The following is a 72089-nucleotide window of genomic DNA, read 5'->3' as shown; positions in this document are numbered from 1 at the left end:
GAAGGATCCGACCATCGCTTTTTAGGATGTCATTCGATTTTGACGTTCATTTATACTGCTTGATGGATTTATTATGATTTCGAAACAATTACGAAATTTATTTTCTAGAAGTTTCAATACTTAGTATATTTAACGGAGTAGATCGTCGATTAAGAACTTCATCATTGAAATAACTTATGATATGAAGGGCTTATACTCATAAGAGTATATAGCCCTACTTATATCTATATAATATATTATATATATATATATAATATATTAATATAATATATAATTATATATATTATATATATATATATATAGGGAAGTTGTAACAATTTCATTATGGGAAAACAAATAATTAAGTTGAGTTTTCTACTTTTATTTGCGAAGAAGGAGATTTCTTATTATCGAGCTTCTTTCTGCTAGATGGATTTCCAATAAGAGAAGAGTTCTATTTGAACATTGTAATTGGTGGAGTCCTTGCGGTAGCAAGCTTTGCTCGACAATTTCGCAGGTAGATTCTGCGTAGTGGTAAGTGTACTTGAGTTCGTCATGGTGGATACAACAAGCCAAATGTTTATCTGGTCATGTTTGTTCTGTTTCTGTGTATCCTCCAATTTCCGACGTGAGAAAGATAAGTATTTACGTGAGTCGGCTATGCCTACGTTCATGACAGAATAATACAAAAATAACTTTGTTGATGATCATGGAGATTACAAAAGTGTCACCTACACAAACAGCAAACTCACAAAATTGGTAGTTCTCTTTTACAAATATTAATGTATTATATTAGCATGCCACATTAGTCATATTTATTTTTAGTAATTTAGTCACGTAAGAAGTAATTCTCTACGACTAGAGAGAAGATTTTTAGCATCTGAGTTATATAACAACTAAAGTCATATATGTGACTTTCCTTTCCAAAGGACAAACACACAAAGATAACATCTTTTTAGGAAATTATAAGAAATTAAGTTCAACACTTCTGGTCCTAACTGTTAGAATAACTGGTGGATATATATATATATAGCTCTATTTAAGCTATATATAGTTAATGCATATCTGCTTTTATTTACATTCTAAACCATTTTACCCAAGGGAAATTTCCAAATAGGCCCCTACTTTTCAAATAATTTGGAAAGTCCCTAACATTTTATCTATTCATGTAAGTTCCTGGGTTTCAAGATCCTTTTTTTTTTTAAATCAAAGTCCCTGTAAAGCATTTTTTTAGTAAATCTAAATGTATTACATCGCAGCTTTTTTTTTATTTTTATGTTCTTTTAGTACAATTTTACACTTCTAATTTGATAAGCATATTAAGTTTTTAGAAGTAGAGTAGTATACTAGCTATAGCTAGGAAGACTACAACAAAGGGATATTTTATGTAATGTTTAAAATATACGAAGATATATAGGGAGAAAATTAAGTTAAAGTTGTTAATAGAATATAAGCAGGGACTTTTATGAAAGAAAAATTTGTAAACTCAGAAACTTATGTAGAAAACGAGAAATTAGGGACTTTTTTCGAAACTATTTAAACAGTTAGGGACCTGCATGGAAATTACCCTCCAACGGCCAAAGCATCAGCATCAGAAACATACTTTTCTTCTTGAGAACTCTCACCTATTGCACTCAGCAGCTGTGGCAGCGGTGGCGATTGTTCATTTGTTCCCTCCAATTTACTATTATTACTTTTGGGTGCATCACCTTCCAAATCTTCTTCAATTCCATTTGTTTTGTCATCACTTGCCGTTTTCTGCGCTCTCACTGAGTTCTTGTTAACATCCTTCTCCTGTTGAGCACTTTCTATTTCGTAACCCAGAATTTCTCCAATGGTTCCAAACACATCATTAGTATCAAAGACTATATCAAAATCATCATCTGCTAGAATATTCTCCATGTCCGATTTCCCCTCTTCAGTGGTCTGCAGGTGTTGAGTCCAAAATGCTTCAAGAGAAGCCCAATCATTATCGGAAGCATAGAATGACAAGTCAGAACTAGAATTGAGTTCATCCATTGCCAGTGTATCATCACTTGCTTCATCCCCTAAAAGATCTTCTACAGAAGCTAACAAGTTCCCGCTCAGTTGTTCGCTCAAGCCATCTTTAGTGCTTAGTGAGTTAAACCCTTCGTTCGTCACATTCACAACCCTCGAACCCTCGTTTGTACCATTCTCATTTTGCTTCGGAAAATTTGGACTGTCTTGTTCATTTCTTTCATTCAAAAATGAATTCTTATCTTTCTCTCCTTCTTCTTGGGCATTTTTGCCAAACAAGGGTTCAGTAAATGACAACATTTGGGCCTTTCTCTTTGATGATTTAGAGTTCTGCTCAGTCGAGTCAACCGTTGAAGTCGAGTTTCGCTCTTGGATCAAACTGCTTGAATTGGTGCAGAACTGACTAGTACTGTACCAACTGCAATTATTAGTTTGTCGATTTATATCCCAAATTGATTTCTCCTTGTTATTTTTCCTTCCAAATAGATCATCGAATTGATTCAGCTGTTGTTGAGCGGCCAACCGGTTAAATAAGTTGTTCGACGAAGTTCCCTGACTCATTTGCTTTTGCTTAAGCCATGTCTGCATGAGATAGTTTGAAGGTGAATAGGCTAGCCTTTGATCAATTTGAGTCCAAAGCCTCGTCGGGTATTGCTCCTTAACAGATGAGGGTATTCTTGGCAATAAAACTGGTTGTTGAGGCGAAAGAGTTGGTGGATTTGGATTTGGATTTGGATTTGGATTTGGATTTGGATTTGGATTTGGTAATAGTGGTGGTTTATCAGCTGGTTTCTGGTTGCTGCACTTTTTTGATTTCTTAGCTTTCTCCTCACGCATTCGATGCTTCTGCACTCAAACAAGTAAGATTCTTTTATTTCTCATAATTTTTTTTTTTTGAGAAATTATTTCTCATAATTAAAATAGTTAGTAGAACTATGCATGCTATGAAGATCTAAGAATCCATAAAATCTATTTATTCTATGTGAAAAAAAAAAAACTTAAAAGTACATACTTGCACACAATGGATGTCCAATTTAACTCCTGCTTAAAGCAGGAAAGGATGCATCTATGGGTGGCCTAAACAAGCATGTTCCAGACAAATGAAATCTCGAATAGGGTTTGAATTCATGATCGCACTCTATTTAATTATTTTGACCTCAATCATCGTTTCATCAGTTGAATTCATATTGTCTTTCCATCAATTTAAAGTAGGTCGTGATCCTTAGTATAGGTTTTACGGTAACACTGTAATGTTAAACGAATATTGCAATAAACTTCTTCTTCTTCACAAAAAAAAAAAAAAAAAAAAAAAAAAAAAGCACAAAGAAACTGCAGAGATCAGAGAAACTTGGTCAATTATATATACCTGAAGATGACTGGCTATTTGTTTCAATGTCACACCTTCAACATTCATCAGGTGAAGAATTTTTCTAGGCGCGGCATCTATAAACATAGCAACACTATTAGCAAAGGGAAAAAGGTAAATAGATACCTTAAGCATAATAAGTGAGAGATATCTTACGCTTTCCTAGCACATCAACGGCCGCCAAGAACCTCTCATGGAGCTCGAAATCCCACAATAAACGCTCCCTTCTCTGCTTCTTTTGTTCGCTGCCTTCTTCTTTGCTGCTGTCATCTTCCTTTGATTGATCTTCTTCACCTGCAATCTCCGAAGAGGGAAGAAAGCTGACATTGGTGACTGTTCTCCGCGGACCGACGACATCATAAAATCCCAAGATGTCTTTGCTCTTGTCAATGAAAGATGACACGATGTCTTTTTCGGTTGTATTCTTCGACAAAAGCTGATGTTCCAACCCTTCAACTATGGCCCTCTTAGTCTGCTTTTGTAAAGCTTTCTGCCTCAAGACTTCAAGGCATTCGACGCTCAAAGGCTTTGTGAGATGGAAGGAAGTTCCATGGCTAAGAGATTGGTGTAGAATTTCTTGATCATTATGAGCACACATTGCTGTATGGATTGTGAAAATAATTAAACATTGATCATTTATTTAGAGACATGTTAAGATGCTACTAACTGGTGCAAGGCCTTCATGCTATAGACTAAATCATAGGAGGTAATTTAAAAATTGTGGACAAAATTGGTTCTATACAATTAAAAAAAGAAAGTTTAATTTCTAAAGAGGGATATTCTTTACAAGCATAAATACTTACGTGCGATATTAAACTTTTATATATACATGTCCAAAAATTCATATTTTGCTAGTACATAAATGTAATTACATAAATTTGTAGTGTTTTATATTTAAGAGTATCGCAAGAGAGGTCACAGACTTACTGATGACAGGAATGTTGAATTCATTCTCAATATGTTCTAACAATTTGAAGCCGGTCAAGCTTACGAAGCCCGTGAATCCAACATGCACTTCAATTAATATTAGGTCAAATTCTCCTTCTTTCTCTTTAAGAGTATATAAAGCCTCCGCTGCACTGTGGAAGGGTAGAACTGTAACAAAAAAAAATAAACACAGACACATAATCATCAATAAATTAGTAAGATTATTGTTGAAATAAAAGTCATTTGGACTTAATTAATTATGTTCGCTATTATGTTACACTTGTTAGACGCTACAGAAAACTTTAGGGTAACATGCAAAGAATCGATGAATCACCACAACGCTACACATTAATTTACTCTAGTACACATGGAAAGCCTTGTTGGCTTATATGGTAAATATTCAATGGAGAACAATTTGAATTAACTACTTAAAAATGGAATGTGAAAATTTAGAAAAAAGAAAAGAAAACACCGAGATTCTCACATATTAAATAGAGGTTCCTTAGCACTTGAAACCAAACGTATTAAGAAATAGAGGAAATATAAAATTAAACAGCTACCGACCGTCCCTAGTGCAAGTGGCAAAGGGTTTGGTGGTTGGTATCCGAGACCCAAGTTCGAATCCTAGTTGATTCACATTTTCAGCTAAGTTTATTTCTAAATAAAATAAACGAAGCAGATAGCATGCTATATATCTTTCTCTCAAAAAAAAAAAATAAATAAACAGCTTGGCTTTTGATTTGACTTGGATGTACGAATATTTAGTGTTTGATTTGATTTTAGCTCGAGATCAAGATTACACGACTGGGGGAGGAGGAATTCTACGCTATCACATGCACTTGCACTACGTCATCAATAACAAGCCAATCACCTTTCTTTTTTTCAAACAAAAGTACAATAAAAATACTTTTTGATAATCATGATGGGACATATATTTCTAAAAGTAGATTTTTGATTGGTTTGTTACGCCACATCACCAATACATCCGTTGCATTTTAGAATTTTTCCTGGGGGAGAAAGGTGCAATAGCTGGAATATGAAAACATCATTGAAAGATGTAACTTGCATTACAACTACTACTTATACCGGCATTAAACGAAAAAGGGAAAAGTATAGCTAGTGAAAATTCAAAATAGAAAATAAAAACAAATTTCTGTGTGAACTTCTTCTAAAACCAAGTGACGAGAATTTACTTATGGCTGGCTAAATTTAAAAGGGAAAAGGAACCACCATTAGAAGATGATATAAGCTCATGGTTTTTCTTTTATATCTTCTAGAGACTCGAAAAATTAAAAATCAAGGAAAACAAGATACCGACAAATTACTACGGTTTTAATAACCGAATAAATTGCTTTCGTAACTCGTAAGATCAAACAAATAATCAAACACAAAAGAGACTAGAATAGCAAGAAAAACAACGTAACGACGAAGCACAACACGTTCAATGAAGAAGCGGGTAACATGCCTACCTTTCTCTCATATATGCTATTTAGGTAAGATCCAAAAAAATAAAATAAAATAAAATAAAAGATCGATCTCAAAAAAAAAAAGACAGAGAACTCAAAGAGACGAGAGATTAGGATAATTTTAGGAAAACCAAGGTAGCAACAAAGGACTGAAAGTTTAGAGAATCAAATATAAGCCTGTCAAGGATCAAAATATAATTAATTATAACAAGAAACAAAGAGAAGTCAAACACAACAGTAACTATATAAAAAGTAGCAAAATTGAACAAATCACATTAGCTTCCCTATAGCTAGGAGACTAAACATATATACAAAAGTATCTTACAATGTTGAAATGTACCTCTAAAATCAAATTGGGCAAGCATTTTTGAGATGACCAAAAGGCATGTTGGATTGTCATCAACAACCATAACCTTGAAACCATTTAATTCGTTAGCGCTTTTAGATGCTTGCTCCATGAAGGAGACAGGCTAAGACTGTTGGGGAGAAACGGAACCAATTTGCAGTGAAAAACCCTTATTCAATTCATGTAAGAGAGTGTTGCTAATGTAGGCTTTTATAGAGGTGGTAGAGAAAAGGACAAGTGACCATAGATAAGAGGATAGAACTCGAGTAGTGACAATAACTCTCTTGTGTTGCTTTTGTTAGTTTGTTTCCATTTAATTTATTCATTAGCAGTTTGACTTCTTAGGCGCTAATTCAGTGAACTTAATAAATAAGTATATTTTATGAGTAAGAACCTTGGCAGGCTACTAAACAACGCAAAATATTTGAACACTGTGTGGCTGTGTCAAATCTTTGTCGCACAACGTTATGGTTACGCACGAGCCTTGTGTCATCATTACTCCCTTTTCTCTTTTCCTACTTCTTTATTTTATCTTACTTATACTAAGTTTTTCTTGAGGGGTAGTTTTGTCAATGTCACTAGTGGCATAAAGGTCTTACCGAACACAAAGGAACACACACATGTATATGTATATGTAAACGTATATGCATAGGCATGTTTTCATGCAAGCATGTCCCATGTAAAATGACAAGTATGAAAACCATACCATAAAAAATCCAATACACATGATATATTTTTTTGAATACACTAGGAGATTTTCCTTTCATATGATTTTTTTTTTTCTAATATAAGAAGTGTGAGACAAAAGTTTGTGCACCAAAGATGTGAGAATTGCCTCTTAGAGAAGTAAACAATATGAGAACTGGCCAATTGCTATTATAAGTAAAATTCTAGGAGATTAGGAAAATGACCTAACTTAAAGTTTGGAATATCGGTCCATGCATAAACTGCTCATTAATGAGGAAAAAATGAAGAAAAAAGTGAAGAATTTTCTTTTTCTTCTTTTTTTTCGCTTTATGAATGAAGAATGTCATTGAAGTTGTAACACACACACACACATATATATATATATAGAGAGAGTCTGGCTGGGATACTATCGATAGCACCAAGCGCTTGGTGTTATCGAGTTTTCCACCATTAGATTTAATACTTTGATTACTTTCATCCATTACATTATACTATTCAACTAACAACTCATTCAATCCTAAAGAGCCCACATCATTCTAAACGTACATTCTTTCACCCAAGAGCCGAAAACCTAATTGCACCAATAGCTTGGTGCAAGTGATAGTATTCCAGCCTAGTTCTATATATTACAAGCTGGAATATATAGAAATATATAGAACTAGGCTGGAATACTATCAATGGCACCAAGCTATTGGTGCTATTAGGTTTTTGGCCCTTGGATGAAAGAATGTACGTTTAGAATGATGTGGGCCCTCTAGGGTTGAGTGAGTTGTTGGTTTAGCATAATGTAACGGGTGAAATAGTCAAAAGATTAAATCTAACAGTCAAAAACTCGATAACACCAAGCGCTTGGTGCTATTGAGTTTTTCACCGTTAGATTTAATCCTTTGATTATTTTTATCCGTTAGATTATACTATTCAACGAACAACTCACTCAACACTAGGGGACCCATATCATCCTAATCGCACATTTCTCAATCCAAGGGCTAAAAAACTAATAGCACTAATAACTTGGTGCTGTTATATATATATATATATATATATATATATATAGTCTGCCTACTATACTTTTAGGAGTATTGGCTCTCTTTTACTCATAAGTTTTCGGCCCTTAAATTTATTTAATTGATCATTTTTACCCGTTAGATCATACTATTCAACTAACTACCCACTCAACACTAGGGGACCACTATCATTCTAAGTGGGGACCACCATCATCTTAACCACACATCCCATCAATCAACGGTTAAAAATTTATGAGTATAAGGGGGTCTATACTTATAAGAGTATAGTAGCCCCAGCCTATATATATATATATATATAGAGAGAGAGAGAGAGAGAGAGAGAGAGAGAGAGAGAGAGAGAGAGAGAGAGAGTTGGACTAGGCTACTATTAGTAGCAAAATCCCATTGTTGCTACCAGTTTTTTAGCCTTTGTATCAACTCTTTTCATTATTTCTAACCATTGGATTAAATACTATAACCCAGTGGGGACCACTCAACCCTAGGGGGACCGCTCAACTCTAACCGACTAATATCATCCTGACCCTACAATTTTTCATCCAAAGGTTAAAAACTTGATAGCAAAAGAGTGTTTTACTATTAATAGTATTCCAGCCTAATTCTATATATACACACACTATTGAGAGAAGGTGCATGGCACCAAAAATTATATAAGTTGTACAATAAAATATATTTTGTAATAAATTAATTTTCGATGTAATTAAATTGATATAATGAATAACATTATTGTAGTGATATACATATTCCTACGCATATCCTTGAAAAGTTGTAATTTACGTCTATACTTTCCGAAATTTAGTATATTTGCTTGTACCCCTCCATATATAACATATAATAATATAGCATTCAAATTATCCTATACGTACTAATGCAGTAAAAAAAATAATTAGATTTAATTTTTTTAAAATTTCAGAATTTTTATTTTTTGGTAATTTTGTTTTAATGTTTTTTTAGATTTTTAGAATTTTTCTATAAGGAATAAATGTTTAAAATTTAGGGATATAGTTTTGAAAATTTTAAATTAAGATTAGATATATTTCTAATAGGAAAATCACTAAATTTTAGGATTTGATTTAGAATAATATTTAAATTTCTTAATTTATTATAACTAGCTAGGACCGAAACTTACTGTGGAAGGAGATTAGTTTATTAATTTTTTGTTCTCATCTCTCAGAAAATATCGATTATCCTTTTTTCTGCCCTTCTGCTTCTCCATGCATCTTAGTCATGCAGCCTTTTGCCTGCGTCGCATGCATATATGTATCTTGCTATTCTTCTTATCTTTACACTAAAAAAGTGAGGTTTGACATGAAAATTGTTTATACATAAACATTTCAGTTAACAGTGTTCTTTTTTGTATGGAAAGCTCTTTCTAGTGTGAAAATTGTGTACTCTTAAACAAATCAATCTATGCCGTTTTTGAAAGTTATAATTATAATCTTCGAGTTATAACCACACAAACATATGTACATTGGCAGGTATAGATATATATGAAAACTAACTTACATAATATAGTTCTTTTTCATGACAACCATTTATTCAGAAGCTGCTATTTATAATTAACTTCAGAAGATTATGCAGTTTAGAAACATCCTAATCTCATTGAAAAGGAAACAAAAACTAGAATATTTTACCATCTTGACTAACCATGCTTGTCACAGTAAATGCGACGACACCATATGTGTCGCATGCGACGTGCTACTTGGTTTTAAAATCTTTAGCTGAAAAAAGGATTCCCGGACTCCTTGGGATCGATCGACAAACTTAATTAGCAAGAAAAGGGTTGCTTTCGCAATCTCTTTCAAGTCCTCACAAATTGATTGCCATGCGAACACTATTCTCTTGAGTTAGCTTCATAAATGAACATAAAGGCCCTGGAGATCTATTTCTCAAAAGATGGCTTTATTATTATTTCATATATGATGCTTAATTTACTTGGAGAAGGGATGGGATCTACCTACTGATCTTACATACAAAATCTTTCTGATAGACTTAACACCTCTATTAAACGCTTCCACGCTCCAAGGGGAAGAGAAGCCTCCTCTTCTAACTCAACGTAATCTAGAAGCCAGTAAGAGAACTCTCTTATCTATTAATTAATTAAACGATGATCGATAAGGACTTGGCCTATGATTACTAAGCCTTGATAAAAATAATAATCCTAATTCAAAATATAATCTGAATAGAAAACCCTAATCTACTGGATGTAAATTAAGATTCTGATTTAAATAGTGAATACTAATATAGTAATATCTAAAATCTAATTGTGTCAATTCCCTCCCCCTTGAGACACAACTTATCCTCAAGGTGTGATTTGCCTTTTGATACCTTTTAGTCAGGATCGATCAGGAGAGAGTCTGAGATATGCACGATAGAAAACTTTTGGTAGATCTTGTTCGGATCTCAAGGTGTCATCAACTTATCCTCAAGGTGTCATCAACTTCTTCTGAATCTCCACCCTATCTTCGTCTTCATAACGGTCTCCACATGGATTGTCTATAGCGATGTACAGATGAAGCATCTTATATTTGTACTTAGGGCTCTATATTCCATCGCAATAGTAATAGAGACCTTACTTTTATCGTTCACGAATTTATGCCCGTGTTAATTTACATATTTGTAAATTTGGCTTGTTGGAGCTTGTTGTTATCAGCTCTTGTCCTTTAGACTTTTGATATGGTGGATTAGTGTGTTGAGTAAAGGATGAATAAGAGGAAGTTTGTCGAGAATTCAATTAAGAAGAAGACCCACCGCAGTATGGCTGGAGCCACTTGCAACACTCTTCCATTGCTCTGGCCTCATCACAAGAATCTAATAATGACTCGAGGTCTGCTGCTTGCACTTCAATTTTGATATCTTTATGCAAACCACCGATAAAAGCTCCGATGAGGCCACTTCGGGGCCAATCTCACACCATATATATTATCCCATCGTTCAAATTCTGCTTGATATTTCTGTACCAAACTCTTATATATGTTCGATATTATATATAACGGCATATTAAAATTCTCATATCTAGATGGTCCAACACGCGCGTTTAATGAGGGCGCCTCGTGAAAATTGTTGCCAGGTTGGCCACCTAGTTGGTTTGTATACCACTTATACCGACGAATTGTGTCCTCTGTAAGTAGATCACCTCTAATGTGACCCTATATATCATCCTCAGCAATCTAATGATAGTCGAAAAATTGCTCTACTTCCTAAATCTTAACCATCAAATTTTGGAAAACCAAGTCGAGCAATCCAAGTTTCAACAACCCCATGACATCATGGATGCAGGTGCCCGTAGGCTAGTATTCATCGTCTGCTCTTAGTATGTAACGACCCGGCTAGCAATAATAACTCGTTAGACTCAAACCACCGACTCAAAATACTTCAGCTCAGTTATTATTACTAGTATCCGTGATTTCTTATATAGCCATTCATAACTCCATTCTCATCCGATGTGAGACTATGGAGTGTCACATGGTATTTCTAGTATTGATGTCGAGGTACTATCTTTGGATCGAAAGCTTGCGCTTAAGGTTTTAAATGACTAATTAATTCATTTGTGGCACATGGGACTGCACTAATTTATTTTGTTGCTCTATCATTTTGTAATGTTGCACTATCATATTGTTTTGTTACTTCATACGCGTCATATAGGCCTGAAAGTTTGCCACGGTTTGAATTTGCTGATTTTTGACGTTGATCCATTTCTTGAATTTGATGCGTTATCTTTTCATATCATGCACCATCAAATATTGCGCGCTCTGCCCTCGTCTAATTGGCCATCATATATGGAGCAGAATTATAGATTTTTCAAAATCTTTTTTAGGTGCCATGTGCCAAAAATAGGTTAAGAAGAAAATTTTGACTTAAATAATTTCCTTAAATCAGAAGAACTTAGCTGGGTTCAAATTGGCTTAAATTAGGCTTAAGTCTACTTGATTATAACTCGAAGCAGCTCTCAAACGGCTTAGGATCTTAGACTAGCTGGAGATTGGGTTAACGGCTCAGCTTGGTTTGGATTAATATGTATATTCGACTACGTTAGTCTGAAACAAATATCTGCTCAACTAAGTTTAAGAAGAAGCTGTTTAGATTAGGTTTGTTTTTTTTAATTGATTGATTAAATCAATTTTGTTAGCTACCTGTTGGATACTTGAGTTGGTTGATGCTTTTTTATAATCCAAAATATAAGAAGAAAAAATATGCATATTTTCGCTTACTTAAATTAGATTACAGGGACACATTTTTGGAACACTTTTGTGTGTCCTATTTATACCAAAACTCTTTTAAAAAATCTAATAAGGCATAAATATAAAGCCCAATCCAATCAAAAGTAAAAAGTTTCTCTACTCAACCAACCCCACCCAGCTCACTCGGCCCAAATACAAATAGAAAAGGAAAAAAAAAAAAAAATTGATCACCATCACCCCTTCTTCTTCTCCGCCGGCGCAGCTGACGAGGTAGGGTTCCGGCGGCTGAAGTTCGGCCACGAGAATCTCATCAGGATTGTAGAGGGCTATAATCGCCATGTGTCTCTCTGCCACAGGTCGCTGGAGGAGTAGGTGCCAAATATTGAGGTGGCCCCACATATAGCGACCCCACATATAGCAACACTTATAAAAAATGCCGGTAATTTAGCCAGCAACACTTTTTTTGATATATACTGATATTTAAAAGTGTCGACATACACCATTTTTGTTGTAGTGCTGATTTGAACATGCGGCAATTTGAAGTTGATGGCAATCAGTAGCGAAAACCTTAGGTCTTCTCTTTCTCCTCCTTTCAGCCAAATCCTCTAATACGGAAGCCCTAACAGATCTTTCTCTTGATTGAACCCCTAGATTTTGACACAGCAATGAATATTTCACAAATACATTATGTGTCAACAGAAACCCTAATCCCAGATCAAATGAAAATGCGAAGGAAAGGCGAAATCTTCAATTTCAGACTCCATGAAGGATCTGATACTATAAAGTGATAGATTCAACCTCTTTATAAAACGTTGTTAGATATGTCTCGAATTCTGGAATCGCAAGAATTTCCCAGCCCTATTCCGGTTTGGTTATCCTATTAAATTATGTTTAGATTATGTCTAATCTTATTAAGATTATTCCTAGTCTTAGTGGATTTGTATTTCTAGTTGTATTAGGATTTAGCCACTATTATAAATATATCATTTGTTCTATTAATTTGGTGCGGCAAATGAGAGGGAGTATAGGTGTATTATTTAGAATTAGGGTTTTGCGAGAGAGTCTTATTTTGTACACCACTTTGATTATAATGAAGATCTCCTCTACGTCTTTACCTGTGGATGTAGGCCAATGGCCGAACCACGTAAATATTATATGTTTTATTTTTCTTCTCTTTTTCTTGATCTCTTTGGTACTTTCGCACACGACAAACTAGATCTTCTCCACTTTTGTTCTAATAAACTGGTATCAAAGCTTGATTGTTCGTTTGGGCGTTTAAGGCATCAACAAAATTTGAGATCTAGAAATTTGATTGCATCAACATTTTCTCTCTACAACAAGTTGTTGTTCTAATGCAACAGAGGTTGCAAAAGGCGTTATTAAAGATGAGAAGATTGGCACTTCAGAAAACCTCACGGATTTGCTCATTAAGTTTTTCGGTAATCAAGTTCAAGTACTTTGTAAACTTGGTTTGCATGTGCAACAACACTTCGGGAGCATTTGGGGGTTTTGGTGGAGAAGACAGAGAATTCAAGTCAAGATGGGGATTGTTAGATACGTCTCAAATTCTAGAACCTTCAGGGTTTTCTAGCCCTATTCCATTTTGATTATCCTATTAAATTATATTTAATTATTCTTAATCTTATTAAGATTATGTATGTGAAACAATCGTTATACTCTAGAGACTTAAGTTAATAGAAAACGGTGTTTAAATATTTTTATATTTAACACTCCCTCTCGCGTTTGGGCTCGAGATTTTTTGTAGGCCTATAATGTGGACTTGAATTAAATGGGAGAAAATTAATAATGCTAGGATATAACATGACTCGAACTCAAAACCTCCTACTCTGATATCATGTGAAACAATCGATGTACTCCAAAGACTTAAGTTGATAGAGAATGATGTTTAAATATTTTTATATTTAACAATTTCTAGTCTTAGGGGGTTTGTTGTCACGCCCCGAGCCCGATCCTTTTGGCCGGTTCGAGTGCGTCGAACAGACGCCGAACGGACAGAGTTTTTCCTGTCCGCCCAAGGCTCAACTTCCTGTACAAATAGAATATGAATTTTGTACAAAACGAAAGCATACACAAAGGCCTGCACGAGGGCAAGCGATAGCCAATAGTGAAAGTAGTAAACTACACTTACGAAATCATTTACATTTTTGCATCATTTCTTCTCTTTTACATCACATGATCTCAAAATATAAGTTCTTGCATTGAAATATAGAATGTCTTTTACATCATTCATATTCTTTTCCTTTAACATCTATAGTCATCAAAATACAAAAGGTGAAGTATAAAGGTATGCAACTACAAAAGGGAATCAGCCCGGGAGGTCTCTATCTTTGGCGCGATACCTTTACCGCGATCGTCCGCTGGCTCGCTCGGTCCAGGCTCTGTGAAAATAGTGGGGTGAAAACTACAACAAAGTTCCCAGTGGGTTCGGCAACCGACCACGCCGACTTTCCCACTAGGTCTAAATTAGACATAATAGAAGAATAAATAGATAGTAACCAAGCTAACGCAAATGCAGCTAATATGCTTGAACAATAAATAATGCTATGCTCAATAAAGTACTCATAATGAATGCAAGGTCACTGCTCAGAACCCAATCTCTAGGCTAGCCCGTAGGTTTCGCCCACAATAGACTCACCAACTCAAATTCCAAAAATCGGGGAGACTACTACACCAGACGGGACCGTCCTCTGGGGAGACTACTACACCCAGTAATGACAACTCCGGAGCACATCGCCCGAGGAGGAGCTACCACCCTCGAGCAAGGACTTATAGGTGAGTATGATCCAATTCTTAACTATAAGGATGTCAAGTTCAATCTAGTCCTTAACTATAAGGAAACAATACACATATGACCCTTAACTCTAAGGTTGAAATTGTCATAATGTCACTATCACACATTTACTTGCATTCTACTTTCACTAGTGTCATATACACTACTATGTTCTTGTACACACGCCACACTTGTTTCTAAGTGTTCCAACTCTAGCATTCTCGACTCATCAATGTCATTTTCTACTTCTATGTCAAGATGTCACATTTGTTTACTAAATCCACTAAGTTCTTGTCACTTGTCATGCATAAATAGGGTTTATAAAATTCTCACATTCTTGCTAGTAACTCACATGCATTTGTACTCACAACATGCAATGAAATGCTCACATATAACTCTACTATGCAATTTTTATGTTCAATACACATATGCTCAAATATGACACTTTAGACATAAAATGAATTCCGAGGTCTTCGGATTGGACCACCCACCTTGTATGATTGCAAAGGTGCTACGGTGAATTTCTTGAAATTTTTGAAACTCTACTTTTTCGCCTGCGGCAAAATGAAGCCAAATTAGGCTTTTTCTCAATAACTTTATCTAGACCTTTTCGTAACGTCAAACGGAGTTGCCCAACGTGTCGGGAATACCCCCAATTAAATTTCTACAAGGTCAATTTGTCTTAGAAACATTCGGAGGCAAAAGCCCCCAATTTGGTGCTCTAACAATGCCATATATCAAATTTCTTAGGATTGATCTTGTAGCTAAGCAAAATCAAGCTTAGAACCACCCAAGGAGCTCTCTAATGCCATTCCTAAACCATTCCTAAACCATTCCAACCATTCCTAGGGCATCAAAAGCTAACCCTAGCTTTTCACCATGTGAGCTCATGAAGCACCCATGGATTTCATGGTGTTCATGGCCTCAAGAAGGTCTCTACACTTGTAGAAACTCCAAAATCTAGCTTCCTAGGGTACAAATATATCCAAACCCTAGACGAGCTTTTGCACTAAGACTCACCTTAGCCAAAAGCTATCCCCAAGTCCACCTTGTAGGAGAGCTTCTAAAGCCTCCAAATCCACCAAGATCTCCCCTCCAAGCTTCTTCTCCACCTTCTCCTTGCCCTAGAGCAAGATCTCTAGAGAGAGAAAGAGGGAAATGAGAGAGAGAGAGAGTGCAAGGGTGTTTGCTGTGAAGGGGAGAGTTTGGGTTCATTTATAGTGTGCAACAATTACAACAAAGCCCCCCAAACATTTGTATTTGCAATAGACCAATTCCTTGTTGCCAAACTAAAGTGTACCTGTACACGGGATTTTGTACCGGTACATTTTCTGCGCAGAGGCAACCCGAGAGCAAGGTTCTCGGTTACGCGGGGTTTGTACCGGTACATTTTCAAAGTGTACCGGTACACTTTCAATTTTTTTCAAACCCGAGAGCTTACTCTTCTCGGGCTGTAGGGCTGTACCGGTGACAACTCGGTGGTTGTACCGGTACACTTTGCCCAGAATGCTTGTTTTGCGTTGTTTTCAATTCTACTTCGCGCTGATCGATACTAAAACCTTTCTAACACCTCTTAAACTCATTTTTAGCCCTTCCAACCTTGTTGGAATGCTGAATGGAACTTGTCCAACTATTTCTTTCGCATTGTTCACTTTTAAATCGCGCCGAGCAATGCTAAAACTTGCTTAACACTCTCGGGACTCAACTTTGACCCTTCCAACATTGTTGGAATGTCAACCGGACTTTGTCCATCCCTTTCTCTCGGCACTTTAACCAATTTGGCTAAAGTTTGCTATTTTTATCGAGGTTTCGATACGTTACATTTGTATTCCTAGTTGTATTAGAATTTGGCCACTATTATAAATATCCCCCTTATTCCATTAATTTGGTGCAGCAAATGAGAGGGAATATGTGAAAGATCGGCAAAAGAGTTGTATTGATGAAAATATATAGTACAAGAGTAACAATGTCGACTACAATAATAATACAATTAGGATTACATACTATATAATAAAGATGTTCGTGGACCGGGTCGGGCCTGGATAATTAATATACTGTACCCATACCCTAAAAAGGAATGGTTAGAAAAATATATATATACCCTACCCATTTAAGTTCGGGTCGGGTCTGGGTCTGGGTATTAAAGTTATTAATATATCCATCGGGTCTATTTGAGCGGGTCTGGGTAGTGACTACCCGTATACTATCCGTTCAAGACCGGATATGGATCGGATACGGATATCCGTATAAGTATATTTTTTTTATAAACTTTATTAAATAGTCTGTGAACAAACTATAAAGCAAGCCATAAAAAAACTCGCATTCTATTAAGTTGTACCTTCCAATAAAATTCATTCAAAAGAAAAAAAAAGGGGTAGAAAACAAAGAGTAAAAAAATTAGGAAAAAGTAATGAGTAAAAGAGACGGCTAGGATTTCATTAGGATGAAAATACATAGTGACTCATCATCTATAAGTCATATTAAAATTGATCCTTCAACTTCAAAATTTTATTTTATTTTTTATTTACTATCAGATATTTCATCGGGTCCGGGTCCGGGTCCGGGTCCGGGTCCGGATTTGAAAACTATTCCGGACCCTACCCATTTAAAAGTTGGGTTCGGATCGGGTCCAAATCGAACATGGGTATAAAATATCCGGACCCATACCCGAAACTTTAATGGGTAATTTTTTTATCCGTATATTATTCATTTTTTATCGGGTCCGGTTCGGGTCCGGGTAAGGTCCGGATCGGGTATGGGATATCGGATAATTTGGACACCTTTACTATATAATTCTACACTATATATGTCGGTAATATACAATATCGTAATATAGAATAATTATACCAAACAAATCGTAGCATCCCCTCGCAAGCTAAGCACCCATTAGTTGGATGTGTAGATTGAGCCGCAATACCAAAAACCAAGAGGATAATAGAGGTTTGGTGAAAATGTCAGCAAGTTTCTTATCAGAAGAGATATGAACGAATTCCAAATCACCAGACTGGACTTTTTCACGCAAAAACTGATGGACAAGTTCAATGTTTTTCATTCAAGCAATGAAGGACAAGATTGGCCGCAAGATAGGCTCTGCTAAGATTATCATAATAAATGCTAATGGAGCGCCATAAGAAAATCCCAAGGTCACGAAACAGGCGACAAATCCATACTGTCTCAGTAAGCATGTAGGCCGTAGCGCGATACTCTACTTCAAAAATGGAACGAGAAATAGTAAGCTATTTTTTAGCCGACTAGGAGATAAGATTGGGCCCTAGAAAGATGCAATACCCGAAAGTAGAGGGAGACAGGAATACCATAAGATAACATCCCTCGAATATAACATAGAATATGCTTGACCATTTGCATGTGTGGTTCACAAGGTACATGTAAATACTGAGCAATAGAATTGATGGCGTACAAGATATCTGGTCTTGTAAAACTAAGATACTGTAGAGCACCAACTATCTAACGATAAGCAAGGAGGATGCCCCACATAGAAGAGAGACGAGAGGTTGGAGAGAGAGGAGTAGAAACAGGCTTACTATCAAGAAAGCCATGTCGTTGAAGCAGTTGATGCGCATATTTTTACCGAGTTAGATAAAGACTAGAAGATGAGCGATTAACCTCAATGCCCAAAAAATAATATAGTGCCTTAGATCCGTTTTAGCAAATTTCAGTTGTAAGGTGGTGATAAGAGCCTCTAAAAGAGAGGAGGAGCTTCCGGTGACAATAATATCCTCAAAATATAACAGAACAACAAGAGTGCCAGAAAAGAAACGACAAACGAACATTGAGGGATCAGCAATGCTTCCAACAAAACTAATTTAAAAAAAAAAAAAAGTAAACCATTGAAACTAGGCCCGAGGTGCTTGCTTGAGACCATAAATGGCTTTGCAGAGACGACAAATGTGATGAGGAAGAGAAGTATGCACAAAACCATGTGGTTGTTTCATATAAATCTCTTCGGAGAGAGATCCATGAAGAAAGGTATTCTTCACATCAAGTTGGCGAAGGGACCACCTAGAGGAGAAAGCAACCGAAAGAACAGTACAAAAAGCGGTCAATTTGACAACCGAAGAAAAGGTCTTATCAAAATTAATACTTTGTTACTGTTTTGTAACCCTAAGCCACAAGTCGAGCTTTGAGACGCTTAAGAGAACCATCCGCCTTCTACTTGATTTTATACACCCATTTACGGCTAATGAGATTAACAGAAGAGGGATGAGGAACAAGATCCTAAATAGCATTGGTCAATAATGAATCAAATTTTTTAGGTATGGCAGCACGCCAACCTACATCCTGAAAAGCTTCATTAAACGTGGTAGGCTTAGTAGGAAAAATAGAACATGCAGAAGCCAGGAAAGAGGTAGACCCAAATAAACCCTCAGTCATAGATTGGGTGAGCATAAAATGTATTTCGGAAAGTAAAGAAAGTACAGAAGGTAAAGTAGAGGGTACTATAACAAGTTTCTGAGGAAAAGGTGAACGGTCAGAGGTGGAAGGTTCTAGGTCAACAAAGGAAGGGAGAATAGCGGGCCGAAGTGTGCGTTGTCTGTTATAGACCCGGAGTTCTGGTTGACCAGCAGCAGCGGCATCATTCTCATTACTAACCTATGTGGCATCATGATTCAAGGTGGAAGAAAATGTTGATAAATCCTTAGACAGTAAAACAGGTGTATTTAAACCAACATCAGTAGAGGGCGTGTGAAGAAGAAGCCCAAGATGGCATTAATTGTGGAAGGACTCTCACCCAGTAAGGGATGATTAGAAAGAGAGTTTTGAAACATTTGAGAATTTGAAATAGTATAGAAATGTGAATAAGAAAATTTAGAGAGGCGAGAATAAGAAAAAAGTTTCAACAAAAATAACAAGGCGAGAAATAATTTACCAGTACTTGGATAGAGACAACGAAAACCTTCATATTTATCAGAGAGTCCCAAGAAGACACAAGGAAGTTATCGGGGAGAGAGCTTGTGAGTTGCAATGTCCTATACATTGAGATAATACAAACATCAAAAAAACTCTGACAAGTTGCAAGTCAGGGGAAGCACAACTATGCAAAATTTCATATGGCAATCGTCCTTTCAAAATAGTAAGAGAAGGAATTCGATTTACAAGAAAAATAGCAATTTGAATGGTATCAGCCCAGAAGCGAGGAGGCAAACTAGCTATGAAACAACAGACTTCTAACAATGTTAGTTAAGTGCCTTTACTTTCTCTCAGGAAGGGCGTTTTGTTGAGAAGTATTAGGACGAGAATTTTTAAATAATTCAATTTTGTGAACAAAAGGTAGAAAACTTGTCATTTACAAACTCCGTAGCATTATCAGATCGAAAAATTTTGATTGAGTTATGAAATATGTTATCGATCATTGTCTTAAACTCAAGAAATTTGTCAAAAACCTCTTGTTTAAATTTTAAAAGGTAAAGCCAAAAAAATCGAAAGTAATTATTGATAAAATAACATAATATTTATAACCTGAGACCGAGAGAATAAGTGATTGCCGTACATAAGAATGAGCAATATGAGAGAAAAAAGTAGACTGAGATTCTGAACTATGAAAATAGAGTTTAATACATTTTTTCATATTACAAGAGTTACAGACAGATAATTTTAAAGTAGAATTACTATCTGAAATAATTTTATTATTTTTAATAAATATAGAAAGGACAGAAAGACTAGGATGACCTAACCGTTTATGTTTTTTAATAAATATAGAAATAACAGAAAGACTAGGATGACCTAACCGTTTATGTTAAATATCTCCACAAAATGTAGATGCAACAAAAGTCAGCTGTTGTTCATTCCCAACACTTGCAACTTTAGAAAAGATTGGATAGAGTGATGTTCCCGGATTAGGGCATCAAAGCAGCTTTATCCCTGTTTCCTAGCTTGTCTTTTACAACAAAATCAAAAAAGTCAAATTTAGAAAAGGAATTATTATCATGACAGAATTGATGCACTAAAAGTAAATTTCTCTTAATAAAAAGAACAACAAAAACGTTTTTAAGAGCAAAGGAGTTGGAAGACGTATTCAATCGAGTTTCATCTGTATGAGTAATATCAAGTAAATTTACATTACCAATAAGAATTTTTTCGTATGCAATATAAGGTTTAGAAGATAAGAGAATATCAAAAGTGGGAGTCATTTAATTAGACGCTCCACTATCTGGATACCAGACTTCCTCACCAGGTTCATGGAGGTTCATAGCAGCAAAAGTCTGAGGAATGTTATCAGCAATGAAAGAATTATTCAAGCGTTGTCTACACTAGAGGGTAGAATGATTAAACTTTTCACAGATCTGACATTGTGTGCCAGACTTTGGAATGTAAGGTTGTTTATTTGGAGTGTAAGGTTGATGAGGATTATTAGGTTGAGGATGCGGGTAGATTCTAGGAGATCAACGATCAAGATAAGAGTGGTGTCTACCGTGCTGTCCTTGGCCTCTGTGATATCTACCCCCACGGCCTCCACAATTACCGCATCCACAATTTGCATAAAGTGCTTCATTGTCAATAGTGAGAGTAATAGGTGACGTCATCAAGCTAGTATGATGTTGAACTTTTATTTCTTCTTGCATTAAGAGTGGACGAAGTTGTTCAAAAATAGGCTTGCTTTTTTGTGTATTAAAGGCACTGACAAAACCCCTATACTCTTCTGGTAGCCCTAGAAGAATAGTCATTATTAAATTATGGTATGACTCGGTTTCACCAATCGCCTAAAGAACATTACTAATTGACTTGATCTTTTGCATGTAATCACACATATTCATCAAGCCTTTCTTGATGCTTCACAATTCAGACTTTAGAGAAAAAGCCATAAAAGCAATTTTATCAAGAAAGTATGCCTCAAAGGTTTGCCAAGTATCATATGCAATTTTGGGTGAACTAGAAATGACCATTTGTAAATGCCAAGAGATAGAGTAGCATTAATCCATGAGAGTAGTGGTGTCTTCCCTTTTCTAACTTAAATAATCAGGATTTATAATCACCTTCTTATCAGTAGCATCTATAGTCTGAGAAGGTATAATATCAGTTCCGTCCACATATGAAGTAACACCAAAACTTTTCAAGACATTAAGAAAGACTTGTTTTCACACTAAATATATGAAATCAGTAAGTTCTAATGGTACAATAGTTTTGATATTAACAACTGGTAAATTTGAAATAGAAGAAGACATGTTTACCTCTACAGGAAAAATTCACCACAAGAGTTCAAAGAAAGACAAATAGGAGAGTAGTAGTTGAGAAAGAGAAGAACCAAGCGTCCACAAAACTAAGCAGCACCCAGTGTACCAGAGAAGGGCTACTCAACACCAGAAAAAGGGCTGGGCTGCACCAAGGAAAGGCTGAACAGCACTACAAAGCCAAAGATGGACCGAGCAGCACCAAGGAGGACCACACACCATTAATAAACCAACAAGAGACCAAGTTGCACTAGGGAAGGCAGAGTGACACTATGGAAGACTGAGCAACCGTAGACAACTAGAAACAAGGAGAAATAATAGAACACAAAGAAGAAAACATCTATAGAAGAAGGTGAGATTTGTGGTGGATGGTAGCTATGGATCAATATTCCCAAATTAGAGTTCCCGCTCTGATACCATGAAAGATTGGTGTTGGAAATTGTAGGGCAGCGAAAACTTACAAACTGGGTAGCCAACGTATCCAGGAACCAGAATCGGATTGGATTACTTGTTTTACTAGCCTTCTTGGATTGTCCTTGTCTTGATGCTTCTAGATCTCCCACGTTTCTCGCCTTCTCCCACGCCTACGCCTCGCGTCACGGATCGAATGCGTCGGATACGGATGGGATGCGGCGGATGCCAATCGAAGAGGGCTACCATAGTCCTCTTCTTTGTCCACACTCCAAAACCCTGGGAACATAGGTGGAGATACCAGAGAGGAAGAAGAGAGAGAAGAAGGAAGATTTATCGTGGATCGAATTAGATCGTATCAGATCATATATAATACGGGAGAGAAAAGGGGACGTATTTATAGAATAACGGAACCCCCAAAATATCCTGAATCTCACGTAGAGATTATGATTAGGATATCCATAATAGATATCCACTAGGAGATACATTTCTTAACTAATAAGAAACATATAATCCATCTTATGTAGATCGGGTTAAATTAAGACCCGCCAATGTGGACACACCATATGGCAACAATTAGCAAAAGAGCATACCCACTTGGGTTGTATTGATGAAAATATAGTATAAAAGATAAGCCTACAATAGTAATAATATAATTAGGATTACATACCATATAATCCTACACTATATATATCTGTAATATAATTAGGATTACGTACCATATAATCCTAAATATATCGTAACAATATGGGTGTATTTTTGGGATTATGGTTTTGTGAGAAAGACATATTTTGTACAATACTTTGATTATAACGAAGATCTCTGCTACATCTTCACCTGTGGATGTAGGTCAGTGGCCGAACCACGTAAATATTGTGTGCTTTATTTTTCTTCTATTTCTTAATCTCTTTTGGTACTTTCGTATTCGACAAACTAAATATTCTCTGCTTTTTGTTTTAACAAACATTTCCTTGCCCCAAAAGGAAGAGGACCTCTTCTAACTTAGCTTAAGCTAGAAACTAGTAAGAAAACTCCCTTATCTATTAAGTAATGAAAACAATGATTAATTACAAAGGGATTGGCCTATTATGTAAAAGTCTTTAGAAAATATTAATCCGAATCCAAGCATAATCTGAATAGAAAATCCTAGTCTACTTTTTTCAGGATTGGTTGATTAAAAAAATTAATAAAGAAAGAAAGTAGCAGCTTATCAAATGATTAGCAACCACAAACTTAAATAATGTCTACAGTAGATCTTAACTTAATTTTGGTAGTTGTCAAGAAATTTATGTAATTATATACTTCAAATAATTGTAGATGGTACAAAAGTGAGTAGACCAAATTGCCCATTATCAATTAGCATTTTCGTTTTTTTGATAAAAGGCTCGTTCATATCTTTTAATCTCCCTCCATTAAATACTAATAACTACAAAACGACATGATCGAGCCCCTCATAACGCAAACCATATTTGTAAATTTGTAAAACTGTGGAATATTCCTGTTAGATGCCCCCATGGTAGTTACTATAAGAAGCCAAACGTAGATACCCACTGACTTAATGTTTGTAGCAGCTTAGCAACCATGCAATAGTTGGAAACATGGCATTGGGTTCTTATCCTTTTTATTTAATGCACAATAAATAAGAAAGGTCGGCAACCTACAAGCTTCTCTTTAAGGAGACAACCATAACATCATATAATGCTAGAGAAAATTAACGAGTTCTTAACACATAGTAAATATCTGACTAAGGTCGAGTAGACACGAAACAGGCCGTGTCAGAATCCAATCTGGACTTAAGTAAAGTTATTGGAGGATTATCGAAGAATCAAGGATCTCTCAATGTGCAACTACTTCATGCAAAATTGGATCAAATTCAAAAGCTCTCACACATTGCCTATAGACTTTAAAAGAAAAGGAAAAAAAAATAGAAAGAAAAAACATAAACAAAAAGAGAGAGGATATTTGACCAAAATTAAGCAACAACATTTTCTATTAGTTTTAGTTTAATTAATAAGAATGTTTCTCCAAGTGCTTAAAGAGACAATCCTACATAAAATTTATGTTATTGAAAGGTGGACAGCAGTCATCCAATTTGAAATGGATCATTAACTATTATTACTAATTTGGAACGTCAAAATATTAGAGATGTACAACATATATCATAAAACAATATACTACAATAAATCTTACACTTAAGAACACTTTAAACAATAATTAATGACGTTTTAAAGTGTCGGCAAGAATAACCTTGACGCTTGTAAAAGCGCCAAGCAAAGAGTAGTTAAGTAAATATGTTAGGATAAATATACCGACACTTTAATACAGCGTCGGAAAATTTTTATCAATATTTGAAAAGAATATGTTTATTGACAACACTTAATCATAGTGTCGGCATATGCCAAATATTGAAGATGCTAACATAAAGCAGTGTCTAAAAAGCATCGTCTAAAACATATTTTGTTGTAGTGATATGTAAAGATTTTTTTTTTTTTTCTTATTGATCTCTAATATTACTATCATGCTTTGGGCTCATGCGGAACCATTCCTGGTAGCGTATCCAGATCCGCCATGTGCACAAGGTTGATCATCCAACACACGAAGTGTTACAACCATAAATCAACTCATACAAACAATACAAGTTTCATACGACTTATAATGTCAAAGTATAAAACCACTATTCTATTACAACTACAAATCTCAAGTCAACTATTATAAGTTTAGTCCGATATTACCACTTTTTAAAATACCAAGATTCTATAAAAGAGTCTATCTCTAGACATAGGAAAAGGAAGGGTGGAGTGCTAACTACTACGCGACCCTTTTACCTCGATCATCCACAAAGGATAAAGAAAACTTTGAAAAAAAAAACAACAAAACAGTATAAAATAATTTCCAGTAGATAGATACAATCACCTCAAAGAGTGTTCTATCTACTAGATTTACTAGAGGCATAAACAATAGATAATAGATGTGGAAAAAAATAAATGATAATAATAAGTAAGGTCAACTATTATGCCTCTATTGTATAAATTGTATCAACTATCATCTCTACATGCATGTATCAATTTATTTGAATATACGTTGACTATTCAACAGCCACTTAACCCGACCAATCAAGGTCTATTCAAGCTGCTGCCATATTTAGTGGAACGTTAAACAATCACACACAGAACCCATATTGACACTGTGATGCCCTACTTCCCGGGGGTCACCCATCCTTGGATTACTTTAGCATAAAACGCTTAATTCTCTTAACCTTTTGGGCCTAACCGCCGCCCAAAATGTTATAGCCGTGTTAAAGAGTTAAGCATTTTAAGACTAGAGTAGTGCTAGCTAGGATGGGTGACCCTTTGGGCAGTGGGGCATCACAAGCACTCGACATTTAAGGCGAAGCGAACAATCACATCCTCGCTTGGCTATATCTCCAAAAGGCAATGGAGAGAATGTGAGACCCCAAATTGTCCCATATATAAAATATAATATGGATAAAACTCTTAACACAGCTATACCATTTTGGGCAGTTGCTTGGCGCAAAAGGTTAAAAGAGTTAAGCATTCTAAGACTAGAGTAGTCCTAGAATGGGTGACCCTTTGGGCAGTAGGGCATCACGAGCACTCAACAATTAGGGCGAAGCGAACAGTCACATCCTCGCTTGGCTATGTCTCCAGGAGCCAATGGATAGAGAGTGACTCTCACAAACTAAAGTGCTTGTTGAGTTCATTTTGACTCTTACAATCTATAATAAAAAATTCATACCATTTGTGTCACATGTAATAAATAGGCTTACCAGCTACATAGGTTTTTTGTCAAGGACCTTGAGTGTACCATCATGAATCAAGCCCTAAATGTAAGTTTGTCTTGTCCAATTGATGTCCCACTATAATATAATGTTCACTAATATATTTTGCTTAAGAAACATAAATAACAACATTTGAAAGGCACGAATGTATAAAAATCTAACTCCAATAGTTAGGTTCTTTGTCATTTTCCTTTACTAAAGAGTTTTTGAGACCTTCCCTACCTCGAACTTCAAAAAATCCTCTCCGTGGCACCCTATCTTGTCAGTCAAAGCTGTCATTCTTCTCGAACTAAAACTGACCTATAGTAAGGCAAACCTATGTAGTTTCATTTCATGAAATTCCTTCGTAAACAAAACCCTCCAATTGAAAGAAAAAGGTAAACCCTTAAGAAAGTCTAGTAGTCTCAGCTATAGCTGGCCCACTTTTCTTTGAAAAAAATAAAAAAAGATCATTTTATAACTCAAGGAAATATACTTACTTTCTAAGCAATTCAGCAGAAAAGAGTCTCTAGTATGGAACTGAAACTGACCTTTCCTAAAACTTCAAAGCCTATTGAAGTAATTAAGTGATATAATATTTTCTTTATTACTTACTATCCCTAACACAACTGGCAAAGACTTGGTGGTTGGTACCCGGCATCCCAAGTTTGAATTTTAGTTGATTCACATTTCTAACTAAGTTATTTCTAAAAAAAAAATGAAGCGGGTAGTATGCTACCTCTCTTTCTCTTTCAAAAGAAAACATATTCTTTATTCTTTCACTTTCTTTCCTTTTTTAAAAAAATTCTATGGTGGATTGTTTATAATTTTATGTTCAAAGAAATTGTTAGGCAATAAACTATAATTGAGAGAATAAATTTTTTCCCAGGCATGTTTTTAAAAAGTTGCAATCAATTACTAGGTTCGTATGTATTGCAAACTAACCAACCATGCAAATAATAGCAAATCCTTCTGCCGTATATCAAAGTATATAAAACTAATATTAAAAAAGGGAAAACTTCAAATACCACCCCTGTGATTTCATACGTTTTTACTTTAGTATCCTGTGGTTTAAAATGTATCAATTTAGTACCTTGTGGTTTCATTTATATCTTTTTATTATCGATTCTACTAATTTTTTTCGTTAAATCAGTGACAGTTAAAACTAAAGGGTACTAAAGTGAATATTCGATAAACCTAGGTAGGGTATCTGAAATTTTTTGTATATAATTTAACGAAATATTAATGGAAAAGCTGACAAAAAGATAAAAATGAAACCCTTGGACACTAACTTGATGCACTTTAAACCACAGGGTACTAAAGTAAGAAAGTGCAAAACCACAAGGATGGTATTTAAAGTTTACCCTTTAAAAAATAATGTTGAACAAGAACTAATGATGTGCCAATAAATGTTAAAGTAGAAGGAGCTGGTTCATAAGGCCACTAGTTGAGGGATCTCTATACATTTTTGCATCATTCATCTTAGGATATTCAAAAACTCAAATAATTTTTAGTAAAAGAAAAATGATGTGATAAGTAGAGAATGATGACCTTTGGATGGAGTGTTTAAGATGTGCATCCTATTTTAGGATGTACTAGTGGCATTTCTAAAAAAATATATATATACTATATATCTGTACATCTCAAATTGGGTGTACATCAAACATTCCCATCCTAGAATGGGGATGGTCTCGCTAGTCATATCATGTGATTAGGAAAAGATTTCTACCCATGGGATAGCACACCAATTTGCGGTGTACTAGTACCCTTTTTTTTTTTTCTTTTTTTTTTCTTTTTTTTTTCTTTTTTTCTCTTTGAGCTATACTACTTATATATGACAAAAAGATGTGTAAATTTTATACCCTAAATTTTGTGCCCAATATTTATTCATTAGTCTTATCGAATTTCTTTTTATTAAAATTGCAAATCCAAAGGAGTTTTCTAAAAGGTCCCAAGGTGTGAAATGTACACCTCTATGGAATTAATATACACGCAGCATTTTCCTTTCAAAAGAAAAAGAGCAATACAAGAGATATGCTTTATTTTGGATTGTAATTTTACAATCCCTTATTCAGGGGTTTTTTTTTGGGGCCAATTTGCATAAGAAACTCACCAGTTTTGAGATTTTACCACTATTTTGCAGATTTACCGTACATTTTTAGAAAATTGACCAAAATATTCTTATTCCTTTTGTTCCCTCCCTTTTTTTTTTCTCTCATTCCTTTTTTTTTTTTCCCTCCAACCCTCATCACCTCCTCCACCGTTTCTGCAGCCCTCAATGACGGTAACGAGGGCGGCGCCATATCCTCTTTCTCCACCTCCGCCTCTGCTGGTGCTGGCACCGACACCGTCGCTGAAGAAGGAGAACCTGGAGCAGGCGCACGTGAGGACGGAGTGGGCGGAGGTGATGAGGTTGTGGTCAAGGCGGTGCTTGTTGTAGCCCGTGAGCGTGAGGACGAAGACGCTCTTGCACTTCTCTAAGGAACAAAAAAAGAAGCAGATGGTAGAAAAAAATAAAAAATAAAAAAAAAATTTTCTCCTTGAAAGATCATTATGTATCGTCGCTACTACAAGAAAGGCTAAAAACTGTAAAAGAAGGAAGAAAAAATGCTTTCGTGCAAAGCCCCCGCTGCTTGAAGAGGTAGTTGTCATTTTTAAGTAAACGCCCCACTCCAAAAGGATGCCCTCGCTCTATTGGCAAAATGCTTAGAAAGAAGAACATCCAGGACCCCAATCGATGAAGTTGCACTGTTAAGATAAAGCTGCACTATTTCAAAAAAAATTGCATTGTTTGAGATGAACATTGCACTCTTTGAGATGAAAATTGTACTCTTTGAAATGAAGGTTGCAGTCTCTGGGTAAAAATTACATTGTTTGAGCAAAAATGCACTCTATAGTCTCCTCGTTGTGGAGGCTTTGCCCTAGCATCATCTCAAAGTAGTCTTCCTCGTCTCTCCTCGCCCTCTTCTGCGCTCCCGGGGCCCCCACTCGCTCAACCGCCCATGAGAAGAAATCCACCTCCGCACCCTCGACCTCTTGGACATCCCCCGTCGTTTTCTCCTCGCTGTTTTTCTCCCTGCGCCCATCCTAATGACGAGAGAGAAAAGCATGGGCACGGTGCCGAGCTCGACCAATGCGGGGCGATTGAGCAGGTAGAGTGTAACGCCGAAGAGCACCTTAAGCGGATGAGGGCCACGAGGGTGTAGAGGAGCACGAGAATGAAGGCGAGGAGGGGCTGTTTTGAGATGATGATGGTACGATAGGCCTCCATGGTGAGAAGGCTGTAGAGTGCAACTTTCACTCAAACAATGTAACTTTCACCCAAAAGTGTAACTTTCATCCAAAAAGTATAATTTTTATTTTTAAGAGTGTAATTTTTGTCTCAAACAATGCAATTTCTTGTGAAACAATGCATCTTTATATTAATATTGTAACTTCATCTTCTTCTTTTTTCTTCTCTGGTTCTTGGCCTTTCTTGTATCAGCAACGATACATTATGGTTTTTCAAAAAAATTAATATATTTATTTATTTATTATTTATTTTTTTCTACCCTCTGCATTTTTTTTCGCTTCTTGGAGAAGCGCGGGCGCTTCTTCGTCCTCACCTTTATGAGTGACAATGATCACCGCCTCGTCATGATCGACCTCATCGCCGCCGTCCGCTTTGCTTTTACCCGCACCCACTCTGAGTCCTCCTTTGGTGCCCATGGAGGTGTAGGCGAAGGGAGGCAGAGGAAGAGGAGGTGGCACCGCAGTAATGCCGGCGCCGATGGAGGCGGAGGCAAAGGGAGGCAGAGGAATAGGGGGCGGCATCGCGCTTGTTATCATCGTGAGTGCCATAGAGGTGGTGGAGGAGGCGATGAGGGTCGAAGTGGAAAAAAAAAAGTAAGAAAAAAAGGAATAAAGATATTTTGATCAGCTTTCCGAAAACTTGGGTTGAATATGGAAAATCCAAAATAGTGGTCCACTTTTGTAAAATGTCAAAACTAGTAAATTTTTTTAATGAAAAAAGGCTCTGTTTTTTTAAGCGATGCTAGGTATACACCCAAAAGTGGCTGCAAATTTATACCCATCCTATTCAACAATGGGATTTACTCTACGGGCGCGTTTGGTTCGCGCTATTCTTTTAAGATTACTAGTAATCCAATCGGCATGTGAAAATATGACGGCGTTTGGCAAAATATATTAAGTAATCTATTTGGTAATCTTAAACCCACTTGGTAATGAGATTAATCCCAAAGTGCTAATCCTATTCCCTTGGGAGAGGGTAGTTATCTCACATTAATTATTGGGGTAATCCTATTATCTCCTCTCTCCCCCGTTTGAGAACCCATCCCGATCCCCCTCACGCGACTCTCCCCGAACCCGTCGCGATCCCCTCTCACAGCAAAACTCTCATCCACCATGCGAGACTCTCCCCGACCTCTTCTCTCGACCTAGGGCATCCATGGCATGATCATCTCCACCATGCGAGACTCTCCCGACCTCTTCTCTCGACCTAGGGCATCCATGCCATGATCACCTCCACCGATCGTAGCGGCATATCTCGCCATTTCTGAGATTTCCTTGCTCCAAAACAAGGTTCGTGAGGTAATTTCTTCTCCATTTCCTTTTTCCATTTCAGATCCCAATTTTTTTTTGATTTTTTGAAGGATTTATTGTTATGCCATGAGCAAAATCTTTCTAGTTTGTATTGATGTTATAAAATGTTGTTTAAATAGGTTTAGTGCTATAAAATGTTGTTTAAATAGGTAATTTCTTCGCCATTTCTGTGTAAAAGTATTTGCTTGTTGTTTAAAGATGGCTTGGTTGTTTACTTCTTCTCCTATTCACTATAGTAGTTTGGTTTGGGTACAATAATTAAATAAAACTGCACAGAGGTGTTCTCATCTATAGGTCACCTTAATATAGATCCTTTAACTATTTTTCTTTCCATTAACATCCTAGGAACTTTCATTTTTTTTAAAAAATTACTTACATCAATTAAATTGACAGTTTTGTAAAATTCAATAGTGACCCTTTTAAATTTAGCTGTTTTTTTTTTTAAAGCTTAATGTTAATGAGGAATAGGAGTTGAGCTGTTATTCTGAATAATAACAGCATAATTACTGCACCTTTTGAGATTTCCAGTTGGAAGAATAGTTAACTAATATTACCTTTGCTTTAGTTGACTGTTTTGTATAGGCATAATAATTGGTTGCTTACTTGTCTGTTTGTTTCTGTTTCTTCTAATTATGGCGTACTGTTTCATTCTTTTTAACTTACTGTTTTTAGACAACTACTTTCTTTTTTTCCTGAAATTTATTTTCTTAAATTACCTTAACACAAATCAATTTTCTTGGTGTGTTCCTTCCAGCTTGTTTCTTCCCTACACGTGGTAAACCTTAATATTTAGAGTAGGAGGATATTCTTGGTTAGTTTTTGGTGACTTGATAGCATTGTTCAGGAACCCAGGCGTAGTTGCCAATGAGTGGTAAATGAATTTTCTGTAAAATTGGATCCTCATGTAAATCTTCATCAACTTTTCTGATTAATAATTTTCCTAATGTAAGGATGCTGTCAATTCTTTTTCCGGTTATATAATATTTGACTATTTTTATGGTTAAACTACTTATCAACTTTTCTAATTTATAGTTTTCCTGAAACGTGAGCATTTTTAGAATGTTTTCTTTACCATATTGGTGGCTACCAACCATCTTGGACTTTAAAATTGCTAACAAAAGAGAAGCATGTTTCTGTTTGTTTGTAAAAGTTATAAAATGTGTATACAAGTATATACAACATCTTAAATTTTCTCATGTGGGCTAGGCAACTATGGGATGTCAATTTTCAGAGGACCAAGATTGTGTATACAACTATTGTTTATGCTTCTTCTGCTTGTGATCAATAGTTTTTAGATTCCTTGTTTTATGCACTAAACCTATAGCTAATTGATCTTTTATCTACCAGATCCAGTATTCTTTGAGCATATTTGTTATTCCTAGGTATTTAACATCATGCTTTCGAATATGCTAGAAAAGTATTTGCTTTAGTTAATTTGAACAGATGAATAAGTTAATTCTTTGATACTAGCAAAAGAAAATTGAGTTAACTGCTTTTTAATTTAGTTTGACTGAATTTTTTCTTTCTATTTGCTTTATTTTAGTTGTGTTGAAGATGGATCTAACTTCGAATGAATTCTTGCCCATGGTCGTGAGCATTATAATGATATATATGGAGATGGTTAGATTATTGCTACTTTTAAAATTAGTGGTGGTACTCTTTTATGTTAAACAACACATGAGATACCGTTGGGGAGGAAGACAAGCATTACAAAGGCACTTCATAAGACATATAAATATTAGGAGAATAATCTATGATAATGATCTGGCGTGTTATGAGAACACTCATATGGATCGAAGGGCATTTCATGCACTTTGTGACCTTCTATCGACCACTGGGAGATTGAGCGGGACTCGAAATATGGGAATAGAGGAAATGGTGTCTTTCTTTCTACATATCATTGCACATGATGTGAAGAATAGGGTAATTAAAAGACAATTTGTCAGATCAGGGGAGACAATAAGTAGACATTTTAGTAATGTCTTAATTGCTATCTTGCGATGCCATGGAATTTTACTAAAAAGGCCTGAACCAATATCTGAGAACTCAACTGATGAAAGATGGAAGTGGTTTAAGGTATAATTCCTTTTTTTCATGAATCAACTGAAAAATATATGACTAGTTTCAATATGCAAATAACAACGCACAATTTTAATATGCAGAATTGTCTTGGTGCACTAGATGGAACTCATATCCTTGTTCATGTCCCTGTAGTTGATAGGGCTAGATATCGAAATAGAAACAAAGATCTTACGACGAATGTGTTAGGAGTGTGCTCACAAGATATGCAGTTTATCTATATCTTGCCTGGCTGGGAGGGTTCAGCCTCAGACTCTAGGGTGCTTAGAGATGCCATCTCAAGATCAAATGGGCTAAGGGTTCCCCAAGGTAAGTGTCTAATAGGGTGTTCATAGAATTATTTATATCTATAATTATTTAATTTATTTAATGCAATGTAGGTTATTATTATCTTTGTGATGCTGGTTATCCAAATGGCGAAGGGTTTCTCACGCCATATAGAGGTCAACGGTATCATCTGAGCGAGTGGAGGCAAAATAGGGAGCCGCAAACTCCGCAAGAATTCTACAATTATAAACATTCGTCCGCACGAAATGTCATTGAAAGATGTTTTGGATTACTAAAAGGGCGATGGGCAATACTTAGAGGAAAGTCTTATTATCTTTGAAGGTTGCATGTAGAATCATATCAGCATGTGCTCTTCTTCACAATCATATTCGTAGGGAGATGCCAATTGATCCATATGAGAATGAGCTTGGTGAAATTGACCCAACTAATGAAATACAAGGAGACAACATAACATATATTGAGACTTCCGATACTTGGAATACCCGGCGAGATGATTTAGCATTACAAATGTGGAATGAATGGAGGGGTTAAATGTACTCTTTAGTATTAGATGTCAGAATAAAGATGTTAGAATAAATACAAGGTACTCTTTGTGATGTACTTGTCATCTTCATGTACTTTTTGTTTATCTATTTTCTTATACTCCGTTTTACTTTCGTACTACAATTGAATCTTACTCTTTATATGCTTCCTATTTAATTTTGATTTATCTATTTTGCCTTATCTTTTCTTATATATCTATATGATCAAATCTTTATTAGGATGGAGGAAGTGTCATCACAACAAACATCAAAAGCAAAAAACAAAGGAATTAAGCACCAATGGACTAAGCACGAGGACGAAAAACTGATTGAGTGCCTACTAGATCTTAGTAATTCGGGACAATGGAGGGCTGACAATGGAACATTTAGAAATGGTTATCTACAACAATTGGAAAGATGGATGCATGAGAAGATTCCAGATTGTGAGCTCAAAGGAGTACCTCATATTGAATCTCGATTTAAGTTATGGAAGAGACAATACAATGCAATTTTTGAGATGCTTGGACCGAGCGCAAGTGGTTTTGGCTGGAGCGATAAGAACAAATGTGTTGAATGTGACAAGAATGTTTATGATAACTGGGTTAAGGTATGGAATTTTTTTTCCTTTCTTTTGGTTTTGTTCTTACATTTCAATATCTTTAAAATGTTAAAATAAATACATCCTCTTTTTTTCAAGTTAAAAGTCTGACATCTTGAATGTTGTTGTAGAGTCATCCGAATGCCGTCGGGTTGAGAGGCAAGTCTTTTCCCTATTTTGAGGAGTTATCGATAGTGTTTGGAAAGGATCGAGCAACCGGTATTGCAGCAGAATCTCCTGCAGATGCTGTCGCAAATATTGAAGGCGAAGAAACCAATCAAAGAGCATCTGCTCAAAATCCTGATGAGGAGATGGCAATTGCAGATGAAAGCAGCGGTTTAGGGCCAACCAATTCGAGTGCTGGTCAGTCAAGGAAAACAAGAAAAAGAAGATCCTCAGCTACAGATGACTCGATCAATGAATCTTTTAATGCAACGTTACGCTCCATTGAGAGCATGTTTGGAAATGCTAGCGAAAGTATCTCTAAATTAGCTGGTTGTTTTCAATTTATGGCAACTGATGCAATTTGAAAGGAAAAGTTGTTTGAAGAGCTTTTGAAGGTTGAGGGACTCGTCGATAAGGATCGTATGATTGCTTACGATATCTTAATATCTGATACAACCAAACTAACTGGATTTTACGGAATTCCTGCAGAGTTTAGAAAGGACTATATTGAGTATGTTCTAACTGCACGTAAATGAAGTTGTTTTATATTTTGCAATGACTAGAGGATATTAAACTTTGGTATTTTGTTTATATTTTCAATGTCTATGAAGTGTTGAACTTATTTGTTATTTACTTTCTATGATAGATGTTGCTTTCTTGTTTGGACTTGTTATGGATATTTGATGTTGCTTAAAAATTTTTATTTTTTTGTCTTTATTGATGATGATGCTATTACTGTTTCAATATTAGAATCTTTGAGCTTGTTTGAATATTGTGATGCAAATTTAAAGTTAATTTGCAATATATATGTCGAATTTGTTTGAACTAGTTAGTTTTAATTTTATATTACTACTAATATTGCTAGCTAATGAAACAAACACATTAATCTATCTTATTGGTAATCTCAGATAATATGACTGCGCGAACCAAACACATTAATCTATCTTTTTGGTAATCTTAGATGATATGACTGTGCGAACCAAACATCGAAATGTTATATCCTTAGTAATAAGATGAGTAGGAAGAAAATTCTTGGGCATCTTATTCCTCCTAGTAATCTATCATAGCGCGAACCAAACGCCCCCTACAAGTCATATCATGTGACTAGTAGACAATTTCCCACCTTTGGATGAGTGGAGAGTAGGATGTACACCCACATTTGAGTGTTCACATAGTTTTTTTCTTTCTTTTTTTTTTCGTCTACTTAGTCTTATCACTTTTTTTTTTTATTTAACTAAAACCTAAAATGTTAGTTAACTCTACAACCCCTAGTATAAGAGGTTAAGGGGTTGTAGATATTACAGCCCGTTTAATTGTGAACTTATTAATATTTTCTCAAAAAAAAAGAAAAAAGATTAATTTTTAATATAAGCTTATTAGATAATTTCTAAGATGGCCTAACTTTTTATGTTCTATGTAAGTAGGGGTGTAATGAGGGCCGTGCCAGGCCCACATTTTCCGGGCCGAAACGGGCTGGGGACTGGCCCGGTCCGGCCCGTGACCAAATCTGGGCGGGGCCGTGCCGGGCTCGAACTCCCTACGATCGGCAGCACGGCCACTCGCCGGAAGGCAGCGGGCCGTGCCGGGCGGGCCGTGCTCGGCGGCCCTTTTTTTATTTTTTTTTAATATATTATATATATATATATATATTATATATATATATATATATATATATATATATATATATATATATATATATAATTTAAAAAATATAAACAATAAATTATTTTTATATAAACTGATATTTTGATTAAAAAATTTAAAATTTATAAAAATAATTACAAAAAAATAAATATTTAAATTTATTTAATATATTTTTGTATTATTTTTTTTTAAAAAAAAGTTGAGATGGGTTTTTGGTCCAATGGACCAAAATTGCTTTGGTCCACTGGACCAAAATCACTCCTCCGAAGGTCTGCTAGGCAGACCTTGGGAGGAGCTCTCCTTGGGAGGAGGGCCAAGCCCTCCTCCCCAGGAGAGCAGACCCAGGCACAAGGCAACTTTGCCTTGGGCCTGGGGTTCCGGGCCGTGCCGTGCCGGGCCACCGGCCTCTTCTCGGCCCGGCACGGCCGTCGGGCCCCAGATAAGCAGCACAGCACGGCCCGAAGAACCAGCCAGGCCCGGCCCGGCCCTGGTGCTACAGTGGCCGTGCCGGGCCACGGCCCGGCCCGTAGCCGTGCCGGACCGGGCGGCCCACGTGCCCCCCGGCCCGTTTTACACCCCTACATGTAAGTCCCTAAGTTTTCTTTTTTCTTTTTTTTTTTTAAATAACAGTCTCTAGCTATTTCGCTTCTCTTTATATAGTAAAAATCTATTATTGAAAGGCTTTTAACTTTTAGTCAGAATCTCACACTTTGCCATTGTGACGTCAAATGAGTTCAAAATTTTTTAATAGTAGATTGATTTAATTGGATGTAAAATTTCATAAAAACAAGCTAGTCGATAGTGAACGAATGCTTATATTTTACAAAAAATAATCATATAAATTTAATAAATGACCCTAAACAACTAATTTTACTAGCTCTTATTAAGAAAAAGATCTCTTTTATTTAAATTTAGCTATATCATACGAAGTTTAGCTTAGATAAATGCTATATCATACGAAGTTTAACTTAGATAAATGTTCAATTATAGAGCAAATATGATATAACAAATCATTTTAATAAAGTTTTGAATTTGAGTTTAATAATTATCGTACGTTTTTGGCCCAATTTGAAATTCTGGTAATTCCAAGATCCAAAGCATACCAAATTGCGGCAAGGGGCGAAGTGCAGGAGTAGATTTTGTAATTTGGCCCCCAGAAAATGTATAACAACGAATTTGCAATATTAGTACGACTGCGCATCCATTTTTCCATCGTATTTAATTGTGTTTTTCTTTTTTTCTTTTTTTTTTTAAATGTCAATTAAATTACATCATTCTTTTCCCGCCTTCGCTCCACAGCTACTAATAATTCAATTCAAATTCGTTTTTACGCAATAAGTATATTTTAAGTTAAAAAATATACACAACACTTCGCGACCCTCCAAAAGAAAAAGAAATAAAAAAAAAAAAAGGCATTGCTACTAAAGCAGCAGAGGAATGCCATTCGAATAGAGGAGGCGATGAGGGCGAAAACTCCAAACCCTAGCAAAGCGAGGGGAGGAGGAAGAAGACGAAGAAGAGGAGCTCCCACTCCGGTAACGTCGCCGGCGATGGCGGGGAGCTCTCCGGCCGGCGACCTCTCCGCCCAGCTCGGCCACGTCTCCCTCCTCCCCCTCCCCTCCGCCCCGGAAGCTTCCACGCTCTTCCAGAAGCTTCTGGGAGCTCCCTCCGATGTCCCCCCCTTGCTCACCGAGGGCGACGACGCAGCATTGCTCGAGGACAAAGATTACTGCATCCTGAGCCAAGATTTCTTCTGGTAATAGCTCGTTTAGGGTTTCATCTTCTTCAAATTTGTTATTATTATAAGGTTTGTGTCTCTGAGGTCGATCAAATCTCTTTTTATAGCACCCCTGACTACATTACGCCGGACGCACAGCCGATCTCGAACAATTTCGAGCTCAATAAGGTAAAAGATCGGATTTTTGAAAATGGATATTTGACCCTTTTTGTGATCTGTGATGATTGTATTGATAGGAGAACATTTCGTGTCCCAAATCGCCAGAGAAGTCAGTGGTTGCCCGGAGCAAGAGGTACAAACGCGGTAAGATCGATCAGATACTGTTCCATCTGCTTGTTAGTCTGATTGCTTGATTTGATGATCTTTATGTTTCTAATTAACTTACTTTAGTTCTCTGTTAAAAGTGGTACTAAATGCTGAGATTGGGCTGGCTTGGATGTGGGAATATCCTAATACGACAAAAGATTTCATGTTATCTACTACTCTTTGATGCGAATGCTGCTTGTTGCTTAACTGAAGTGATCCCACATGGCATTTTCTCAGCTAATGTTTTTAGTTGTTGCCTTGTTCTTACTGCTTTTGCACGTGTAATTTTCCTCTTGTAACATGTACTATCCTGAAAAGTTGAAATATTTTAAGGTCCGGACTCAATTGTTTGTGATGCTCAATAATAAGCTTAATGGCCATACTATCTGCTACCGTCTGGAGGGGATGCTGCTTCATCCTTAAAATAACTAAATTGATCCTACAAAGAATTTTCTTATCTTATACTTTCTGTTGTTGCTTTGTCCTTACTGCTTTAATGAATTGCAATTTTGCACCTTTTTTTCTTGCAGATTGCTCACCAAGCAATCCTCGGCTGATTGCAGAAGTGCAGTTAGATATTCCGGGCTCAGAGTTAGTTGAGCAGAAAAAGTTATTGCAAATTGGTTCGCAAAAAAAGAAAAGTTATGTTTCTCAATCAGCGGTAGCTCTGCGTTGCCGGGTTATGCCCCCGCCTTGCATCAAAAATCCATATCTGAATTCGGTTTCTGCAATTGATGTCGATATTTTCTGTGACAGAAGGTCAAAGCTAACAGGTTTGATACCTGTCTTTCTTTATAGAGTTTGGGCTAATGTAAAATGTAAATACATACTGAATGCTGAAGTTATAGTGGAGTTTAAAATATATACCTGAGCTTCTAAAATTTTGATATTATTTGTAAACATTTGATGACATTTGATATTAGAAAATTCAATCAAGTTCTGTGAAAACTTATCTAGTTCTGTCGAATAAATTATAAAATTTTCCATCAGGTGATATAGTACTTCATCAGGTTAGAGGATACTACACGAGAAAAAGTAAAACAATATAAAATACTGTAGATAGATTTTGAGAGTTGAATAGGTATTGAAATCAAAATTTCAAAGTTCATGTGGCTATTTAAAATGCGCTGTGCTTATGGTTAGGTCTATACATTTTCACCGTAAAAATTTTATGTTTACATTTCTGCACTTGCTAAACTCAGTGTCTGAAATTTTTAAGATATCATGAGCTCAACATCTCAACTGCAGATTTTGCATGAGCATTATTATACCTAACATGACTCACTATTATACTAATGTGTCTCAATTGCTGGCTAGGTTCCAAAAATTATTGTTCCCAAAACTGAATGAATGCTTTCTTTCATGTTCTAACTAAATCACTTTTCCCAAAAGCTGTTATTTTTGGCTACCCTCGTATTTATGTGGATATTTTGCAATATATGTTCTTGATGTCAGTGCCTCTTAAGGTGATAGAACTTTACCATTGCACTTGATAATTTTGTTCTAGAAAAAGAAAGATGATGCAACTTCAATATACGCAGGTTCTTCTCCATCAGTTGGTTGTGAAAGTCTTTCGCGCTACCGCACTGATTTCCATGAAATCGAGGTTTGCCAAGTGGATTCCTGTTACATTAACCTTTTCTGCTTTCTAATCATTTGCATAATAATATTGTCACTGTTTAGAATTTTGAGTTAGTTTATCAATTTACTTTTTTTTATTCAGCAAATTGGTTGCGGTAATTTCAGTCGCGTATTTAAGGTTCTCAAGAGAATAGATGGCTGTTTATATGCTGTGAAACATAGCATCAAGCAGTTGCGTAATGACTTGGACAGGTAGTTACTCTTTGATTCAGTAGTTATTTAACGTGAATTCACTTCTTATCTTTTTTTTTTTTCCCTTTTTTTTGGTAATATTTATGTAACATCGTATCTTACTTTGCAGGAAACGTGCATTGATGGAAGTTCAAGCTTTAGCAGCCCTAGGTAGCTTCATTTAATTTTTCTTTATTTTTCACGGGGCCCTCACATGTATGTCGTGCAATTTCATCTATTCTAATTTGTACTCCTATGAAGTCTGAATTTTGACATACGCCCTTCAAAAGTTCATTTTCTTTGCAAACTAACAATATCAAAGTAAGGAGTGATCTGCTTCATGCTAGAAAATTGGTTTTCCATTAGAAGCACTTATGTGCAGTAAGGAGTTTTCAATGCACAAGGTTGTTTTTATACACTATAATGTTCTCAAAGGTTATTAATGAAAATTTAGATTTTGTGGATACCTGTGTCAGTATACATTTATCCAGGTTAAATCTGTAGATAATGTTTCTCTTTATCTATTCATAATTTTAGTTGTGAAGTAACTTGAATTAATATCTTGTCTAGGTTCTCATGATAATGTAGTCAGATACTACACTTCTTGGTTTGAGAATGAGCAACTCTATATTCAGATAGAACTTTGTGAACGGAGTCTCTCCATCAATAGAAGTCATGCACCTAAATGTGGAGAGGTCCTTGAAATGTTATACCAGGTTTTAAAGTCTCTCTCTTTTGCTCTCTTTATATTTGTATATTTTTTTTCTTTCTGATTGTTAGATTTCTTTTATGCAATCCAACAATGTCTTAATTTGTTGAGTTCTCATTATGGCTGTATGTATAGCATGTTTAACATTGCTAGCCCCTGAGCCATTTGCCAATTTTTGCTATAATTCTAGGCCTTTAACTTGTATTATCGTCATTGAATTAATGTGTTTCACTGTACTCATTTACGTAAGTCCAGTAACGGGAGTTGGTGGAAATCATGTATCTTCCCAAGATGTGAAGGCTTCAAATTTAATGAATGAGGACCAAAATGCTAATTGGCAAAGAGCTTGCGAATATAATACTATTTGTCGGTTAAAGAAATTGTGAGGTTAAAGAAATTGTGACAACTTTACCGAGAGACAATCAACGAGTTATTATTGTAGATAGCAGAAGCATCCATAGGCTGCTTATGTTGGAACGCTGCAGATATTTAGTGATTAAAATTGCTTCTAAATTTATTAATTTAATGCGCCTATATGAATGACAGCTATGGAAAGATTTAAAGCTTACATAGTGATTTTTGATACAATTGTACATCTCCAATTTTAGTGTATTTTCCCAGTGTTTTGCTTATTGTTTTCAATAATCAATCAGCTTCAGGTCTAGCTTTTTCTGGAGATTTTTCCCCTCTTTGGCAAAAGCTGAAATGGAATTCTGCATTATTGAAGTTATCTGTCTCAAACATATTTAATTTAGCGAAAAATAATCTAGCCGCCTTCATTATGATACTGTTACTTATAGTTTTGTCAAGCTTAAATACTGGTTTTATCTCATGGTACTTTTCAGATTATTTCACTTATTAGCTGAAATTCAGGTTGCCCCTGAAAGTATTGTGATCCCCTAGTTTCTCTCAATGTTTGGTCATTACCAGTGTAGAGGAGGGTAGAGTGCGAGCGCTTCTTATTAAGTGGGCGGTTATGTATTTCTGTTTTGATTGTCGAGGGGTACAAAGTGCATATCATGATACATCCAGGTTTATCAGTGCTTAATATTTCCTTTTTACATGCTAACAGTTGAAAATCTCTTAATTGCTATTTGTTTCAGATAGCTAAAGCGTTGCACTTTATGCACAAGCATGGTGTAGCCCACCTAGATGTGAAACCAGAGAACATATATATCAAAAAAGGAATATATAAGCTTGGAGATTTTGGTTGCGCAACTCTAATCGATCGTAGTTTAGGTATTGAAGAAGGCGATTCACGATACATGCCTCAAGAAATGTTAAATGACAAGTATGAGCATCTGGATAAGGTCGACATCTTCTCTTTAGGAGCTGCAACGTACGAGCTTGTCAAAGGAACACCTCTTCCTGAATCTGGACCTCAATTCTCGAATCTTAGAGAGGGCAAAATCTCTTTGCTACCTGGGTACCCTCTACAGTTCCAGAGCTTACTCAAGGTAATTTTTTTAAATTTTTTTTTCCTGCTGCTGTTGTTATTACGTTATTACTAATGTTATCGTCATTGTTGTCATCATCATCTTTACAATCTTTACATATAGTGATTGTGTGAACTCATTATTGCAACCGTCGTCATCATCATCTGTACAATTTTTACGGATAGAATTTCTAAGCTTTGTCATGGAAGTGATTTTCAGCTCTTTTTATTGTCTTCCTTCGTATATTACAAACTTATTTAAATTTCCAGATCTTCCAGTATTGTAGTTTCACAAACAAATGGATGTTGAACCTATAAATTAGTGTTGATAGTTTCTTTATTAACTCTTTTTTTCTGTCGAAGTAAATCCCTAAGATAGCAGACGTTGCTACGTGATGTTGGATTTTAGTATATTTGTATGCTTAGGTCTTAAGCTGTTGTCCAAATTTCTTCTTAACAATGTAAGCTCATAATTAGCCATTTCCTTGTATGTTTATAGCATCTAAAACTTAGTTGATTGGCCTTTTTTCTTAGGCTATGATGGATCCAGACCCTCTAAAACGGCCTTCTGCAAAAGAAGTAATGGAACACCCAATCTTCGACAAGCTACGCACAAACCTCTGAAAGAAGCAAAGAATATTTGACAAAGTTTAAGCAGTGAAAGAACTTAAATATTTTTTAGTTTCCTATTAAGTCTTTCTCACTAATTTTTGGAACTGCTCTTGAAAGGCTTATTGTGCTTCTTTTTTTCTTTTTTCTGTATAATACACAAGTACTACTACCCTCTCCCAGGTTTTGTAAAGATGCATTCAGGTACCTCCTACGTGATTGAATGGAATTTATTTTCAATCCCTCTTTTTTTCTGGGGGCTGGTTTTTGTAAGCAGTTTTTTTCAATAGAATTTCTCCAACTTGGAACTTAATTATTCTGTATGGTCTCTCAGCATTTCAGATGCTCATTTTTGCCTTTTTTTGCTTTGGCCTTTTTAGTTTGCAAATGTTTGGTCGAGTAGATAAGTTGTTTAAGAATATATGTTGGAGAAGCAGGTACTACTGCTATCTTCTCTGGGGAGTGTCTGTCTGGCTTGTTGAAGAAATTACTTGAGCTGAATACAGTTTTCTACTAGTGTGGTTTGCTGTAAAATCACTTCTCGCTCCCATAAAATAGTTACGACTTTTGTGAATATGAGTTTTCATGTTCTGTCAAAACCTCCTACAGTTTTCTACTTGTTTGGAACTTAGTTAGTTAATTCGCGATTAAAACGCGAATGATACGCGAATTTTAAAAATTAAGTATTAAACGGCACGTTCCGTATTTTTTCGAAAAGTTCGGAAAAAAACGCCAAATCATTCTCAAAAATACTTGTTCGCGAATTATTCGCAATTCGCGAATGATTCGACTAAAAAAACGGCACTCGCGGTCGCGGATTCGCGGCCGAGGCTCGCCGCTCGCGTCGGCGCCGCGCTCGTCGTCGCGGATTCGCGGCGGAGGGTCGCGTCGTCGTCGCTCTCGTCGCCGAACTCCGGGTTGTCCTCCTCCTCCTCCGCCGTCCTGGCCGGCACCGGGAGCAAGAGCCGCCGCGACGGCAGATGCCCTCTCGCCGTCTCGCGCCGCCGCCGTCCGCAAAAAAAAGAGGAAGAGAAACAGTAACAAATATCGGGGCTTTTGAGCATACTTGTGCGCGGTCCACGAGGCCACTTTGTGGCCTCGTGGACCACATGAGAGGGAGGTCCACGGTGGACCTCCCTCTCATTAATCATTTTATATATATATATATATATATATATATATATATATATTTCTTTTGAGATGTGCTTTGGATGCAAGATAGTAATCAGTGCTCATTTTGTGAAAACTGAGTTGCTTTTCCAAGATANTTATATATTTATTATATAGCCGAATTTTTGATTTCGAATTTTTAATTGATAAACGTATAATATCTGTATAAATTACGTATCCGAATAATTACCACATCCGTTTTTTAGCCGTATTTTTCAAAAAATTTAAAAATTAAAAAACGAATTTTATCCGAATTATACCCGTACCGAATTTTTGCCGAATCCGAATTAACTAACTATGGTTTGGAAGAGCTGCTTTTGTTAGAGATTTTCTCATTGTGAATGAAGAAACTAAACTCGTACTACCTAGTTGCAAGAAATATGTTCGCGTGTATGGTAAATGTAAAGTGCTGTCACATTACTCGCGTGAGTGATACCATTCATTATAATGATGCTGGGGTTTGCTTCTAGTATGGAGGACCTGGATGTTGTAAATGATAATATCATCTCCGTCGATGAATAATCTGTCATTTGGAAGGGCTAGTTTTCATTCAATTATCGCGGTTATAAATGACGAGGATTTTGCTTGAGTTTTCTTTCAATAGATATTTATCACACGTCACTGAGGTTTTATCATTTTTATTCTTGATTAGAATGTCTTGTTCTATATATATTATCAAGAAACGCAATTTCCTTGTGCCCTCCAAATCCAAGTGGTATGGTGACACTCTTGCCATTCCAAAACGTGAAACAAACTAGTCAAAGAGGTGTAATCTTATCCACCCATTCACCTTTTAAATAAAGAAAACAAGCTTCTATCTTGAATTAGCATCCTTTTGGAGTTTAGTCTTTACTTGTTTGAACTCTTTATCATATTAGAACTCTATATGAGTGCTCGACCAATAAGGGGTCTCTCTTTCCCTTTAGCATGATTTTGAGAAGTAATAATGTTAAAAATAGTTAGTTAACAGGAGAGCAGCTATGAGATTATAAATAATGCAATCAAGTGAGGTATGTATTCTGGTCCCTTGAGGAATTGATGCATGCTTTAGTGAGCTGTATAAACTTAACAAGTTAGTACCAGAGCAACATTAGGATCGGCAGATCCTAAATTCTTGTTTGGTACTTGTGCCGCCACCAATGGTCTGACCTGCCACTTGTTTTCTCCAGCAAGTGGTCATTTATGGTACAAATCAATTTGTTTACATTTTAATTTGAAATCAGGTTTTAGGATCATATTTTAAGCAGAAATCTACTATTAATTATCCTCCACTTGTAATATTAAGAAATCATCAATTAAGAGACTAAATAAAATGCTGATCGTAGAAAAAGACCAAAATATAAAGGTAAAAGTTTTATTACTATAATTTGTTAAGTACATTGTTTAAGCAGGAGCATATCCTTACTGTACATAAATTTTATAAAAGTGACATGTTCAGTTTAGTGGTTTGATGGTGGCTTAATTAATGACATGATGGTTGACTGAATCTGAGTTACTCCAATTTATGATATGTGAATCGGTTGATTGGAACTGAGCTAGTTAGTTTAATGACATTTTGGCCAATTGAAGTTAGGTTGAATATGGTCGAATTTGGGTGACTCTGTTTTATGGCATTGGAGTTGATTTGTTTACTTAGTTTAATAACATCACAGTCCATTAATTTTGCTCAGCTTACTGACATGATGGTTAGTTAATTTGAATTGCTTAGTTTATTGACACAACAGTTAGTTGGAGTTTGGTTTAATTTGGACTTGATTAATTTGCTTAGTTTAATGATTTGATAGTCAGATTTGGCTGGTTTAATTTAGTGACTTTATGATAATTTGATTCTGGTTTATGAGTCAATTAAGTGACTCAGTTGATTAATTTATTCAGCTTGGTTTGAGCTCTTGTTTATCTTTACTTCACGCGGAGCTAGTTTGCTTGATTTGGATCAACCCGAGATTTGGCATGAACCTTTGTTTAGGTCAAGTTCATGTTGAATTGGTTTGAACCCTTGTATTAGATTTAATTTGAGCTAGAGTGGGCTTTCGCTTGGTTTGGCCTTGTAGAATTTGTTTTGGATCGAAACATTGTGCTTTGGATAAGAAACCGCGCGATCCAACCGAGTATGAAAGCGTGTCTCTGCAGAGCTCAATCGGCCTCTCACTAGGGATGCAAACGGGGCGGATCCGGGGGCGGGAGAGTTCTCCCACCTCCCGCTCCATTTCTTATCGGGACGGGGGTGATTCGGGGCGGGTTCCTTTTCATTTTATTTTTGGCTCCCACTTACCACTCCATTCGGGGCGGATCGGGGCGGGAGCCGGATTTTTGACGGATCGGGGCGGATTGAAGGAAGAAAAGAGTCTCCCACCTCCCGCTCCATTTACTTGGCGGATCGGGGCGGATTCAGGGCGGGTTATATTTTTTTATATTTTTTGTTCCCACTTACCACCCCATTCGGGGCGGATCGGGGCGGAGCTCCACCAACCCGGATCCATTTGCATCCCTACCTCTCACAGGTTGTAATCAATGCAAATGGGTCTAATTGGTCTACCAACCAAAGCTCACGTGCCCTTGGCACAATCTGATGCAAATCTGGGTCCACTGTCAACCACGATGGCACCCGACAGTATGAAACAGTCTACACACTACTGTAAAATGAGCTCGGCCCCTTAGCACGAGCGTAGACTCACTCTACACTAATCTGTGTATCCAATACGCACTAACAGCGGTGATACAAACAACAGCTCCTGAAGCTAAATCTGATAACTTTTTGAAAAATAACGGTGTCACGCCCCGAGCCCCGCCTATTTGGTAGGGTTTGGGCACACCAATAGACCGTCGAACGGACAGAGTCTCCCCTGTACGTCCTAGGTGTCACAATCCATACAATTCACGATATTCCAACCAGAAACAGAATTCAACATACAGATTGCATAAGGAAGTATCAAAAATATAAATACTATGCTATTACAAGCATTCAACCCAAATGCATCTTAACATATTACATTTTGCTTACATTCAACTTTCAAATTACAATCTAGTTATTACAACACTTAATACAAGTTTGTTCTTTATCTTTTAAATCCCTAGTTAGACCACCTCAGGGTACCACTATCTCTGGTCCAAGGGTAAGGCGCTATCTAGGGAGCTACGCCCTTTCCTCGCGCCGCCGTGCCGCTCGCGTGTGAACCTAAAACCCCAAAACCACATGGGGTGAGAACTATTGTCCATAGTCCTCAGTGGGTACGGCCACCCAAGGGAAGAGCTCGACCCACCAGGTCCAAGGAGGTACTGCAATCATGTTAGTCCAACAGATATCCATAGATATTTATGCAATATTAAATACATGACTATGCCTCACAACATGCAACATGCAAAATATGCAAACATGCGACTAATGCAACCAACTAAGTAGATCAACCGATTCTACTCGCTATCCATAGCTCGTATTGACTAGCTTCTAAGGTTTCACTAACTTAGGTTCACAACTCAAGTCCAACTTACTTCTAAGGTCTCTATTACCTTAGCTCTTGCCATTTATCATTAGCTTTTAAGGTTTCTACCACCTTAACCAAGCGATCCACACGACTCGGCCTCGAGTCAATCATCAGCGGACTACCGCGCACTGGTTGCTACAACAGCCCACCACGCTCCATGACTTAGCCACCTGGCGACGAAATCGTCGCACACACCGAACACTGGCTCAAGTCATCTGGCGGCATAATCCAATAACCGGCTTAACCATTTGGCGGCGAAATCGTCGCACACGCCCAACAATGGTTTAGCCCCGGGCGGCGAAATCGTCGCACACACCCCACACCTACTCTTGGTGTTCCAAAATTTCTAGGATTTCGGAATCCATTTTCCACATCTCAAGGGTAGTCACACATCCTATGCTGTCGACCTATCTAGGTTCGACCTATGCACATCCTAGTGGCCCTGCTACAACTATAATCCGCAACCTAGGTTCAACCACGCTAGGCTCTATGTTATCTCTACCTAGATCTCAACTTCTAGGTTTACTTGTTCAACTACGTTTATTAACACTAGGTTCAATGCCACTCATGTCCAACCTATGTCCACGACACTAGGTTCAATGCCACTCGATCTACTTGACATTTTATTTGTCCACATCAAGTTTCTATAGCTATTATGTTCTCGTTCCCCAATGTCGAGTTCTCTAATCAACCTAGAGTTATCGACTCAAGTTCATATCTACGTGAATCTAGCATATTCTACACATATTAACATGCATATCTCATCTAGTACATTTCACAATGTCAACATGCATTCGTTTAGCATTTCTACATTAGGCCAACATGCATTCTTCTAGCATTTCTATAACATGGCAACATGCATTCATTTAGCATTTTTACATTATGTCAATATGCATTCTTCTAGCATTTCTATAACATGGCAACATGTATTCATTTAGCATTTTTATATTATGTCAATATGCATTCTTCTAGCATTTCTATAACATGGCAACATGTATTCATTTAGCATTTTTACATTAGGCCAATATGCATTTTTCTAGCATTTCCATAATATGGCAACATGCATTACTTAGCATTTTTACATTATGTCCATATGCATTCTTGGTAGCCTAACATAGCATTCATATATTTTATAATTAGCTATCGTTATATGCATCAATAACCAATCTCACTTCGCTTCGATATGGAAGCGAGCTAATAACTTCGGTGAGCACAACCCACCTCGCAACGCTCTCCGATTGCTTGTAGTCACTTGCAATCGGCCTCCCGCGGCGCACGCCGCCCGGTTCGACCCAAACTCGCAATCGGTAACCAAACACCCGCTAATCCGCGACCTAGGGTCATCAATGGCCCATCTCTAACCTTCAATTAGAGAACAATAGGGTTTAACTAGATCAAAACCCTCTAATCTCCAAACCCTCATTTTAAACCCTAACCTCTACATATACTCCAAATAACCGAAATTAAATGAAAAAAATATGCTAATATCACATTAGAGGCTACTAGAACGCCAAGTATTAAGGATTTAACCAAAATCCTAACATTTACCAAATTGTGAATGCCGAGTCGGAAGCACGCCGCTCAACAGGGCGCACGAAGACTCGAACCGTCGCTCCACACGCGTTCCCAAGCTCGTTCTCTGCCAACACCGCGAATTTGAGAAAGAGATCTAGAGAGATGAGGGAGATATTTAAGAGAGAAGGGGAGGGTTTCTCTCTCCTCCATACCATACGTGTGTGTGTGTGTGTGTTTTTGTTGTGGAGTGTTCGGCTGTGGAGGAAGAAGGAGAGGGGAAGGAACAATTGTTACATATATAGGCCCCTCAACATTAACATAATTTCAGTTTAGCAGCTCAGAATCTGATACTTTTCGCCGGAGCCCTTCTGAATGTCCGTTTGCGCTCAAATTTGACAGTTAGGCTCGATTTAAGCTAATTATAAAGAAAATATCTTAACTTTCCAGTTTAGACCATTTTTGGTCACCGAAAGCTCTACCGAACTAAAATCTCTAGCATATAGCAGTCAGATTTTATTTTTTACTTTCCGGGTGTCAGAATGACATGAAACTTTAAATCTAGCCTCATAAAAATAATTCTGACATATTTTCAGATTTTCATAATTTTCTGACACTGTGAATTTTCTGCTAAAATATCAACCCCGTTCTTTACAGAAAATTCTATTTTTTTTGTTTTCATTCCGATTTCAGCACGAGTCACTTCCGATTCATATTTTATTTTTTTAAATCCAATAAAAATAGTATCTCACACTATCTTTATTTATGCTTACTTTTACATTAAATCTGGTACATTACAGACGGTGTAGGTTTAATGAGTTTTCTCCTAAGACAAATCACAGTTCAACATGTATACATCATCTAAAATCACTAAATAATGCTTCAAAATTCGGATGTCAATAAAGCATGCAAATCTACGAATTTGAGCCGCTAACATCATGAACAAAACCAATAATACATGCTAACAGTTTGAGGACTTAGAAGAAAATTCGACGATTTCAGTAAACATTAACCCACATCGAAAAGCTCGTCGAACACTGGCAAGAAATCGATAGGAGAAAGCGTGCGCTCACTCGACCTCCAACACCTCAACCGGTCTCGACCACGGCACATGCGCAAACCTCCAAGACGAATCTCCAAAATGACGAGAAGAAATCTCAACTTAATCCTTAAATTCCCAACAAAATAAGGAAAAAACTAGAGAGAGAAAGGGAGGAGAACTATTTGTGTTCTCCAAGCTACTAGCACAAGAGAGAAGGTTGGGGGTCGGTTTGGTTTTATCGACACTCAAAAGGACCAAAATACCCCTTCCTAACTCACTTTTCCAACTGGAGTACCGGTACCCAACTTGAATACCGGTACTTGGCCCCTCAATCCGCAGCCTCGCACGCTGGGTACCGGTACCAGCCCGATGCAGTACCGATACCCGAGCTCGATACCGGTACTCAACAATAGGTACTGGTACTCAGTATCAGATATACGCAAACCCGAGAGCATCCAGTTCTGCAATCTCACTGGGGTACCAGTACTTCTCCTCAGGTACCGATACTTCACACTGAAATCCTACACTTTGCAGATTTCAGTGTCAGAACTCTCATCTCGCATCGCGCTGAGTCCGTTTTGCGTCCATTTCGCGCCAAAACGACTCTAACTTGTCTCGACACCCACCAGCCGTGCTGACAAGCCACAGATGCTGAAGTCTCTCAGACCACTAAACACTAGGGACACTACATCCTCCCCTACTACAAAAAATTTCGTCCTCGAAACGTAAAATCATACCTCAAATCTGAGCCTCAAATAAGTAGGGGTAGGACTCTCGCATCAACGTAAAATCATACCTCAAATCTGAGCCTCAAATAAGTAGGGGTAGAACTCTCGCATCACAGTCTCCAACTCCCAAGTGGCCTCACGCTCCTCGTGATTACTCCACTGCACCTTCACGTACGGTATGATCTGGTTGCACAATTCTTTCGTCTCACGAGCAAGAATTCGCACCGGTCGCTCCTGGTACCTCAGGTCCTCGCCTAGCTCAAGTGGAGTGAAGTCAATCACGTGTGAGGGGTCAAACATGTATCTCCTCAACGTCGAAACATGGAACACATCATGGATACCGGCAAGTCGCGGGGGTAGTGTAATCCTGTAAGCCACTGGCCCGACTCGCTCCAAAACCTCAAAAGGGCCAACAAATCGTGGACTGAGCTTTCCACGAATTCTAATTCTGCAAATCCCTCGGGACGGTGAGACTTTTAGGAACACATGATCACCAACCTGAAACTCCAAGTCTCGTCTCCTGGTATCAGCATAGCTTCTCTGTCAACTTTGGGCGGTCTCAAGATGTCGTCGCACAACTCTGACCTTTTCCTCTGCCTCCACCAGAATCTCAGGCCCCAAAGTCTTCCTCTCATCCATATCACTCCAATGCAAAGGTGATCGACACTTACGTCCATACGACGCTTCAAACGAAGCCATTCGAATGCTCGCTTGATAGCTGTTTTGTACGCAAACTTAACTAATCTCATTGTCGATGCCACCCACCTCCAAAGTCTAGGACACAAGCTCTCAACATGTCCTCTAGAGTTTGAATGGTCCTCTCTGGCTGACCATCTGTCTGTGGATGAAATGTTGTACTAAAGTGGAGCTGCGTACCCAAAGCCGTCTGAAGACTCCTCCAAAAATGCGAGACGAATCTCGGGACCTCAACGTAACCTCACTACCTCATCCAAGTATAACTGAGCAAGTCGCTCTCTAGACTAAGTGGTCTGCACTGGTAAGAAGTGAGCAGACTTGGTCAGTCTGTCCATTATCACCCATATAGTATCAAATCCACCCTGTGCTCTCGGTAAACCCACGACAAAATCCATCGTGATCTGCTCCCATTTTCACTCAGGCACTGGAAAATTCTGAAGCTTGCCAGCAGGTACACGATGCTCTGCCTTCACCTGTTGGCAAGTCAGATACTGAGCCACACATCTGCCAATGTCCCTCTTCATTCCATTCCACCAAAAGTGTGCCTTCAAATCCTTATACATTTTGGTTCTATCAGGGTGAACCGTATAAGGCGAATAATGAGCCTCTCTCAAAATCTCCTCTCGGATCTCTGAATCTATAGGCACACACAATCGGTCCCTGTACCGCAGTACTCCCGAACTGTCCAAAGTAAAGGCCTCTACCTGTTCCCTCTCTATCTGCTCCTAGATCCTCAACAAATGAGAGTCTGCACTCTGTTTCTCCCTGATCTTGTCCAACAGAGTGGGTCGCAAGACCATAGACATCAGTCTCGCAGTAGTCCCAGGGGACACTACCTCGAGCCTCAATCGCTACAACTCCTCAAGTAACGGTCTCTACGGAGTGATCAATATGCTCAAACTCTACACTGACTCCTGCTCAACGCATCTGCCACCACATTCACCTTGCCGGGGTGATACTGAATGTTGATATCATAACCCTTCAATAACTCCAACCACCGGAGTTGTCTCAGGTTCAACTTTTTCTGAGTGAATAGATACTTGAGACTTTTATGATCTGTAAAGATCTCACAGTGCTCACTATACAAATAATGTCGCCACAACTTAAAAAGAAACACCACAGCGGCAAGCTCTAAGTCATGCGTAGGGTAATTCTTCTCATAATCCTTCACCTGCCAGGAAGTATATGCAATTATCCTACCATGCTGCATAAGAACACAACCCAACCCGTTGTGCGATGCATAACTGTAGATCACAAATCCTTCCCCCATAATTAGAAGGGCACGGATAGGAGCCGACATCAATCTCTGTCTCAACTCATCAAAGCTCCTCTGACAATCCTCACTCTAGACGTACTTAATTCCTTTCCGAGTCAATCGAGTGAAGGGTGTGGAAAGCTTCGCAAAGCCTTCCACAAACCGACGGTAATATCCAGCCAATCGAAGGAAGCTCCTCACCTCGGTAACTATCGACGGTCTGGGCCAATCCCGAATAGCATCAATTTTCTTCGGGTCAACTGTCACTCCGGCTGCAGAAATCACATGGCCTAAGAAAGAAACCTCCCGAAGCCAAAACTCGCACTTCTTCAACTTAGCATACAACTTCTTCTCCCTCAGAAGCTGTAATACTATTCTCAAGTGCTTCTCATGCTGAGCATCATTTTGGGAGTAAATTAAAATATCGTCAATGAATACTACCACAAATCTATTCAAGAACAGCTTAAATACTCAATTCATGAAATCTATAAATGCGGTAGGGGCATTCGTCAATCCAAAAGACATCACTGTGAACTCATAATGCTCGTACCGTGTCTGGAAAGCCGTCTTGGGAACATCCTCGGCCCTCTCCCTTAACTGGTGGTAACCTGACTGAAGATCAATCTTCGAAAAGACACAAAATCCTTGTAACTAATCAAACAGATCATCAATACGCGACAAAGGATACTTGTTCTTGACGGTCACTTTATTCAACTCATGCAATCTACACACAGTCTAAGTGAACCATCCTTCTTCTTCACGAATAACACAGGTGCTCCTCAAGGCGATACACTAGATCTCACATACCCTTTATCCATCAGATCCTGAAGCTACGCCTTTAGCTCCCTCAGCTCTGCTGGTGCTATTCGATAGGGTGCCTTCGAGATTGGCGCAGTTCCAGGAACCACGTCAATCACAAACTCAATCTCTCTATCCGGCGGCATAGTCGTCAGCTCCGGGGGAAAGACATCTGGGAACTCGCAAACTATAGGGATATCCTCGAGTCTCGGTCCCGCCGTAGGCACCTCTACTACCGTCGCCAAGAAAGCGATACATCCTGGACTCATCAGTTGCCTGGCCCTCGCTGAAGAGATCCAAGTGACGAACAGCGTACTCTTGCAGCCTCTGAAAGTAAACTCCTCCTGGCCTGGCTTGCGGAACGTCACTATCCTAGCTCCACAATCGATCGTCGCATAGTACCGAGTTAGTCAATCCATGCCGAGCACTACATCAAAGTCCTGCAACTGCCCCAAGACCAACAGGTCTGCAGGCATAATCCAAGGGCCCAACTGTACTGGACAAGCCCAACAACATTCCGCCATGTGTAACACATGATCGGGAATTTGCACCTCGCGTGCATGCAACAGCGGCCCTATCTCTAGTCCATGCAACGATACAAATGCTCGACTAACAAAAGAATGTGATGCACAGGTATCAAATAAAGTACGAGTTCTAATATCAGAAATCAAAATGATACCTGCCACCACACGGTCTGTTGTTGTGGAGTCCTCAACCTGAGTTGCATACACCTGGCCACTCGATGCCTGCTGTTGCCACTCACTGTCACGCCCTGCCCCGAGGCCGCTACCGATTTGGCACGGTTCGGGCGCGGCGGGCGGACCGCCGAACGGACAGAGTCTCCCCTGTCCGCCCAAGGCTCAAATGACGAGATTGTGTACAACAAGCTCCCAGGAAAACACTTGAATACATACACAATCATACAACAACGACGAGAGCACAACCAGTGCTAACAATCAAGAGCAAGCATCACAAGTAATAAACAAGCGAATAAAAGAGAGATACTAAGCTATTACATCCATTCAACTCTAATACATTTAATTTCAACTTAGCTTTACATTCATCCAAAGCATAAACTTAAGTTTACATTTCCAAAATAGCCTCACACCTATACATCATCTACTCTCCNACTTCTCCAAATCCAATAAAAATAGTATCTCATACTATTTTTATTTATTTTTATTTTTTATATTTAAATCCGGTATATTACATTACACCGCAACCTTACCGGAACCATTCAAATGGCTCTCCAACCAAATGGACACCGTAACCTCATGATTTTAGAAGTTCGGTACCTTACACTCACTCTGTCGCGAGACTGAAGCTCTGTCATCTTGGCGGTAGCTCGGTGACGCTTCATAAGTGTGCTGGGGTACCGGCGGGGCCGATGCGGTCGAAGGTGCTGATGATGCTACTCGGGGACAAGCTACCCGCAATGCCCCGGCTGTCCACATCCAAAACACCGGCCCTCTCTCTGCTCACAAAATCGAGGCCAGTGTGGTCCCCCACAAATAACACACTGCCGTCTGCTGATGAGGTCTCCCAGACTGCTGCCGCCCCGAAGACCCACGACCCTTAGAGCGTGATCGTGGAGGCCTCGGCGGACGCCTGCTACTAGTCTGTCCTCCGTCATCTGGAACCGGGCGCTTCCTGTCCTGACTCTGCCCCGACACCGTCGCCCGCTCATGGACTGATACAGCTCCTTGGTTAACCCACAACACCTACTCAATCGACGCATCCAAGGTCCGCAACCTCTGTGCCTGAACTAAAACGAAGATCTCTGGCCTCAAGCCCCTCTCAGGGTGGCGCAACACGAACCGTATGAGCTTTCAGAGATCCAGTAAAAATGCGAATATAAAGTTCAGTGCAGAATAGATGTAGAAATCAATGTGAAAGGAAGGTGAGAAAGAAGAGACTATTAAGGTGCAAGCTCGGGTTAAATCTTCTCGTATGTATATGTGCACCTTCACCTTTACCTCTATATAAAGGTTTTGAATGGTCCAACGGGAAGGGTCCAAGGGAAGATCTTTAATCAAGATCTAGCTCCTTCCCGAGGTTGGACCAAATCTGAATAAAATTCAGATTTGATCTCGTTGGGACCTTCCCAAAGTAATGCCATCATTGGGTTAATTAAAAAATAAAGTAAAAAGAAAAGGCCACTGCCCGGGTCGTGTCGTGCGTGTATTATGTCGAGAGCTTCACTCTCGTGTTCTTCCAAGCAATTAAGTTGAGAGTGAGAGAGTATATAAAGTGTAGCAACATGCCTTTGCTTTTCAATGTGGGACTAAACTCTACATGTGAAAACTAAGGCACGGGCTCTCAGATAAGGCCCATAGAGAATTGGACTGCCCAGAAAGCCCATGGGCCAAAATAAAGTTTTAAATCACAGTTTTAAACAATTAAAACTAACAATAATCACTTTAGACTCGATAAGTACCTTTTGGACTCCAAAAAAAGAAACCCAAACAGGCACTTAATGTATGGCAATCTCGAGATGTCGGACTCCAAAATACAAACCAAAACAGGCACTTAATGCATGGATATCTTGGGATGCAACTCAATAAATAAAAGTTGAAGTCAATCCTAAGCATTTAAGTGGTACATTACTAAATATTTAATTGGCTGAAATAAATTCCAATTTTAGAGAGATACCAGTTGCATATATATACACACACACACATAGATTATTGGGGAGACTTCTGCTTTATTTTACCCTATGGGACCTTGTGCAGAGATTGCTCTATGTTCTCTCCTCCTATCTCTTCTTCTAAACTTTCAAAGCTTTGGAGTGCTAGGGGATAGCGAAAAATATGCAATCAAAACAATTAGGGTAAAATATAGTCACTTTGCTTCTTCCTTTTATTTGTCAGACCAAAATGTATTTATGCCACCGACCGTCCCTAAAGCAAATGGCAAAGGGCTTGGTGGTTGGTACCCAAGACCCAAGTTCGAATCCTACTTGATTCACATTTCCAGCTAAGTTTATTTCTAAATGAAATAAACGAAACGGGTAGCGTGCTATCTATCTCTCAAAGGAAAAAAAAAAAAAAAAAGTATTTATGCCGACCCCATCACCTACTAGTCATTCTACAATGGCTCCCTCAATTTCTCTGTCTTTTTTTTTTTTGGTGGATTGACATTTCTTAAACCAAAGGGTGGCAATGTAAGATAAATTGAAATATACCCAAAAAGAAAGAGTAATATATACTATGGGGGGGTCTAGATACTATTTTATCTATTTCAGAATTATGCCTTAGACACGCAACATGTTGCATTAGAAGCGTTAGTATTATATAATATGTCATTAGTAATGAACGTACCAAGCAGGTTATTAGAGTAATGATACAATTGTGAATAATCGATAACAATTTTTTTTACAGATTGGAGGAGAGAAATTTGATTGTGTTGATATCTACTCACAACCAGCTTTCAAAAATCCTTTGCTAAAAAATCACACTATTCAGGTAATTAGTCTTCATTGTTATCCTATTCTGTTATATTTCGTACGCAATAAGATTAGATAAATATTCTTTTTCTACATGTAACCTTTCATGCAAAGTTATGCAAATTCGCGTACCATAAGTAGATTATTTGGTTCAAAGAATTTATACATATTAAAAATCTTTTTTTTTACATAATTTCATAATGTACAATAAATGTTCATGTGTCATGGATCGCGTTTCATGCATGGTGTCGATTGTGGATTTAGCTGCCACAACATCGGAAAATTTTGATGACGTAAATGAACTTGTTCAATTCTAAAAGTATTCTAGCTTTATTATCCATTTTTTGCATGATATTTTGAAAGTTTAGAGGCCATATGCAATATCTCAACATGGCAAGAGTATATAAGCATTTATTCCTTTATATTCATTTCATACAGTTTTAATTCTTGCTACAAAAGTGCAATAACTTGGTCACTGATTTTTGTGCTTAGATGAGGCCAAGCTCTTATCCAGAAGTCATAAACGATGAACCTTCTCACACAACCAATTACTCATCAATTGAGATGAATGATGAAGAATGCCCTTATGGGACAGTTCCTATTTGGAGAAGCCCTAAAGATTCCCTACCACTTAAATCCTTTACAAACTTTTTGAGTGATTATGCAAGTGATGCTTACAACAAGAGCTCTGAAGAGTCTCCTGAAAGACAACATGTAAGTACCTCTTCTTTGATAAAGTTGATGTTAGAATGTTTACATCGATGATCCGCAGAGACATAACTTTTCTACAATATTTGAATTTACTAGATCACGAATTTCTTATGCTTTTAACCTACGGATCATGTAGGATGAAAATATGTAGGCTAAGTTGAATAACATTCTAAAATTAACTTTCAATTCAATGTGACCGTTGAAAATCAATGTCATTACTTTTGATCCAAATATATATTTTTATTTTTACAAATTTTCAATTTCTTTGAATCATATGAATTAATCGATAAAGCAAATAAACTTGACATAGCTTAACGTGTAGGCCAAAAATGTTAAAATTCTTGAAATTTAATTTCTAGTGCCTTATGATGTACTTTAGAATATTTCCAATGATATTGATATCGGTTCGGCTTCAACCAACCTTTTTTACCAAAGAAAAAAAGAAACTTGAACTGCAGCAAAATCTCAAAATCAGAATTTTCATACTCGTGACCGAACTGGAAGAAACTAATTTAAAAGAGAAAAACTGGTCTCCAGTGCCAGGGACGGAGCCATGTATTGATCCAAAGGGGCCATGGCCCCCCTCAACTTTTCAATATTTACTTTATAACCTTTCGGTAGCTTATAAATTTTTAATTAATTTTTAAAATATATGAGCCTATTTTGTAAAAAGTTTTTAGTACTAGTATGAAGCTTTCTCTCTTCTTATGTATTTTATAGGTGAAAATATATTAATAATCTCTTAATTATAGTGCATTTTGAAATAAGTCCTTTCAACTTTAAATATTTTATTTATATATTCTTAACTTTCTAATTATTTTTTGATGAGCTAATTTATTTAACTAAATAAAATAGTATGCTAAATTTAATAGCTCTGTTAGATGTTAGTCATTGGTTGTTATTTTTTTATTAACAAAAATTAGAAAATTAAATTCTAACTAAATTACTACTAGATTTCGTAAAATTCTTAAGTTATTTAAATGGAATAATGCAAACAAAATAATTAAAAGTTAAGTGAGTGTAAATTAAAGAAATAAATTTAATATTTTTTAACATTAATTATCTAATCACTAAATTTTTAAATTAAAAATTTGAGTAGTTAAAATCTTATTTATTTGTTAAAATTTTTATCTGTACATATTTTGGCCCCCCTCGTAATTGAATCCTTGCTTTGTCCCTGTCCAGTGCAGTTTGGATTTAGTTTGAATTGGTACCAAGTTATCTTTGGGTTGGATAAGCAACCTACTTCATGTGCTACTTTGGTTCAATTTTTTTTTTTTTTTTTAAAAATGGTTTTGTAAATTACTCTCGTGGATCTCCATTTTTTTTTTTTAATGGTTCTGTAAATTACTCTCGTGGATTTCCAAAATTTCAGAACTTGTAATTCGTCGACTTGCTTGAACTCTATATTAATGTAACGTCTTAATTTGTTACTCACGGTTGGCAAATTAATGACTATAATGCAAAAAACTTAATTTAAATGATCAATAAATGATCCTTTTATGCAAGCTAGAGTACACACCAATACATATTTAACTTGAGTGGTGTCTTATATATATTACTTGCATTACCAACTTGCTAGCTAGTAATATGTAATAATATTTGCTTATATTTTGGTTTTAATTCCTTTTTGTGATCTTTTTTGTTTTTTTAATTTAGTGGGCAGTAGTGAGACTAAGTCAAGAAGCCTATGGTTGTAGAGCAGTACTAAATGTGTATGAGCCAAAACTAACGGGACAAGATCAGTTAACTGGATCAGCAATGCAGATTATGGGTGGAAAAGGAAATAATAGAAATTACATTATGGCCGGTTGGTTTGTAAGTTCAACACCCTTTATCTTTTTCCATGACATCTATATATCTTATAAAAAATAATTTTAAAGATATTTTATTGTCATATGCTTATTAACTCTGTAGGTTTTCATTTCACCTACTTAAAGTGATTAACATTTGTGAATGGTTAAGAAACAGTAAATGACACATGCCAACAAAGAAAGAAGGATTGTTTATTATTGATAATGATTATCCAATAATTTATCTTCTTAACTTAGTACTTTATGCACAAAAGCACAAGTAACATCTCTAAACAGGGGGAGTAATTTGGAGCCAAAAAAAAAAAGAAACATATATAGGATGAAAATTTAAAATTGTCAATCACCTTTGTTCCAAATAGTCTTCAGTTGCTAATCCAGTCCTAATGCATAAATGTTTTTTATTTAAACTTGCTATAAATATTTCAAGTAATAGCATGATGTGGGTACTGGGCAGCATGCCAAACTTTCTCTCTCTCAAACTTTCTCTCTCTCTCTCTCTCTCTCTCTCTCTCTCTATATATATATATATATATATATATAATTGAGCTAGAATATTTTTAAAAGTATCACTCCATTTTTACTTCTAGGTTTCTAGTCCTTGTATCTACTTCTTGATTACTAATAATAATTGGATCAAATACTATTCCATCTACCATCACCTACCACCACCTACCACCATCATCCCAACCTTATATTTCTCAAAAGCACCAACCTCTGGGTGTTTTTGAAAGTATTCTAACTCAACTCTCTCTCTCTCTCTCTCTATATATATATATAGTATAGAGCTACTATGCTATCGGAAGCATAAATTAGTTGGTGCTTCCGATTTTTTAGCCCTTGGATAAAAAATTCTACGGTTGGGATGATAGTGCACTACAGGAAAAGGCGCTTGTAGAGGCGGTTTTTAGCGATCGTAGAGGCGGTTTAAACCGCCTCTGCAATTCTTAGAGGTTGTTTCGGCAACCGCCTCCAGACTGTCGGCGTAGACACCGCCTCTACAACGTAGAGGCGGTTTGAGCGACTGCTGGGGGAGCGTAGAGACGGTATATAGAGGTGGTTTCAACCGCCGTAATATTTTAATTTAATATTTTTTATTCACAATTTATTAAACAAATTTTAACATATAGAGGCGGTTTAAACCGCCTCTACAAATATTTATTTGTAGAGACGGTCCAAACCGCCTCTATAAAATTTAATTTATAGAGGCGGTCTAAACCGCCTCTACAAATATTATTATGCAGAATCAATGGTAGAGGCGGTTGAAACCGCCTCTATCCTACAGATATAGTAAAATATTATATTAATATTTATATTAATATATATTTATGAACAAAAAATTAAAAATTATTAACAAACATACTATCATAAATATTACCACAATCAAATATTACATTTCTCACCAAAAAATAATTCTCAACAAGTAACAACTCAATATTTTAACATATGATCCAAAACACGATATTGCCATTCAATACATATCCAATAGTAGCAACACAAAAAGCAACATCCTGATTGTTTAACATATAATCCAAAACAAATTGTCATTCAATATATATCCAATAGTAGCAACACAAAATGGAACTAAGTTTAAATAGTTTTAAACATAGTCAACAATTGAGTTTTCACTACTTGATAAGATTTCAAATAGTGCGATGTTTTTCTTCTTCACTTCTGGGCTGATAACTTGCATTTGATGATTGATGATGATTTGGATAGAATGCATCAATGGAATTAGTATTGCCACCCACAACCTAAAAAAATATCAAACAATAGAAAAATTGTTAAGCATACTAAAATACAAAATTATTCAAATATATTATTAGTAATAACTTACTATCAAATTGATATACCTGAGAATTGAGAACTCTATCTGATAATAGAGCTTTTATACGATCCATTTTTGAGAGAAATGTATCCATTTTGTTTTTCATATGTTCCAATTACCCCTTGAGCCTTTCTACCTCCCCTGATTATCCCTCTCTTGATTCTCCTGCTATAGGCAAATTCATATGTTTCACGCCATAATATGATCTCAACGTAGGTCCCAAGCCTAACCCTTTCACATGTCCATTATGTTTAGGACCCATGATGTCGACCGTCAATTTGGCCGGTTCGGGTACGTCGATCAGACGCCGAACGGACAGAGTCTTCCCTGTCCGCCCAAGGCTAACAACAACAAGATCATGTACTTAACAGTTGCCCAAGAAACATGAAACACATACATGATCTAGCAAGTACAATATAATCAATGACAAGCAAAAGAGAAAAAGATCTAACTATTATAATTTCATTCAACATATACATCGAGTTTACATTTTTCATCTCCAAAATGTATACATGTTCATCCACAACTCTCCAAAATACATATACATCAAGTCCTCTCATCTATACAAGGTGTACTAATGCATAAATGAAAGCTGCTAGCTAACTAGGGCGCTATGCCCTTACCGCGGTCCTCGCCCGGTTCGCTCGTACTCGGCCCTGCAACCAAAGTGAGGTGAGAACTACGAATAGTTCCCAGTGGGTTTGGCCGCCGACTCCGCCGATCTTCCCATTAGGTCTAAGCAGGCATAAGCAGATAGATAGATAGATATGAAAATGAGCCGCTACATAGTAACAAACCAACAACATGCTACTATGCCTCAATAACAGAATGAATGCATGCCCATAGTAATGTACTCTACTAACATTATACTATGTCTCAATCTGCATGATATACAAGATGTAAAGGAATATCTACATAATAATGAAACCTACTATTAAGTACTATGTCTCATATCCAATCTCATCTCTGCTAACCAAAAGGTTACGCCCAACTCACATCTCAAATCTTGCCGGTGAGTAGACTCTGCGCTACAGCACCCGAGACCGCCTGCTGGGTAATCATGTTATCCAAACGCGACATCTACTCTGGAGCTCACTACTTGGGGTGGAGCGACCACACCAAGGTTACACAGACTATGTGAGTACGATCCAATCCTCTCACCCGAGGATAGTTACTGCCTCTGTTGCACTAGTTCACATGCTACTACTTAGGAAATCATCTTTGTTCCTAAGTTCATGTCATCAAGCTGTAAGTGTTCCAACTACACTAGTCCAAATGCCACTCATTGAGTTCATTTACATGTCCAAGTTGATCTTTTATTTTTTGGCACTATAGGATTCCATGCCAAGACCCAATTCTCATGTGTCCACTAAATCAAGTGCTCAACTCACTATATGATTTCTACGATGGAAACATGCAAGGAATTGAAGTGCAATTTACTTAACATAACCTATAATGCATGCTAACAATATATGAACATATGCTATAATAAAATAACTTAGACATAGGAAGAAGTTCAATTGCTTCGGGATAGACACCCCCCACCTTCTAGTGATGCCTCGAAGCTAGGTTCCAACTTTCGTAATTTTCCGTCACCAATCTCTCTCAACTACGGCAAACGAAGCCAAAAATAGGCTTTTCTTTAATCCCTTCGCACCGACTCATCGGATCGCCAAACTGAGTTCACCAACGTTCGATTACCTAGCAGTTAGGTATAAAAGAGATCAATCCCTACTTTAGATCTCAACTTTACCAAACCCCCTTTCTTACCCTAGATGTTCAACTTTGCAAGAATACCCCACGCGGAGCCTCGATTCAAGCAAATAACATCTACTTAGCATCAAAGGGTTCTACTAAAACCATTTCTAGAGCTTAAAACACGAACCCTAGAAATCTACCATTAAAGCTCCTTCCTCTCTAAGCAAGGGAAGAAGAAGAAGACGAAATTCAACTTCTTTGCTTCAATCTCCACCAATCCCTCCACTTAGATCCACCTTGGGAGAGCTTCTAGAGAGAGAAAAGGAGAAAAAGAGATAAGGAGGAGTGTTCTCTGGCGGTGAACACAAGAGAGGGTGATGGGGTCTATTTATAGGCTGCCACAATTGCATAAAAGCCCCTCAACATTTGCTATTTGCAACATACTACATTCTGCAGTTTTCTGCACCTGGTACCGGTACGCCTTGATTAGTTACCGGTTAACCAGCTTCGCAGAGGCCAAACCCGAGAGTTGCTGCTCTCGGGTTGCTACGGGGTACCGGTACTACATGATGTAGTCACCGGTTAACAATGCTCCAGAATGTAGTTTTGCATTGTTTCGACTCTATTTCGTGCCGAGTAACGCTTAAATCTTTCTAACTCACTTGGAGTTCAACTTTAACTCTTTCAATATTATTGGAATGTCAAATGGAATATGTCCAAACATCTCTCTCGCCACGCTTTGGTCCTATTGACCAAAAGTGGTTTAACAAGACGGGAAAGTCAATATCTTACACATGACATCAAGAAAAGCCTCGTCTATTAGCTTGCTTGTATCAGATTCAGAACCTTGAGAAAGTTCAACAAATTTCCGACGCGTTGTATTCTATTAATCATTTGAGGGACAAAAATGTTGATTAATATTCTACAAATCCTATGAATATTAAATGTGACAACTAAGAAAAAAAAATTTACGCACCAAACTATTCTCCGCATCCTCATTTACGAAATTTTCATTCTTTTTCTTAGGGGTCACCTCCCAGAAAGTTAGTCGATCAGGTTCTTTGCCAAGTGCAATTTCCTATAACAAAAAATAAATAATAAATTATAGGTGATAAACAGATATAAATATCATATAAAATAAAATAATTTTTAATATTGAGTCATTACCATTTCCTTTTGTTTTCTTGCATAACTTTTTCTACCCGATGTGTGGGCCATCTTTACCTTTTTTGCAGATTCAGAATTCAATTCACAAAGTTTCTGCAATAAAAAAAGATATTAAACCAATTAACTTTTTCTACCCGATGTGTGGGCCATCTTTACCTTCCAATTTTGTAGGCGCGGTCCCCTTAGGGTTGAGTGGTCCCCATTGGTTAATAATATTAATCCAATGGTTAGAAATGATCAATGGGGTTGATCTAAGGACTAAAAAATCGGAAGCACCAACTACTTTATGCTTCCGATAGCATAGTAGCTCTACTATATATATATATATATATATATATATATATAGTTGAGCTGGAATGCTATCGGTAGCAAACGGGCTCCGTTGCCACCCATTTGTTTTCGATGATGGGCCTCCGAATCGACGATCGGCACCGTTGAATATGATTTATACCACTTGAAGTATTTAGAAACCAAATTTCAAATCTTTTCGATATCATTGACTCAAAATTTATAATTTTAATGGTAGATATGAGGTGTTTTCACGTTTAACGGTGTAAAGCTATCCAAATCAATTGAATTTTGGTTAGAAAATTCTTTAAACTATTTAAAACAAGATCTATACTTTTGATCTTGATTATAAAATTCCTATCATCACTTTTTAGAGGATATTCATTTTCAGCCGTTCATTTTTGCGCCCACCTGATGGACAAGAGAATAATATCGAAAAAGCATGAAATTTGATTTCTAGATACTTTAAGCGGTATAGATCATGTTCAACGGTGTCGATCGTCGATTTGGAGGCTCCATCATCGAAAACAAATAGGTGGCAACGGAGCCGGCTTGCTACCGATAGTATTCCAGCTCGACTCTATATATATATATATATATATATATATATATATATATTATGTAGGTAGTTTTTAGCCCGTTAGTTCTGACATGCTGCCTTGAATATATAAACTGATTGCACTCTTTCGAGAAAAAGTTTTGAAACAACAATAGTAAAAAGGATAGAAATTTACATGGTTGTAAACACTATTTTTGGGCAAGGTATTGGCCTACCTGATAATCTTTCCTAGTTAGCATCGGCACACATTTCTGCAAGCAAAATAATTGGTAAGAATAAGAAAAATAGAGCATAATAACAAACACCATTATATTTACGTGGTTTACACAACTATCCAAATTCATGCTGAGCCTTTGTTAGGAGGTATGGGATTTTTATTATATCAAGATCCTTACTTTTAGTATATCAAGATCCCTTGTGCTCTTTAGCACCCTGCTCTTTTACAAGATAAACCATAGATCTCTCCTTTCGTCACACTTTTTGTTCATTCTATAAAACGACACCTAGAAGATCTACTTAAAGCCTCTAACAAATAGATATTTGACCTATAAGAACAAATCCTTGTCGATTGAACTTCTTTATCTGTCAAGCTCACAATAACTAAAATAATTTCTTCAAAAATCTATCATTAAAGAGATGTTTTGACTGCTATAATCCTAACAAGCAGATCCTCTGCCTATTGTGCTTGACGTTGGTCAACCTAGCCCCTAAAACAAATTAAGAACCTATCTCATTTTGTTCTACCAGTTAGGCCAACCAAGCTTCTGCATTGTTCAATTGAGGTCTGTGTCCTTGGTCTCTTTCTCTTAGCTAGCTAGCTCTAGGAAAACTCATTAAACAATTAAATCCAATGATACACGGTGCGACATAAAATCTATTTCAATCCTTGATCTTGATTAATCCTTATAGTGTCACGCCCTGGGTTCCTTTTGGTGAAAGCCAATTCGAAATTAGGTTGTCTTTAAAAATAAGAGTAAGCGGAAAACAACCTATTTTTTTTATAAAAAAACCTTGACCCCCAAGGGTGCAACAGATTCGCCATAAATATAGAAAATTTTCAAAACAAATGGATAAGTCTCCTCTGTATTTGCATGGTGTAGCATATGTACAATTTAACAACCCGATCTCCACTCACACACACAACAACAGGATGTACAAGGATCATCATAATACATAAATAGCTAGCGTCCTTAGTCACATCCATTCCACATTCATTCATATTCATCTTAGAGAGTCCGGCTACTATGCTATTAATAGCACGAAGCACTTGGTGCTACCAAGTTTTCCGCCATTAGATCTACCCTTTTGATCATTTTCACCCGTTAGATCATACTATTCAACCAACCACCCACTCAACCCTAGAGGGCTCACATTATCCTAACCACACATCTCTTAATCCAATGGCAAAAAACTTGGTAGCACCAATGACTTGGTGCTATTAATAGCATAGTAGCCTAGTTCCATCTTAGAAGTTGAAATTGTCTCCCACACGAAGATTTTCTTTTTAAAACTCTAACTTTGCGAAAGAACCTCGAGAAAACCATTTAAAAATGTTTCCCACATTGAAACCATTATTTTAAAAACGCTACCACGAGGGGTAGAAAACCATCGAGAGAAATCTGAGTCCAAAACCACATGTGTTAAAAAACCACAAATGTCCAAAACCATGAGCATCCAAAACCCCCATAAGTACAATATCCAAAATCTGAAGATATAGAATATTAACTGAACCACGAATAAATGTCTACTATCAGGTGTAGGGATAAACTATGCTATCACATGTATGTCTATACTAAGTATAGAGTATAGTCAAAATGCATACCGAGATCGAGATCTCTAAGACCGCATGCTAGCTACGGCCTCATGCTGCATCCTAACTATTCCCACCTGCGTCACCTATAGAGAAACGGGGGTGAGAAACCAACAAAGAGTCTCCCAGTGGGTACCGCAAGCCAATGAAGGAAGCGGTACTCGCTGGTAACCAGGTATAGGTAAATAAAGGCCTACAAAAGTAATGTAAGTGTGAAGAGAAACAAACTATAAAAAAGCATGCAATAACTGCTACTGTAGCTATATGCGTCAACCTGACGAAAAGTCCAAATGTACCCAATTTATACCGCCGTGTCGGTCTAAGGACCTTAGGAAAGCCACAACCGTTCTGTCTGGCATATAACCCTAGCAATAGTTGACAATCACCGCCCCTTGAGGCACACCGACCAATAAGTCATCGAAGCTATATAGGAACATAAGTACCGACCACTCAGGTCAATAGGAAAGTGTGAGATTAATGACAGGCATCGATCACTCAGGTCAACTGAAATGTGTGAGATCAATGATTATAGTACACGGGCACCGACCACTCAGGTCAACGGAAGTATAAATGTAAGTGTCATTACTGCTCTACTTCTATGTCATGGCAAACGGGAGAGTATACTAAGTAGAGTAAGGGTCGAAGTCAAGTGGTGAAGAACTCAAATACTGAATATGTATATATGTAAGCAGTAAAAGGTTGGGATGAAGGGAGCATCACCGATTGTGCATCACTGAACCAGCTTCGGATCGAAACACCCACTTTGCTCATACAGTGCAGAAAACCATCGATAAGACCTACTATAGGTCCACCAAGTCAAAAACCAAACCTACTGACTCAAAAGACATCGCTTACAAACCAAAAATCACCTGCAGGATCGGTTTCGAATACCGATTCCCGAACTCGCCGGGAATCCCGAAAACGCACCGGGATTGCCGTGGGGTCCATGAAACGTCCCGAAACAGACAGACTCATGCCGTGAGTCACCTGCTGCCCTGAAACACATCCATTTGAGTGTCCAGGTAGCAAACACAAGCACCAAGTCAACTCGGTTGTCGACAGTCGACCATTTCGCTCTGTGCTTCTGAAAGTGTCCACTTTGGCACCGAAAGCCTCTGCTGCTCATCTGTCACCTCTGAACACATGAGGTGACCCCGGCGGTAAGCCAACGAGGCTAGGCGATGATCTTTGGAGCGACTATGCAGCTGAAAACTCATTGCAATGAGAAACAGCATTTTACTGGCGATTTCGCCAGAAAACGCACTGAAACCCGTCCGTCGCTTATCTACTATCATCGGTCTTCAAAGGTGGCAATAACAACCGGCCAATAAGGCTTGGCGGAGTCTTTAGGGCATTCGAATGGCCAACATGTGAAAATCGCAACATAAATCGCGTCCGATTGGCAAATTTTCGCCAAATGACGCCGTACGACCTCGTTTCTACTCCGCGACAGCTCCGAGACCTTTGATAATCAGTCAAGAGGTCACTAACAATGATTACACACTGTTTGAGGCTCTACGCGGGGTCCCCATTGCATAAAGCTTGCGATCAGCCCAACATAGCATTAATTACTATACAAATAATACATAAATATGAGTTTTGAGCTTGTTACCCAAATCCGTGTCGCAACGGATCCAACCAACCAGTCGATTTGATTCGTCTCGACGTTCACTGTCCAGAGTGCAAATAACAACAGGAAGGCTTGAAACAGTGGAAACCTCTCCAATCGCTCGCTCCCAAAAGTGGCCGAGTCCCATGCGTGCACCAGATCTTCTATGATCACAACAAAGGTGAGCACGTGACTCCACATGATCCTAGGAGTGCGGTGCTTACTACTTGGGTGCTCGCCGAAGTCTCTGGTGGCCAAAAAGAGGGCTCGGCTAAGGCAGCCCCCGAAATCCACCTTGGCAACATCCATGCAGGGCTAAGGCACCACGGATCTGGTGGCCGGCGGCACGACAGGCGGAGCTCCGGTCAGAGGAGGGTTACCGTACCCCGGGGAGGTTGCTGGCGGCGAGAGGCGGTGGTGGAGCATCGAAGGCAATAGAGGCCAACAAAAGGCTGCGGCTAGGGCATCGCGGATCTCCATAGTGATGAGTCAGGACAGTGAGAGGTGGCACCGGCCGAACCCCGGGGATCTCCGACATTGTCCCTTGGCTGCGCGGTGCAGCGACAGGGGTTGAGTCTCTCCCCACGCCCACATATGCTCTATGGGGCCTAGCCTTGGCCACGGTGGCACCCCAGGGCACGGTGGTGCTAAGGAAGCTTCGGGGATGGTTGCCGAGGTCCGGGTGGTCGGTTACGACGGTCCTGTCGGCTGACGGCACACTTACAAGGGGACTCGGGCTCCCTCTTCCCTAACAGTACCATAAAAGAGAGAGAAAAAGAGGGAGAGAGAGGGAAGAAGAAGTTGTTTCTTCTTCTCCGACGGCTGACGGCGACGGCGACAGTGGCAGGACCCTCTTAGGTGTACAAAGGGAGAAGAAGAGGATGGCCTAGGATTTTTGGGTTCCAAAAATCCCCAAATCCCCATATACCACTATTCATAGAGGAAAATAGCTCCAAATTCTCCCAACTCTCAAAATTCCCATTCCAGTCCCTCTCTATTACGTTTCTCTCACAGAAAGGTCCCTACCAGCGAGATTTCACACAAAATAGAGCACTGATCGCTTCTAAAAGCAAAAACAATACGAAATAAAAGCCTTCCCAATCAGACCATCGAAAATAAAATCCGTCGGCGCCATTGGTTCTGGCGCAGTTAGACCATCAGACCATAAAAAATAAGCTATTGGATTGTTTGGAACGAAACCGATTCGCGTTCGAAGCCCACCTCTTTCCTCGGTCAACGTCGAAAACGCATGTTACTATTCACTTTAAGTGAAAAGTAATAATCGCGTAAAAACTTTTTTTTAAAATATTTTTTGCTGAAATTTGACAAGCAGTTTAAAAATTAAAATACATACGATAATATTTAAAAAGATGTCAAATATACATAGAAAAAAAAATCTAAGTCCTTACATACAGGCTCTACAAAATTGATTCCAAAGCCCCTAAACTCAAATTTGTCGTAGACTAGAGTAAAGCAGTTAGTTTATAGGGTCCATATATATCATCATCAAAACTATTACCAAACTTGGATCACTAATTAAGCCTACAAATGTCACTTTCATTCATTTAGAGATTGTCGTAGATGACGTGACATGCATGCAGCCCAAGTTCAACACGACCTACTTTTATCTGTGAAGGATTGATGATGATACCCTTATTTGATTGAATGACCATCGGATTTGGGGAGTGATAGATTTGATGTTTTAGTGAGAAGATAGGTTTAAATCAAGGATGAGAGATTGAGTTCATTGGATTTAAAGTAAATTGGTGATCTTGGCCATCTAGCATAGAGAAAGAGTTTCATGTGATACATATTTCAAAATTTTGTCGAGATTCTCATGGACTCAGAGTTGGATTGGAGGGACTATAAATATCTCTAGTCAATTAACAAAAAAAACCCTTTTCCTAACTTTCAAAAATCTAATTCACTTTATTGAGAGAGAAACTTGGAGAAGCAATGGAGTAGTAGAAGTAACCTTCGGTAGCTCTAGCATTCGTTAGTTTTAGTTAGTAAGTAGTTCAGGAGTTTTTGATAAAAGTAGTCATCGTTTCTTTAGTAGTTAAGTCGGAGGATTTTTGTAGTTTTTCAACTTCTAGACAAAGTACAATGTTTTTCGTGGTACTGCAATTCGATCGAGAGGTAACCACTTCTAGTAGTTCTAAGTTTGGCCTGACTAAGGGGCTAAACATATTGTCCGTTAGGAGGTCGAATCCCAATTGAAAACCCTAGCAGAATCGCTTGAGGCTTTCTTTAATTGCAAGTAACTTTTTTTTTTTTCATTTCAGCAATAAAATCTTCGGCTCGTTTTTTTTAAAAAAAAACACTCATACAAATTTGCAAACAAGTAGGGGCACTAGTATGTCGTAACAAGTTATACTCGTATAAACCGCATCTTACTGGTATCATGAGATGCTGATATCAAGGCAAAATAGAACTCTAGAAAATCCTATATCTCAGTAGGTAGCAAGTGAGATATCGATTCTGGCTTAGGTTTAGATACCGAACAGTCTATGTCTTTAACAAACTGTGAAATAATGTCTACTTTGCCAATCTTTTTAATCGAAATCTTTCCAAAATTTGTCCAAATAGTTGTTTGAATTTTTTAGGCCAATTTGCATAAAAAATTCACTAGTTTTGAACTTTTGCAAAAGTAGGCTGCCTTTCGAATTTTGTAGATTCGGTCAAGATTTTTAGAAAACTGACCAAAATACCCTTATTCTCTTTCTCTTTCTTTCTTCTCTATCGTTCTTTTTTTAAACTTTGAAGAGGGCAGCAGAGGAGGAGGCGGCCCACCTTGCCTCTACCCTGTGCGCCAGTGCACCCCCCTCCTTCCTTACCTCCAACTTTGCCGAGGCCATGCCGGGACTCTTTTTTTTTCTCACCAACCCTCCTCCACCGTCGAAGAAGAAAAAAAAAAGGATCGTGGTGCGGCCTCAGAAATGTCGGAGGTGAGGAGGGCGCGGGGTGAGCAGGCGCGGGTGAGGATGTGTAGGGCGAAGGTGAGGCAGGGTTTCTGTCACGCCCCGAGCCCGCCTCTTTGGTCGGATTCGGGCACGCCGACAGACCGCCGAACGAACAGAGTTTTTCCTGTACATCCTAGGCGTCACAATCCATACAAAGTATGAGGTTCCAACCAGGAACAATAATCAAGCAAGGATTGCATAAGAAAGTATCAAAAACATAAATACAACTATGCTATTACAAGCATTCATTCCAGATTTTACATATTACAATTTTCATTCACATTTAACTTCCAAATACAATCGATATTATTATAACATTATTTTTTGCTTTTCTACAACCCCTAGCTAGGCCGACTCGGGGTAATGCTATCTTTGGTTTCTGTGGTAGGGCGCTATCTACGAAGCCACGCCCTTTCCTCGTGCCACCGCACCGCTCACGTGTGAACCTAAAACCCCAAAATCACATGGGGTGAGAACTATTATCCATAGTTTTCAGTGGATACGGCCATCCAAGGGAAAAGCTCGACCCACCAGGTCCGAAGGAAGCACTGCAACATGTTAGTCCAACAAGTATCCACAGATATATATTTTTCATCAAATAAGTTATGCAACTAATATTTATCATGTTCATGCCTCACAACATGCAACCATGCGATCATGAAACTCAATATGCAATAATGTAAGTAGATCTACTAATTCTACTTTCTGTTTCGCTATCCACAGCTCATCCAATTGACATCTAAGGTTTCCTCTATCTTAGATTCATGTCATTCACAATTCTGCTCATAAGCTTTTATCTACCTTTATCAAGCTATCCATTCGACTCGATCTTGAGTCAATCATCCGCGGAGTACCGCGTAAAGCCAGACTCG

General features: G+C 37.7%; 3 protein-coding genes across 9 annotated transcripts in view; all 3 read left to right on the top strand.

The window, feature by feature from the left end:
- On the top strand, nucleotides 30352-35109 carry LOC109718933. 7 transcript variants are annotated; one of them, XR_002218562.1, is made up of 6 exons: nucleotides 30352-30720; nucleotides 32285-32817; nucleotides 32904-33129; nucleotides 33201-33691; nucleotides 33870-34236; nucleotides 34359-35109. XR_002218562.1 is itself a non-coding variant. In XM_020245425.1 (6 exons), the coding sequence occupies exons 4-6, from the start codon at nucleotides 33627-33629 to the stop codon at nucleotides 34755-34757; spliced, it is 831 nt and encodes a 276-aa protein (XP_020101014.1). In that variant the 5' UTR covers nucleotides 30447-30729; nucleotides 32285-32817; nucleotides 32904-33129; nucleotides 33201-33626; the 3' UTR covers nucleotides 34758-35109. The 7 variants fall into 7 exon arrangements, 4 of the variants coding, with proteins under 4 accessions (XP_020101014.1, XP_020101016.1, XP_020101018.1 ...); XR_002218561.1 differs by having other exon boundaries at nucleotides 30352-30729; XM_020245425.1 differs by having other exon boundaries at nucleotides 30447-30729.
- On the top strand, nucleotides 37406-42958 carry LOC109718818 (wee1-like protein kinase). Its single transcript, XM_020245237.1, has 10 exons — nucleotides 37406-37792; nucleotides 37882-37942; nucleotides 38011-38077; nucleotides 38611-38853; nucleotides 39622-39686; nucleotides 39804-39913; nucleotides 40023-40063; nucleotides 40463-40608; nucleotides 41705-42058; nucleotides 42571-42958. Exons 1-10 carry the CDS (start codon nucleotides 37497-37499, stop codon nucleotides 42658-42660), a joined length of 1473 nt encoding a protein of 490 aa, XP_020100826.1. The 5' UTR covers nucleotides 37406-37496; the 3' UTR covers nucleotides 42661-42958.
- The window catches only part of LOC109718516, a 7256-nt gene continuing 6360 nt past the window's right edge, over nucleotides 71194-72089 (top strand). The window contains exon 1 of the mRNA XM_020244771.1: nucleotides 71194-71253. Within this exon, the coding sequence (XP_020100360.1) occupies nucleotides 71194-71253 (60 nt within the window). The remainder of the gene's footprint in view (nucleotides 71254-72089) is intronic.

This window comes from Ananas comosus, linkage group 12, assembly GCF_001540865.1.
Source record: "Ananas comosus cultivar F153 linkage group 12, ASM154086v1, whole genome shotgun sequence".
Lineage (NCBI taxonomy): Eukaryota > Viridiplantae > Streptophyta > Magnoliopsida > Poales > Bromeliaceae > Ananas > Ananas comosus.
The sequence above is the reverse complement of the archived record's forward strand: the minus strand, read 5'-3'. Positions and strand labels throughout refer to the sequence as shown.

Bases quoted from the DNA above. Each gene is read 5' to 3' on its own strand.
- LOC109718933 (XM_020245427.1), top strand. From the start codon at position 33,627: ATGGAGGGGTTAAATGTACTCTTTAGTATTAGATGTCAGAATAAAGAT. The intron at 33,692-33,869 runs GTACTCTTTGTG...AATCTTTATTAG, and splicing joins GATGTTAGAATAAATACAAG to GATGGAGGAAGTGTCATCAC. The intron at 34,237-34,358 runs GTATGGAATTTT...ATGTTGTTGTAG, and splicing joins TTTATGATAACTGGGTTAAG to AGTCATCCGAATGCCGTCGG.
- LOC109718818 (XM_020245237.1), top strand. From the start codon at position 37,497: ATGAGGGCGAAAACTCCAAACCCTAGCAAAGCGAGGGGAGGAGGAAGA. The intron at 38,078-38,610 runs GTAAGATCGATC...TTTTTCTTGCAG, and splicing joins GAGCAAGAGGTACAAACGCG to ATTGCTCACCAAGCAATCCT. The intron at 39,914-40,022 runs GTAGTTACTCTT...CTTACTTTGCAG, and splicing joins TTGCGTAATGACTTGGACAG to GAAACGTGCATTGATGGAAG.